At 32.9% G+C, this 72089-nt stretch overlaps 4 protein-coding genes and 2 non-coding genes across 14 annotated transcripts in view; 1 reads left to right on the forward strand and 5 right to left on the reverse strand.

Moving 5' to 3' along the window:
- Positions 1–659: 659 nt before the first annotated feature.
- LOC141662302 (small nucleolar RNA R71) lies at positions 660–766 on the reverse strand. The gene has a single exon (XR_012550423.1). It is a non-coding gene; the product is annotated as a small nucleolar RNA R71 (small nucleolar RNA).
- A 15047-nt stretch (positions 767–15813) lies between these two features.
- On the reverse strand, positions 15814–17133 carry LOC141659972 (uncharacterized). The gene is made up of 4 exons (XM_074466922.1): positions 16816–17133; positions 16682–16735; positions 16308–16468; positions 15814–16132 (listed from the first exon to the last, which is right to left on the reverse strand). The coding sequence occupies exons 1-4, from the start codon at positions 17131–17133 to the stop codon at positions 15814–15816; spliced, it is 852 nt and encodes a 283-aa protein (XP_074323023.1).
- Positions 17134–20123: 2990 nt separating this feature from the next.
- LOC141723822 (uncharacterized) lies at positions 20124–29277 on the reverse strand. Of its 2 annotated transcripts, none has more exons than XM_074525735.1 (9): positions 29120–29277; positions 27510–28039; positions 27220–27298; positions 26996–27071; positions 25798–25878; positions 23878–24011; positions 22651–22900; positions 22009–22072; positions 20124–21064 (listed from the first exon to the last, which is right to left on the reverse strand). In XM_074525735.1, the coding sequence occupies exons 2-9, from the start codon at positions 27967–27969 to the stop codon at positions 20391–20393; spliced, it is 1818 nt and encodes a 605-aa protein (XP_074381836.1). In that variant the 5' UTR covers positions 27970–28039; positions 29120–29277; the 3' UTR covers positions 20124–20390. The 2 variants fall into 2 exon arrangements, with proteins under 2 accessions (XP_074381836.1, XP_074381835.1); XM_074525734.1 differs by having other exon boundaries at positions 27220–27301.
- A 5461-nt stretch (positions 29278–34738) lies between these two features.
- On the reverse strand, positions 34739–38796 carry LOC141723823 (26S proteasome non-ATPase regulatory subunit 8 homolog A-like). Of its 2 annotated transcripts, XM_074525736.1 has the most exons (6): positions 38582–38796; positions 38109–38187; positions 37473–37575; positions 35895–36158; positions 35571–35682; positions 34739–35096 (listed from the first exon to the last, which is right to left on the reverse strand). In XM_074525736.1, the coding sequence occupies exons 1-6, from the start codon at positions 38684–38686 to the stop codon at positions 34956–34958; spliced, it is 804 nt and encodes a 267-aa protein (XP_074381837.1). In that variant the 5' UTR covers positions 38687–38796; the 3' UTR covers positions 34739–34955. The 2 variants fall into 2 exon arrangements, with proteins under 2 accessions (XP_074381837.1, XP_074381838.1); XM_074525737.1 differs by lacking the exon at positions 38109–38187 and having other exon boundaries at positions 38582–38763.
- An 11205-nt stretch (positions 38797–50001) lies between these two features.
- Positions 50002–50108, forward strand: LOC141663041 (small nucleolar RNA R71). The gene has a single exon (XR_012551129.1). It is a non-coding gene; the product is annotated as a small nucleolar RNA R71 (small nucleolar RNA).
- A 21973-nt stretch (positions 50109–72081) lies between these two features.
- Positions 72082–72089, reverse strand: part of LOC141724215 (replication protein A 70 kDa DNA-binding subunit E-like) — a 3700-nt gene continuing 3692 nt past the window's right edge. For all 7 annotated transcript variants that reach the window (XM_074526265.1, XM_074526268.1, XM_074526270.1 and 4 more), the window contains one exon: positions 72082–72089. This exon is cut by the window's right edge and continues 225 nt beyond it. The gene's annotated coding sequence lies outside the window, so the exon portion shown is untranslated.

Raw genomic sequence — 72089 nt, forward strand, 5'->3', positions numbered from 1 at the left:
TAAAATTAGCGCGTGCTTTCGTTCTAACAAGTTTTTGGCGCTGCTGCCGGGGACTCGGTGTTAATTTTCAGTTTATGTGTTTGACATCAGTGGTTGTTAAAGTTCACTGACTTGGATATTTTACTTGTTTTCTTGTTGCTTTTTCAGGTACTCTAGAGAGTGTGTATGCTAACGCATTCTCGATCTCACAAGATAAACTGGATAAAGCGGAGGAAGTAGTAGAAGAAGTTCTTATAGAAGAGGAGAAAGTTGAAGAAGAAGCTCTTGTTAAAATGGGAGAACCAGAAGCGAATCTGAAGGCTTTGATGGATTACTCTCAACCGAAGATCAATGATATTCAGTCTAGCATTGTCAGACCAGCCATCACGGCTAATACTTTTGAGATCAAGGCTAGAACGATTCAAATGGTGCAGAATTCAGTCCAGTTTGGGGGTTCCCCAAAGGAAGATCCCAACATGCATATTAAAGATTTCATCAAGATCTGCGACACTTTCAAATTTAACTTGTCTGAAGATGCTATAAAGCTAAGGCTTTTCCCATTCTCTCTGAGGGATAAAGCTAAGTATTGGTTGAATTCTCTACCACCAGGATCTATCACCAAGTGGGAAGATTTAGCTCAGAAGTTTCTTACTAAATTCTTTCCTATGGCAAAGATAGTTGCAATCAGGAATGCTCTTACTTAATTTGCGTAGTAATCGGGAGAGTCTTTATGTGAAGCTTGGGATCGGTATAAGGAGATGCTTAGAAAGTGTCCTCGTCATGGGATGGCTGACTAGATGATTATTAACTGCTTTTATAATGGCTTGGAAGCACATTCTAGACCCATGCTTGATGCAGCATCAGGTGGAGCCTTATGGGCTAAGAGCTACGATTAAGCTTATGAGTTGATTGAACTGATGGATGCTAATGAATACCAGAACCCTTCTCAGAGATTACCTCAAGGAAAGGTAGCAGGAATTCTGGAGGTAGATGCAGTTACTACTATAGTTGTTCAGCTTAAGGCTTTGACGATGAAGGTGGATTCTTGGGCTAATTATGGAGTTAATCAGATCACTAGTATTTGTGAGCTTTGTGCTGGTGCGCATGAGACAAAGCAGTTTGCTATTTCTAGTGAATCAGCTTAGTTTGTGAACAACTTTCAGAGGTCGTAGCAACCAGTTACAGTCACCTATCATCCCAATAACCGCAATCATCCTAACTTTGGCTGGAGCAATACTCAGAATCCGGTACAACAGCCTTATCAGCAGTATGCAGCAAAGCTAGAAGGACTCGTATATTTTTATATATTATTTAAATGTATAATTATTAAATAATTGCATAAATAAAATAGGTCTGTGGGTTCTGTCAGCTGGATATTATTTTTGTTAATATTTTAATTAATTAGGTGTGATTGTTGGTGTTCGTGTATTAATTGTGTAATTCGGTGTGAAGTTGTGTTGTGTCACTTTTATATTTAAAGGTGATTTTATTCAGGATTTATTTCCATAAATACTTGGGTTATCTCTAAAATCATTTTCATGGCTTCATAATTTGATTAATTATTTTTAGGAGTTTTTAAAATTGAGAAATCAATATTTCATCATATATTTAGTCCTGTATGATTTTCTGATTTCATTCCTTTATAAAATTCGTATTTAATTCCAGAATTCTTTAAAAATTATGAAACTCATATTTATTGAAGTTGGGAATATTCCGAGAATTTTAAAATTATTTTTGGAATTTTGGGGATTAATTTTATCCGCGCATTGAATCGTTTAATGGATAAAAGGGGGTATATCTTGCGTTTCAGAAATTATTTTAAAATATCGAAATTTATTTTTTATAAACTTCGGGATATTTTTAGCAATTTAAGACTATTTTCGTGATTTTCTGAATTTGTTATAAGTACAGCTCGGTTCGTTAGTTGTGAAATTCAGGTACGAGTTGCATTTCAAAAATCTTTAAAAATTATGAAAATTTTATTTTATTAGTTTCGGGATTTTTAGCTTTTTAAAGTTATTTTGATAATTTTTCGAGTTTATTTTGTGATTAACCTGGTTCGATAAATTGCGAAACACAAATTAAAAATCGGGTTTACAGTCAGTAATTAGGACACGTGTCTCTCCCCTGTCGATTGTAAAACGCGTGTCAGCTGTTTAGTTTGTAAATAAGTTAAAAAAAATAGAAAAAGAAAAACACCCCCACAAACCCCACCCCACCCCCTGTTCATTCCCCCCCCCCCCCCCCCGCTTAATCTCTCTGTTCGTCTCCCTCCCTCCCGGTAGTCTCAATCTTTATCTTTTCTTTTCATTTTTCTTCCATCCCTCTTTTCCTCCCTTTTCCTCTTTTTGGATTTCCCTATGCCCAGTAATTCTTTTCCCCGGCTACCACTTATTCTGGTTGTTTGGCTGCGATTCGTTCCTGGTTGGTTGTAAATATATAGATATAATTATATGTATATATGTGCTTGTGTGTGTAGTACCGTGAGTGTGTGTGTGCGTGTGTCGAGTGTGTGTTTTGAGTGTGTGTCGAGTGTGTGTGAGGTTGAAGGCGCGTGTAGCGCGTGGCTTGTGTTTATTGTGGTTCGACTATGCATTTGTTGTTGTTGCTCGAATTTTAATCGAATTCTTTTTATGTTTTATGCAGAACTATTTGACTGATTTTATGGAATAAAGGAATTTTGGTACGGGAATTATAATAAATTATCGGTGAGTTTTACGTAGGATGTCCGATATAATCGGAAACCCGTAAATTTTATCGTCGTCGGCGATGAGCTTCGGCGAGCCGGCGGTGGACGATGATGACGTTGTTCGGAGTCCTACGATTTAAAATACAAAACACGATTAAAATTATAAAATGCGAGTTAAGACATAAAAATGCGGATAATAAAGATTAATAATTATATTTAATTGATATTGGTGAATTGGAGAATTAACGTTGTTGACTGAAATCGGTGGTTAGGTTTTGGATTGCGATTGATTGTAGTTGTGATAGTTTTGACGTCGGGATGTTCGACGGGTTAGCCGATAATCAAAGGAGGTGCTGCCCGATTTCCGGAAAATTTAATTACGGAAATACGAGGCCGTACCCAATGACTATCGGGACGTCGATCGGTTATATGTACGTACCTAATACAAAATCTGATGATGTGTTGTGATGAAATACTTTACAAAAATCGATAACCCTAATTTCATAAATGGATAAATATACCTATTTCTGAAAATGAACACCGAACTGACTTTCGAAGACGTGAACCCTAATTGATACGTGTATTATTATATGAAGTATGTTACGAGTCGGGTTTTGTTAACATTTGGGTAGATTGTTAGCGAGGATATGTCAAGCATAATCAAAGGTCTAAGTTAGGGTGTTTCGACTTTGTAGGTACTAGTCGGAAAGCCCAAGAGTCGGCGTTGGATAGCCTAGTGGACAGTCGACGAGCTCAGTAAAGTTCCAATCGAAGGACCTGAGTGTTGAAGTCGAAGTCAGGGTAATCTAGTGGTTAGGCGATAAAGCCTGAGCGTTCGTGTCGGCTCAAGGTCAATCGATATTATTTGTAAAGCTCTGCAAGGCAAGTACCCCTGAACAAATCTTTTACAGTTCAGTACTATATGAATAATTGTTGATTTAAATTACGTACTGGAACATAACTATTTAAGTTACGTATCCCCTGGGTTTCAGTTTGTTTTGTTAACTTGGGTTTTGGGGGAAAAGTAACTTCTGAAAATGCCTATCTCTCGATTTTGAATAAAATGAAAATGTTTTGGAAATGTGTTATGTTATAATTGTTTTGACAAGAGATAGGTAAGTGATTTGGAAAACTGGATAAAAATGATCAGATAATTGGATGAGTGTGCGCAGAAGGCCCGTAATAGCCTGGAAGTTAGCGTAAGAGGCGAAGCGGTTGCGCACCCTATTATAACCACCAGCCCAGCGTGACAGAGACCTAGCCAGTCTCTGAGTTCCAGAACAAGTTTCGTAGGATAGCCTGATCAGCTGTCTCACCGGGGATCATCCAATACTTTTATATCTGAGCAAGTGATTTTGAGGTTCCCGGAGAGAAACAAATTTTATAGGTCCTGTGATGGGACAAGTTTTATAGGTCCTGTGATGGGATAAGTTTTATGGTTCCCGTAACGGAACAAATGATTTTGGGTCGCCGTAACGGGACAAATGGTTTTATGGGTCCTGCGATGGGACAGAAGATTTGAAAATGAAAGAAGCATGCTAAAAATTGAAAATTGATATTTATGCACAGCACACAACTAATGATTTGGTTTTATAGAGCATGCTAGTTTTGATATCCAGTTTATACCTGTTTTACATGTTTCTGGCAAGTTATGAATTCTGTTCCTATAACTGCTTTACTTTAAATTGTTTTACTTGTTATTCATATAGTGGTACTGCTGAGCAATTGATTGTTCACCCTTGCAGAATATTTTATATATGTATTGCAGATGCCTAGGAGGTTCATTCGCAGTAGTCGGGCAGAGTTCCAGTTCCTTCCGTGGCAGGCTCCTCTGAGGTAGTTGTGTTGAACCAGAGATGGTCTATTGAGTTGCTACATTAACTTAGTGTTGTAGTAGTTGTAGCCTAAGTCATACTTAAACCTAGAAAAGGTCTTGGTAAAGTGGTTGTGATTATGTATAATTAATGATTTGGGTTATATTATGTTTATTATTATTGTTGTTGATGACGTCAACTCCTGACCCCGGGGTTGAGGCCATCACAAAAGCAATACAACCCTCCTGGTTTTTAACACCAAGATAACAACTCTAACTGCAACAATCTAATGAAAAATCTGAATTGGAGGAGTTGAGGCTCATGTGCAAGAGCCATGTGGTTTCTATTAAGACCTTGGAGAATCAAATTGGGCAAATTGTCAATGTCTTGCTGAATAGACAACCTGGTACACTCCCTAGTGACACAGAAGTTCCAGGCAAGAAGGAAGCTAAAGAGCAGGTTAAGGCAATTATATTGAGGTCTGGGAAGGTTGCAAGCCCCGAAAAATCTTAAATTTCAGAATCTGAAGTTGTGGCTGAAGAGAATGTGTAGAAGGAAGCAGAAGTAGAATCAAGGAAGAAAACTGTGGAACACACTCCTCCTGAGGGTAATACAGTGGAGAAACAGGTCTATCATCCACCTCTTTTTCCTAAAAGGCTGCAGAAGCAAAAGTTGGATATGCAGTTTGCTAAGTTTCTGGAGGTGTTCAAGAAACTTCATATCAATATACCTTTCACTGAAACTCTTGAACAGATGCCTAGCTATTCGAAGTTTATGAAATTTATTCTCTCAAGAAAAGTGAAGCTCGATGACTTAGAAATTGTTGCTCTCACGGAGGAATGCAGTGTTGTGCTACAACAGAAGTTGCCTCTGAAGCTTAAAGATCCTGGAAACTTCATTATTCCTTGTACCATCAGAAACTTGTCATTCGACAAGTGTTTATGTGATTTGGGAGCTAGCATCAATATGATGCCTTTGTATGTCTTCAAGAAGTTAGATGTACCTGATCCAAAGCCTACTTATATGTCCTTGTAGTTGGTCGATCGCTCTATTACATATCCACGAGGCATTATGGAGGATGTCTTGGTCAAGGTGGACAAACTCATCTTTCCCGCTGACTTTGTAATTCTTGATTTCGAGGAGGATAAAAAGATTCCCATAATCTTGGGAAGACCATTCCTGGCTACAGGCCAAACCTTGATTGATGTGCAGAAGGGTGAGCTCACCATGCGAGTACTGGATCAGGATGTGACTTTTAACATATTCAATGCCATGAAATTCCCTACTGATAATGAGGAGTGCTTAAAAGTGGAATTGGTCGATTCTGTGGTTACTTCAGAACTTGATCAAATGCTAAGGTCTGATGCCTTAGAGAAGGCCTTGTTGGGGAATTCAGATAGTGAAGATGATGAAGGTGATGAACAGTTGCAGTATTTGAATGCTTCTCCTTGGAAGTGAAGGTTGAATATGCCTTTTGATACTCTTGGAATGTCAGAACTCAAAAATGTTGAGGGGCGTCTCAAGCCATCTGTTGAGGAAGCTCCTACACTCAAGCTTAAACCATTGCCTGAACATTTGATATATGATTTTTTAGGTGATGCATCTACTTCGCCTGTTATTATTGCATCTGACCTTTCAGGTAGTGATGAGGAAAAGCTCTTGAGAATTCTGAGAGAGTTCAAATTGATAATTGGATGGACTATAGCAGATATCAAGGGAATCGGCCCTTCTTATTGCATGCACAAAATTCTGCTAGAGGAAGGAAGCAAGTCAACTGTTGAGCAACAGAGAAGGATAAATCCGATAATGAAAGAGGTTGTGAAGAAGGAAATTCTCAAGTGGCTAGATGCAGGGATCATCTATCATATTTCTGACAGTTCTTGGGTGAGTCCAGTTCAGTGTGTGCCGAAGAAAGGAGGTATCACTGTGGTTGATAATGAGAAGAATGAGCTCATTCCTACTCGAACAGTCACAGGGTGGAGAGTTTGCATGGATTACAGGAAGCTGAACAAGGCCATGAGGAATGATCATTTCCCTCTTCCTTTCATTGATCAGATGCTTGATAGGTTGGTTGGGCATGAATATTATTGTCTTCTGGATGGATATTCAGGTTATAATCAGATTTGCATCGCTCCAGATGATCATGAAAAGACTACCTTCACATGTCCATTTGCTACTTTTGCCTTCAGAAGAGTTTCTTTTGGGTTGCGTAGTGCACCTGCCACATTTCAGAGATGCATGATGGTTATCTTCTCTGACATGATTGGTCATAATGTGGAGGTGTTCATGGATGATTTTTCTGTATTTGGAGATTCTTTCGACGAGTGCTTGCAAAATCATGGCGCAGTTCTTAAAAGGTGTGTTGAGACCAATGTGGTTCTCAACTGGGAGAAATGTCACTTTATGGTGCGACAGGGCATCATTCTTGGGCACAACGTCTCTAGTAAGGGTCTTGAGGTGGACAAAGCCAAGGTGGGGGTCATTGAAAATCTTCATCCACCAATTTTTGTTAAGAGTATTCGCAGTTTTCTTGGTCATGCGGGTTTATATAGGCGGTTCATCAAGGACTTCTCTAAAATCTCTAAACCGTTGTGTAATTTATTGGAGAAATATGTCAGTTTCAAGTTTGATGATGAGTGTCTAGCTGCTTTTGAGAGCTTAAAGAAGAGTTTAATTACGGCACCTGTCATAACTGCACCTGATTGGAATGAGCCTTTTGAAATGATGTGCGATGCAAGTGATTATGCAGTTGGAGCAGTTCTTGGCCAAAGGAAGAACAATATATTTCATGTGGTCTACTATGCTAGTAAGACCCTCAATGGTGCTCAACTGAACTATACTACTACTGAGAAGGAACTCTTAGCCATTGTCTACAGTTTTGAGAAGTTTCATTCTTATTTGCTTAGGACGAAAGTGACAGTTTTCACTGATCATGCTGCGATTCGATATCTCGTCTCGAAGAAGGACTTAAAGCCTAGATTGATTCAGTCGATTCTTTTACTTCAGGAGTTTGAGTTGGAGATCAAGGATAGGAAAGGTACTAAGAATCAAGTCGTTGATCATCTCTCTCGTTTAGAAGATCCAAGTGCGACTTCACAGGATAAGACATTGATAAATGAGTCTTTTTCCGATGAGCAGTTGTTTAGGGTGTAAGAGGAAAAACCGTGGTTCGCAGACATTGTGAATTACCTTGTGAGCAATATTATGCCTCCAGACTTGTCATCTGCTCAAAGGAAGAAGTTTCTTCATGAGGTGAATTGGTATATGTGGGATGAGCCTTTTTGTTTCGGCAAGGAGCTGACCAAATCATCAGGAGATGTATTCCGTATAGCGAGACGGAGAATTTCTTGCCATACTATCATTCGACTATTTATGAAGGCCACAATGGTGGAGAAAAGACAACAGTTCATATCCTTCAGGCAGGATTCTTTTGGCCTACATTGTTTAAGGATGCGCATCGGTTCGTTTTGAATTGTGATCGCTGCCAGCGTGTTGGTAATATATCAAAGAAGAATGAGATGCCTCTTAATAAGTTTCTCGAGGTTGAGGTCTTCGATGTTTGGGGAATAGACTTCATGGGGTCGTTTGTCTCATCTTGCGGTAAGCAGTATATCTTGTTGGCGGTTGATTATGTCTCGAATGGCTGAAAGTTAAGGCTTTGTCGACGAATGATGCGAAGGTAGTGCTTAATTTTTTTCACAAGCAGATATTCACAAAATTTGGGACTCCAAGAGTCATAATTAGTGACGAGGGATCGTATTTCTGCAATCGCAAGTTCACTGCTATGATGCAGAGATATAATATGAATCATCACATTGCTATAGCCTACCATCCTCAGATTAATGGTTAAGCTGAGGTATCTAATAGAGAGATCAAGCGTATTCTGAAAAAAGTTGTATGTCCATCGAGGAAGGATTGCTCTTTGAAGCTGGATGAAGCGGTTTGGGCGTATCGAACAGCATATAAGACTCTGCTAGGCATGTCTCCGTTTCAATTGATATATGGTAAAGGATGTCATTTGCATGTGGAGCAAGAACACAAGGCATATTGGGCTTTGAAGAAACTGAACCTTGATATGGATTCAGCTTGTAAGAAAAGGATGCTTCAATTGAATAAAATCGATGAGTTTCGACTTCAAGCATATGAGAATATTAAAATGTATAAGGAGAAAGTCAAGAGGTGGCATGATAGGGGTTTAGTGCTCAAATCATTTGAGTCGGGGCAACAAGTTCTTTTGTTCAACTCTCGTCTCCGTTTTTTTCCTGGAAAATTGAAGTCGAGGTGGCCAGGGTCGTTTGTTATCAAAACTGTGTTTTCACATGGAGCGGTGGAAATTTTTTAGAATGATCCAAGCCAAGCATTCAAGGTAAATGGATATCGTCTGAAGCATTACTATAGAAATATAGCAAATCGTGAGGTGGTTAGTATCGTTTTATTGTCCACTTGATCTCGGGATTCTACGTCAAGCTAGCGACGTAAATCAAGCGCTTCTTGGGAGGCAACCCAAGCTTGTTATACATTAGTAGAAGATAGAAGGAGGAAAAAGCAGAAGAAAAGATAAAAAAAAAATCAAAAAATCAAAAAAAATCAGGGTGTTTTGACAGAAGCACGGCGCGCCCGCGCTGCCTGGCGGGGCGGTTGCACTGGAAGTACAGAAGCACGGCGCTCCCGCGCTGGGAAGCGGGGCGGCCGCGCTAGTTTAACAGACATACGGCGCGCCCGCGGTGCCTGGCGGGGCAGCCGCGCTGGCCCTCTGGAGAAAAAAATCAGAAAATTCAAAATTCAAAATAAAATATTGCACCCAGCCGAAATTCCCTCCTTCAACTACCATAATTCCTCCTTCAAATCAATTTCAATCACCCCATTACTCCCACTATTCCCATAATCAATTTCCACTTCTATTCCAAAACTAATTCTTAATTATCTATATATACATACACTTCCATACATCCATTCCTATTTTTCAATCTCAAACCTAAATCTCTCTTATACACTTCTCTTTTCTTGACTTATTCGAATTCAATGGCACCCAAGAGACAAAGGACTCAATTTAGCAGCACCACCACTGATTCTTCGAGTGTTGGAGGTGTGAGGCCTAGGTTTACTACTACGGAGGATGAAGTGGAGTATACGAGGCTGCTATCGAAGCCCATAGTGAAGGAGAGGGGTTTTCTACCATCGGGGAGGGATGGTAAGCTTTTGGAGATGATTCTGGAGATGGGTTGGGTTGTTTTTTGTGAGGCACCCGTTGTTGTGCCTATGAGTATAGTTCGCGAGTTTTACGCGAAGGCAGACAAGGATGGGTACTCGGTGGTTCGGGGGTTGACTGTGGACTATACTGTGGAGGCAATTCAGAGGGTGATTAACCAACCCAAGAGACAGCCGGCTCAAGATGATTGGGTGACGAAGACCGGGGAGGATTTTGACTGTGTGTCCCAAACACTCACTGGAAGTTCAAGAAGGGCTCGAACGAGTATGCCACTTTCCCTGCCTCATGCATGAACAGGTTCGCTCATGCATGGACCTCTTTTATCTATGCGAACATCATGCCTTCTTCACATGTGCACGATGTTACTGTGGATTGTGCCAACTTGTTGTGGGGGATATTGTAGGGCGACTATGTGTATCTTGGTTCCATTATTTATCAGGGTATTCTGAGGTTTCTATGTGGGAGCACTACAGGTTCTATTCCGTATGCGTCGATTGTGACGAAGTTGTGTGCGGCGGTTGGAGTTCATTGGCCCGCACACGAGCAGCTGTAGTTGCCTAGTGCCCCTAGGGGTGTTCGCGGTGCGGTGTGGTGCGGTTTAGACTAAAACCGCAAACCAAACCGCGGGTGCGGTTTGTCTAAATTCTCAAACCACAATCGCACCACGTAAATCTTAAACCGCGCAAACCGCACCACGAAAATGCGGTGCGGTGCGGTTTGAGCGGTTTGAACTATTTAAGAAAATAATAAATTTTAGTGCGGGCGATTTATAAATTTTAATACATCAATAAATAAATTAATAATCAAGTTCCAAAATGATAGTATTAATCCAAATACAATTTTAGTAAGTCTGAGCCATGAAGTGCAACTTTTTTTGGTCATACATCAGATATAATTTTAAATTATTTTAGTCATTAACAAACAAACAATAAACGGTAGCATCCATCCATTCACCGTATGTTGCAACATTGATGTATAAATGTTTGATCTTGTGTTGCCAAACAATTTTGGCTGACCCAAAACTTACCCATATTCTAATATTATAAAGCAAAAATAATATATATAGGGTTTTGGTCCACAACCCCGGGTGGTTGTAGTAACCACCGGGTGCCCAGCATTGTTTAATTGCAGTAGACCTCCAGCAATGAGACATTGAGGGAGGTACCTACCACAATGAAATAATGCGGCAGGATTCCTGTTTTTATTTACTTTCTAAAATAACAAAAAATCATATTTTAATGAATTAGTTTTTTTCGATAATAACGGAGTTAGAAAATATATATTTAATTCTAACAATCATTTGTTCTATATCTTCTAATTTTATTACTACTTCCCATTTATTATCAATTGTATAATGAGTTAAAAATTTAAAAATAAATTAGATATATAATCGGAAAAATAATTAAAATATTAGTTTTAATGAAAAAATAAAAAACCTAAGATAGTAACTGAAATGTATGAATGGAGTATTGCAAGTATGATTGTTTATTGATCGAAAAGTGTCGTCTACTCTAAAACTTTTTGAGTAAATTCTAATCAAACTATTTTAATTTAAATTTTAAATATGTCAAAATTATGTATAATAACACATTTGTACTCCTTAATGAAGTTATGATGAATTAAATATTTTTTATAAACAATTTTTAATTTTAAAAAAAAACAAATGAGGACAAAATAATAATAAAAATCCCTCCCGCAATGCGCCATTGCGGAAGGTGTTCAGCCCAGCCCCAACATATATAAAATATTGTGGCGGGTGGTTAAAGAGACACCTACAGCAACGTTTCATTGCACTACCCGCAATGAAATAATGTTGTAGGAGGCATAGAGTATTTTTTTATTTGTTACGAAAAAATATTTAGCATTCTGGGGGCTGAGGTGTTTTATATTTTTTTATAGCTAACGAAAAATCGATAAAATTTCATTTTTTAAGTTTTCCACATTTTCAATTTTTAGCATTATATTCGTATACTATAAATTAAAAAATTGATAAATTAAATTGGACAAGTACAAGAAAAATAAAAAAAAACAAAAAACTCACAATATTAAAAAAAACATAAAACTCATAATATTCCGTTATAATAAAAATTCGAAAATACTATTTCGAACAAATAATTAAAAAATACTTTTTCACTCAAAAATTTTAAATTCAATATTAATTTTAAATATTTTAGTTTAAAATATTAATTCAAAAATATCAAAATATAAGTTCGAAAAAATATTTAAAAATTCATTTTTAACAAAAAAAAATTAGAAAAAAGCGGGCAAACAGTGTCCTCCAGCAATGTTTCATTGCACTAGCTGCAATGAAACAATGCTGTGGGTGGCAGAGGGTATTTTTTTTTATTTGTTACGAAAAAATATTTGGCATTTTGGGGGCTCAGTTGTTTTATATTTTTTTTATAGCTAACGAAAAATCGATAAAAATTCATTTTTTTAGTTTTCCATATTTTCAGTTTTTAGCATTATATTCGTATACTATAAATTAAAAATTGATAAATTAAATTGGACAAGTACAAGAAAAAAAAACAAAAAAACTCACAATATTAAAAAAAACATAAAACTCATAATATTCCGTTATAATAAAAATTCGAAAATACTATTTCGAACAAATAATTAAAAAATACTTTTTCACTCAAAAAATTTAAATTCAATATTAAATTTAAATATTTTAGTTTAAAATATTAATTCAAAAATATCAAAATATAAGTTCGAAAAAATATTTTAAAATTCATTTTTAACAAAAATAAATAAATTAGAAAAAAAAAGCGGGTAAACAATGTCCTCCAGCAATGTTTCATTGCACTAGCTGCTATGAAACAATGTTGTAGGGGCTGCTGCATTGTCTCAATGAGGCAGGTGGTTGCTAGAACCACCTGGGGTTGTGAAAGGGCACTCATATATATATATATATATATATATATATATATATTATTATAATATAGGGTGCGGTGCAGTTTGAACCATGAGAGCAAAGTCCCAAACAGCAAACCGCACCGCACCGCGCGGTTTGACAAAAATACAAACCACGACCGCACCACGAAAACTTTAAACCACACGTAGCGATGCGATGCGGAGCGGGCGATTTATGCGGTTTGTGCGGTTTAATACACCCCTAAGTGCCCCTATTGACAGTTCGACGATAGCAGTGATGCAGGAGTGGTACGGGGGGAAGGCTGATGAGAAGGAGCTCGGCTACTCCTATGATCATTTTCCGGATGGCCGGCCAGCTGATCAGACTTATGCTGGTGGTTCTTCTCAGGAACGTAGAGTGGCATGGGGACATCAGTTGGGTGAGGTCGGTTCATCGCAGCAGCAGCAGCAGCAACAACAACAGGATGTAGAGGACAGTGTTGGTTTGGGCTCAACGCAGTATAGGCACTTGATGAGAGTGCTGGTTGAGGACAGTGAAAATTTTAAGTTTGGGGGTGGTAGTTAAGGAATATGTTTGTGTGTGTGTCCATGTAGTTCCATATTCATGATAGTTTAGTTCAAATAGTTGCATAATTGTCATGTAGTTATTTGTTTTCATTTTTTTTATTTTTTTATTTTATCATGTTAGTATGTTGCATGTGCATTATATCATATGATCCCTTAAGTTTACTTTTCCTATTAATTTGTGATAATGATGTGAGTGTAGTGATGTTGTACAGAGGGATGTTAAGTCTTAACGAGTTGATTTGCATGCTAGAAACAAAAAAAAAATCACTAAGTCTTATAGGTTGCTTGCGTGTTAGATCATGGCCATGTCTTGTTCTTTGTTGAGGTTTAATCACTTGTTTATGTCTAGAATGTATGATATTCTCTTAGTGGCGAAATAGCATGGATTTTTAAAATTGGAGAAAAATATTGGATTTCATTGCTAGTGTTGTGGCTAGGTGTTAAATGGCTAGTAGTTGGCTCATATTTATATGAGTAGTCTAGGGTTGAGCGAGATGGAGCGAAACGCACTCGTTCAGAAATCATGTGAAAAAGAGAAAAAAAAGAAGAAAAAAGAAGAAAAAAATATGTGTTCTACATAGTTGATCACGAGTGGGCTCTTTAATACTCGAGTTATTAAGTTCTTAGGGGACTTTGTGCCTAGTGACATAAGGCTTTTATAGTCTGATATCCACTAACCTAACGCTCGCTACATGGGTATTATTGCATAAATCTTTTGTGGACCTCACTCATTGCACGATCAAATAAGCATATTTGTGTTTGTTTATGTGTTATTAATAAAAGCATGAATTCTTGTATAACTCCAATAAAATTGAAGTGTTGTCAGTCATTTTGAGTTTAGCATTTATTCTATTTATAACCTTGTTATTGTCTTGATGAGTAGTGAGTCATGGTTATTGATCTAGTTGCGAGAGTATATCTATTAAGCAATTGTACACACACACGTTTCTGGCTTGTGAGTTGAATTGTGGGATTTGATTGATCTTTGTTCGAATAATTGCATTTGTTGAGATGTTGCTCATTGGTTGGTTTAGTTAATCTGAGGGGATCGTTGCATTCATGTAGTTGCATTCATGTATTTTTATTTTTCTTGTTCTTTGAGTCTGTTTATACTTGAGGACAAGCATCGATTCAAGTTTGGGGGTGTGTTAAGTGGCATTTATATCCACTTAGAACGCTTTATAAAGGCTCGAATTGGTGTTTCGTACTCAAGTTATTTGTGTATTTGAGGTGTTTTTGTACTGTTTTGCTTTTCAGGGAATAGCCAGGAAGAAGGACTGGATTTTGCATGATATATGTTTGGAAGAGTGTGAGGATGAAGCCTTGGTCAAGTGCGTGAAGAAACCAGTAAGAGAAGACAAGAAATAAACAAAAGTCGGATTTTTTTTCTAGAAGCTTAGCGCGCGCGTGGCCGCACCGGTTGGACAGAAGTACAGCGCAGGCGGGGATAGCGCGCGGCCGCGCCAAGTCGAATTCTGAGAATCCTGATTCTATTCTGAGACTGATTTTATGGACTTCTATTCGAGTTGGGCTGCTATATAATGACACTTAAAGACGTTTTTCATAACGAAGAATAAGAAGAAGACGGCGAGAAGACCTAGGAGCACAAATACAACGAAGGAGAAGAAAAGCTTGTTTTTACTTGTGATTCTTTGATTGAGTTGTAATCTTGGATGCTTATTTTCTTGTTTGTTGAACCTATTACTCTTGATTACGTACTTTGATTATTTATTCAGTTTATAAAGACTTAGTTTATTATACAATGCTTTCATCGGAACCCACGACGATGATGAGTTCGGTTATGAACTAATCGTTAACGTAGGGTTCTAACGGATCTACTTATGGATTTCAATAGTTAATTTATTTTGATATCTTAGTGTGTGGTGATTGTATGATATCCTAGTATTGGTTGTGCTTATTCGTCTTATGAGCGTCGCGAACTTATAAGATAGTGTGTTAATCTCTATTGAAGCGAAAGTGAATTTAGAGGTTTAGAACTTTCCATGCTAGCATAGGTTCATGTATTTTTTATGCATGATTCGTAGGTAATTTTAACCATCTTACTTGCCCTATGTAATCACGATAGATAACTTTCGCATTAAACCTTATGTTATCAAATTTTATAGACATATAGAGTCTCAATTTATAATTGGTGTCTATTCAGCTTCTATTTCTTTTGTGGATGTCTGATAGTAGGGTATTCGTACAACGAAAGTTGGCGTTCACTAGTTTCGTGTTATCTGATTAGTTGTCATCACCATTGCATGCTAAGGTCAAGAACAAAGACTTTGAATGAAGTAGTAATGAAGTCAGAATCTCGTGTTTGTCTCATATAAGTAATTCAACCTTAATTCTTTTAGTTAAGTTAGTTAGTTTAATATCTTAGTTAATCATAGTTATAAACAATCTCAACTTGTTATCATCTTAGCATTGAATAATAACCATATCATTGTTACATAAATTCATAAATTAAATTTAACATAAACCAGTCTATGTGGGAACGAACTAGAAAATAGTTTACCCTTGATTTACAGCTCCTAGTATTATGGTTCCATTCTCCACAATATGAACATCTAAGAGAAGTTCATGTCCTCTTTAATCTACTGGGATCTGACTCTCTTGACTCGACAATATCATTCTTTTTTTATTTTTATTTTTTTGCCTTCCAGGTGCAATTTTGACTAGAGGTGGAAGCATTGGAGTATGATTTGTTTTTCCCAGAATTGCTCTCCATTAACAGGCTCAAGAACATGGTTGTAGACCTCCATGTATGTTTTTTTCTTGTAACACTCATGCATATAATCTAATGGAGATTGTTTTTGAAAAAAAATGCACACGCACGCGTGATAACAAGGTATACCTGTTAATTGCCACTTTCGACAAGCACATATTTTTTGTCCCAAATCCACTACAATTTCATGACCTCCCTCCATCATGGTGACATTATACTTTTGAGCTCCATTCCATATTGGCCTAGCTTTTGCGGCAAACTTCATAGACCTGAATGACAAAAAAAAATTGATTCATTTATATGATTATTATCAAGAAATGGACATTTGTTCCAAATAATCTGAAAGCTTACTCATTTAGCCTTTTTTATTCTGTATTTTTATTCTGCATTTTTGTTTTCCTTTTTTGGATTATTTGCATACATTGTTTATGCATTTCCTTGAACATCGACACAATTGCCAAGTGTCTGAACTTGTTAAGATCTTTGTTGTACACCTCACAGTTATTGTTAACGAACATGTCGGACTTGCAAGTATCTCTGAAGCCTGATCTACTCCATTGTGATCTTGATTTTGCAGCCAACCAAGTATATGCTTTGGCAGAGACCTGATACAATATATATAATTAGGAATCTTCTAAATATCCTGCTAAGAATGATGAATACAACTTAATGGTAGGGTGTAAGTTTAGTACCTTGCTGAGATTCAACATATGTCTATCAAAGTAGTAATCAGTAGTGGATCTTGCAGCAAACCAAAGTAGTTTTTTAACACCTGTGGTTTTATATTCTTTTGGCATATTTCTTTAAAGGTGCATTACGCAGAAGCGGTGTTCTGCTGCTGGTACTAACTTATCAAGAGCAGCCACTAACCCCTGAATTATGAATTTTATATTATACATTTTAAGATATTTAACAAAATAAAAGTCATGTAAAAGCGATTTAAAAGTTTTACCTTCTGTTTATCACTAATAAATGTGTAATTAGCAGCATTCTCCATCTTTAAATCAGCCACGAGAAGTGATATAAACCACTCCCAACTATCGTTATTTTCTGCCTCTACTTGGGCCCAAGCAAGCGGATAAATACCATCATCTGGATCTGTTCCAACAACTGTTAAAAGTATACCTCCAAGTGGTCCTTTTAGATGACAACCATCTAAACCTATCAGTGGTCTACAACCTTGTAAAAATCCAGCTTTTAAAGGACCTAAACAGACATAGAACCTTTTAAATCTTCTTCTTTCATCCCCTGGATTAGCCCCCTCAGTCATTATCTTCACTGTTGAATTTGGCATAACCTTCTTGATCTCATTTCCATAGTCAAACAATAGATTAAACTCATTTTCATGTCTTCCTACGATGTTTTTTTAGCTTTAGTCAATGCTCTATAGATCATGGAATCAGAAACTTGGCATTTTAAATCATTAGTAACCTTTTTCTGAAAAGCAGCAGTTGGCCAAGTAGGATCGAGTCTAATCTCATCTTCGTATGTGTTAGCTATCCAGGTAGAATTTAGACACTTTTGCTTCCAAACAGGATTACAAGTGTGTATATCTTTCAGTGTTGTGATTTGAAAAGAATCTGACCTCTGTTGTTTACCCGCGTATACTTTCCATGGGCATCCTTCAGCACAAATCCATTTTACCCTCACATTCAAATTTTTCTTTAACCTGGCTCCCCTTTGGTTCTTGATAGCATACTTTCTAACCGCATTTCTAAAAACTTGTCCAGAGGTGAATATCATTCCTAATTTGAATTTTGGATCATCCATGTCATAAAGTTCGTTAAATTCTGGAAATATAGAATCAGCCTCATCGCACGAAGAGATAGCCATCCTTTCTTCGTCGCTTCTGATCATACTTTCTTCACTGTTAGTACTCTCCATGTCTTCCATCCAATCATTCAAGCAATTTTGTTCACAAGGCTGGTTGGTTGGTTGGTTTATATCATTCAAGGCTGGTTGGTTTATTGTATGGTCCAATAGAGCCTGAAACATATCATCACTCTGGAAATCATTACTCAAACCACCATTCACTTCACATTGAACATTATAACTATATTCACTCCCTGTTGAAGCATAATTAGAACCATCTTCATCATCGTCATCTGATAGCTCTTCATTTCTTAACCTTTTTCCTTCATCAAATTCATCTATGATATCCATTACTCTTTTCTCTCTTTGATCAAGACCATACTGTGTGAATGAAAAATCTTCTGCTTCACTAACTAAAGGAAGACTAAATGGCTTACTCGTGACATATACAATTTGCAGCTTATTATAAATCACCAACTCTGTCATTATCGATACATCATCAGTAGTTTCTAATGGCAATATTTTTCCTACCCAAGCTCATTACCAGATATTAGGTAGTACATTTCATAATGACCATAGATTAATCATAATTCCCCCATCATTGCTTGTACATCGAAAATGGTCATTGAACCAGTGCACATGTCAAAATAGTGTATTTTTCCTCCAACATATTTTGTGCAATTGTCATTCAGTATCCCCCCATGAAATACTTTTAGTGTGAAATGTAAGTGATCATCTGTAATGGGTCCAAAAACACAAAGTCACAAACATATAGTATCATGTAAGTGTGAAAGGTATATAACACGTGTAAATTATAAGATTTAAAATGACATCAATGACCACATAAATCTGATATACAATGAAAAATACAATATTCACAGTCACACTAGATACCATACTTGTTCATAATCAATCACAAACAATCTAAAAATCTGGGTATACACTAAACAAAATTTATGTTTACATAATATTTGTGTGATTTTAAAGAATACAAAATTTTAATACCACCATAATCAGGGATTTCTTTGCCATCATTAACATCTGAAGAAGGATCACCAGTGACCCGTAAGCGACCTCGCATAGTTAGGAGATTATCGGTAAAAATTAAAACCACATTATCAGATTATCTAGGGTTTACTAATTGGGTTTTAGAGGGAAGAGAAATACGTGGAGACAGATTAAGATGAAAAAATGACAAAAATAGCCGATTTTTGAAAAAATTTAACAAAAATAGTCATTCCGAAAAAAGTGGCCAATTTTGGCCGATTGAATACTCCACTGTCAGTTGGGTATCCCAATTTGTATAAGATACTCCATGGTAGTTGGGTATTTTATATATGGGATACTCCACTGCCAGTTGGGTATCTTATATAAAGTGGATACTCCACTGACAGTTGGGTATCCCATCGGCCAAAATTGGCTAACTTTTCAGAAATTGGTTATTTTTGTCAATTTTATGTAAAAATAGGCTAAATTTGTCCTTCACCCGATTAAGATGGAGGAAGAGATAACGTTGCTTTTACCTTTTTATTAGTTTTATTGTTTAATGACGAAATTATCCCTGCAAAACTGGACTGTAATGGAGTTAAACTAACGGGAAAGGTGAAGGGATGCATTTTGAAAAGTTTTTTCGAACTTAAGGGATGCAAACTGTTTTTATGAAAGCATGTATATTGAAACACATTTGTTGTAAAGTTAGGGGTTTTAAAGTGTATTTAACTCTAAAAAATAAGATATCTTTTGGACTTAGTTGAAACGACATAAACACTACCAATTATCTTATTTTTTTAATCATTTTTTTGATTTATTACACCGGACACAAAAAAGAAAAAAATTGCTCGGGGCTTGATATATCTCAGGCCGGCCCCGAGTCTATTGTTTTGCCGTTGGTAGCGTCCTCCGGGATGTGTTTACTGGAATAAATGTATGCATAATGCATTGGTTATGTTCGGCTATCTGTAAGGTTTAAAACATTTCCAATGCCTTGTATTAGCGTGAGGAAGAAGGCTTTAGTGTATATTGGTGAATCTGAAAACCATTTCCATGCTATTGAGGTTTGTCGTTGTGCCACTTCACTCTGGCGTTTGTGAGATGAAGAGTGATTACTCAGGGTGGTTTGTCACTCGATCCAGTCTCCAAAGTGTTAGAACATGACAAAAATACAGATTATTACAAAGTCGATGTGCTCTCACTTATCAGAAGAGAAGATTTCCCGGAGGATTCCTTCTTGGTATTGGAAATATCTGCAGGTAAGTTTGTACGCTACAATCTCGTGGATGGAAGCTTTAAACTGATACACTCCATTTTCATATCCTTGTTAAAAGCAATTGCAAAGAGACATGTACTCTGGTATTAATAGTCCTACAGCCTGGAAAAAGTGCCCAACATCACGGTATATTCTTAAAACGAAACAAAAAAAAAATGAAACAATTTTTTTTTTTGCAAATATACTTAAAACTTTTCTACCATCCAAACACCATTCTATCCAAAAACAAAATCTGAAAAACTTTGTATAGATTTGTCAATGGGGTAATCACACCAAGATAGGGGAGAATTGTACAACATAACTGCAAAACAGACAGTTCCCGTCATTTGTAAGAAACGACGTTACTGCTGAACAACAGAGCGTCAGGCCCTAGCCAATTGCATAAATTGTTTTAAGTCACCTAGTCTTGCTATTGCACAACAACCTACTCCGAACCAACAGAATTAGGTTCACCTCTTGCTATGATGGTATTGATGATCGCGCTTATCCTTCCGGTGAGATGAAGTTTCTGGGGTATAATCATTCCAACGGCCATTATCCTCATCATCCAAACTGGCTGAGCTGTATTTCTGTTGCGAAGACATCCTATATGTAGGTGATTCTGCTGAAGTACTTTGTGAACTGTACTTCGAAGATTCATGTATCAATGGGCTTCTTCTACTTCTATCAGACTGAGACCTATCGAAACTAGGGCTTCTAGGTCTAGAAATGTTACCCCTTGGACTATAGGAACTGTAGCCAGAGTCATAAGCACTGTATCTGGGAGGATAACTAGAGAGCGAGGGGTTGGTTGGTGGGTCAACACCAGGAGGTCCATCATCTCTGAGATCCCTGGTCCACCTTTGCTCTTGATAATACTTGCCAAAAGATTCTGATGAATGATTAAATCTGCGACTCGGTCGCTCTCTGGACATATCATGACTTTGTTGCACAGCTGTCCAATGTTTTTCATCTGCATTTCCCGGTATTGGGCCGTTAATTCCAGGAAACTCAACACTCTTCTTCTTAGGCAGCTCCTGATCATCTGTGTCCAGTATTTCTCCATCCTCGGTATCATCCTTGTTTTCCTCCTCATCGAAGGAGAATATTGTGATTCCTGAAGGTTGATCCTTTTCTTCTGGATCTAAGATTAAAGTGGGACAGGTTCAAAGATTAAAATTCAATTAAGCCAAAAGAAAATAAAATTACATACTAGGGTTTCAACACAGCAGTGCCAGAGAACAAACATAAGCTTCAATGGAAGACTGACTGTAGAAATTATCAAATCAAATATCTCAACAACAGGCTTTATGTGTACTTCAGATTAATGTAAAATGCATAAACATCTGTAGTTTTAGTTTCGTCTGTAAAGCATTCCATTACATTTTATAATATTTTATAAGCCTCCAATATAACAAAAAAAACAATATAGTAGCTCTTTCATATGAACTATGCCAATGTCAATTAAATGTCAGTTTATTACCAATAAAGTCATCATTACAAATATTATACTGGAAAATGAACCATTTACCTATACTTCTGTGTGGCTAACTTCATTATTTACCATCTTTCTATGAGAAGGAACTGTACATGTATTACATTCCTTTACGTAGCTTGTATGAAACTATGAATGGACAACTAATATAATATTATAAAAATCTAAGACATAATTACCTTCAAGGATTTCGAGGCGTTTATATCTTAAATACTGTCCACTTCGAACTGATAAGCCATACGGCATTAAGTAGTCAGATTTCTCTATAATATTTTAACGAGTTCAGTGTTTAAAACATCGGCAAAGACTAAATTAACACTATTATATGCAGTAACTACTATAATTATATTATGAGTTGTCGAAACAAAAGCCCCTGGATCAATTTTACCAGGGCATACTGCAGCATACAAGATATGAGGATGTAAAGATAATGTCACTATGATACGACAAATAGAAGAACTCAAATGTCAGGATTCCAGGGTACTTCACAGATTGATTAAACATCTCTAGAAAATAGACTCCATCATTTGAAAATAATGAAATCGTGAGCTATATTCAGCTTAAGAAATCTAAATGAATAATATGACATTTACCTAGATATCCAGGTGGATACCCTATTTCTCGCATTCTGTTGAGCCAAGGTGGTGGATCAAGTTCCTGACATAATATTACAGAGAGTATTATTATCAGATTATTAAAGGAAGGAAAAAACTTTCATGTTACCAAATCTGTTCCAAATAGTTAGAAGCTAATCTAGTGTCAATTGGTAAAGCGGATGAGAGAAAAACTATTAAAAAGTATACATATAAATTGACTGTAACAGCCTAACCGGCAGTTCAAGTGAACTTGGGTTTAACAGAATTAACTATGGAACAAGCTTACACCTCAAATTTTATATGCTGAGGTAACTATGCCATCTTAAGGAAGTCTGATAACCAACATTTCTTAATTGAATAAAAAAACCCGAAAATTAAAGTCAGAGTGGACTTAAAAGCTGTTATTTACGCCAATAATTTCAACGTAGCTAACTTGGCAAAACAAAAGAAGAAAATATTCAGCTTAGCTACTTCATATTAATATATGTAGAATTTAGATAATTAAGTTAAAATGGAACTAAATATCCCTACAATTAGTTCCTGGAAATGGCATAAATGAACAACATCAGACAATAAATACAATCACTTATCAGTTTCAGTACTTAAAAAGTTTTCCAAATGAAAAGCGTAATATCTCACCCCAAGGCCCAGTAATTTCCGCGTTTCTACATCAAGGGTGCCTGGCCTTAAACCGTCATATTTACCCCCAGGTGAGCTTTGGTAATATCGAGTGGGGTTACGGGAACCGGCACTCTGATTACGCTTACTTTTTAGCTCTTTACGAGCATTACTGACAGCTACATTATCACGAGGCTTTGGGCATTCCTTTAAGGAATGATTGTAGGAACCACAATTGAAACAGCGAGAAGCATTGAATATTTCCAGACCTCTACATGGTGAAAGTCATACAACAAAAATATCACAAGTCAAGTAGTTGATTAAAAAGCCAAACCTTTCAAGGATGGGAGAATCACAATATTGCATACACAGCTAGACCAGGAAAAAAACATATACTAGGTATAAGAAACCTTTACAAGCAACACACGCATTCGATAATTCCCGACCTCTAACAGTTAAAGTCATACAACAAAAATATCACAAGTCAAGTAATTGATTAAAATGCCAAACCTTTAAGCATAGGAGAATCTCAAAATTTTATTAAATAAAAAGGAAGTTGCATACTCCACTAGACCAAAACAACCAGTTATTAGGTATAAGAAACCTTTACAAGCGATACTAACTGGTGATTGCCTCAGGGAACATCTCCGGGGAACTAGAAGTATTCAGGTATCATGTTAGTCCATAATACTTAATAAGACAATCATGCTCAAAAAGATAAAGCTCTTGGTAAAGGTTTAATGCACGCAATTCTACAACAAAGAGAATGGGCAAGAATTACAAGCACTGGTTTGGTCAAATCAATGAATTTCTCTGAAACTGAAAGTCAGACGCCGAAAGTGGACAAGAATATACCATTCCTGTTAGGTTGTTATCATTTTACAACGTCAAAGAATTGATACAAACACATGATACTTTGTAATGACAAAAAAGCTTCAAATGCACGAGGATTAACTCTAAGCTTCAGATATGGCCAAGAAAGTCGAGTGGACCATCAAAGAGGCAGCAAGCAATATAGCAAATCGCCTCACTTTTAATTATTATATATTATCAATGTAATAGTATGGGTAACTAAGGGTTTCTACAGGTACTAAATCAGAAAAAAAATCCAACACTGCAGTTGATTATTATATTAGGAAAAAAATTCTTCGTAGAAATCAAAAACTTTAATGCAAAGAAAGAGAGCCAACACTGCAGTTGGTTGTTACATTAGCAAAAAACTACTGCACAGAGATCAGATGTAATTACCTTTCCGCATTTCCAGAACCATCGGATGGGATCAGGCCCATTGTATATCCTCGATCATAAAGAGGGACAGAATCATGATCCAACATAACATCCTTGCTCTGTGGACCCCTTGTCTGATTGTCCACCCAGAAAGACTGAATATAGTTTCAAACAATTAGCTTTCACAATTACGAGCATCAATAAAAATCTAAACATAGAAAACAATAATTTAGGGGAGCTGATATGTGCACACCCTTCGTTTATAGGTGCACACCCTTTCTTGATATTGTGACTAAAACACCCTTATGTACATATTCAATTTCAAACTATTTTCATGTGCATAAGATAATTTGGTCTCTTAATTTCAAAAGAGATGTGCACCTATAAACTAGGGTGTGCACATATCAGCTCCCTAATTTAGTTGTCCTCCCTAATTTAGTTGTCCTGTACATGCAAAAAACACTAGAAGACAATTACAAAAACGATTCATGATGATAAAAATCATCCGGACATTAAATTCCATGTGCACGTGAAATTTACCAAGGGTCAAGCACTTAGATCCCTAAAATTTTGTTACCAAAGAATGAAGTGATGACTATTATCATTAAAGTAATTTTCTCTAAAATGAGCAAGGGGAATGTCAGGAATTAATGGATTTCTGACTTGTTTTGTTGCTATTTTTGGTGTTTTCTGTTTATTTTTAAGTAAAGGAACAGCTAGATTAAGAAAGAAACAGAGAGAACGAGACAGATTTAGAGAGATAAGAGCAGAAATATAGAACAGAGATAGAGAATTAGAGAGAAACTTGCAAGACAAGATAGAGTTTTAGAGTAAGAAACCCTAGAAAGAGAAAGTAGTTATAGAGAGAGAAGGAGGATTGGTGGAAACTGGTTCCATTTCATATATCACATAATGCAAAATGAAAGTACACAACTGTTACAAGTATTTATAGACTCATTACTAACACAGTAATGTAAGTAACGTGACAAACAGTAAATGACTTTACTTGAGTGATAGAGTACAGTACTAACACTTGTACTACACAAACACAGCATTCCAACACAGCACATATACTAGTCCTGACAGGGAAAAAGTACATGTGCTGTGTTGGAATTATAAATTCTTGATTAAGTTATAGAAGTTCAATAGAATTTATAGAATTGTTATACTATACTTGTTAATCCGCAAGAGCTGTTCTATACTATACCGGTATATAAATTAATTAATGGGTACTTCTTAATTCTTATACAGTTGTGCCTCACTTTGCCTCACCTTGATGCGGCAAGCTGCAAAGCAAGCCTTGCATCCACAAGACCCTTTGCACCTCTCCCCTTAAAGAACATTGCTAACCCCTCATTAATTCTAACATACTGGAGGAAAACCTTAACTTAATATACTTCAATGCAGCAAGCCAACAAGCACACCTTGCATCCACAAGACCCTTTGCACTTCTCCCCTTATATAACACTGCCAACCCCTCGTTAATTCTAACACTACTTAAGGAAAATATAACTCAATATACTACTAGTCTACTAGTACGAATTCTGCAAGTAGTGTACCTAAATGTCAAGTGAAGAGTAATGTAGACAAAGAGACTTCCTACAGCACAATATAACCACAAATTTGGCAAAAATTTATTAATTTCTAGTCAATAAGCATGTATAGCAAGACTTTTAAATCATATATTGGTGCATGCAATAATCATTACAATATTAGATGTAATCTGTTGATAATTACTACTACAGCTATATATATTACTCATTACGGGAAAGAGATAAATCCTTCGACATGTGGTTTATATGGTATAAACATATGACTAAAAATATCGACCAACTGGTGGATATAAACGGTGAAAAGTTCTGAGATAACCATTTTTCTAATCGTTTATATGTAAACCTAATACCTATTAGTGATATAGTGATATTAGACATCAAATCATACCACAGCAGAAGACTTGTCCTCTCCAACATGAAGCGCCGGAAAATATGTCGTCTCACCAGATTCTAAATCTTCTGCTGATTCCTGAACAGAATAAAGTTTGTACAAGTCAGGAAACAAATAGGTCTCAATAGACTACAATAGGATACAAAGATCATGAAGACGGAACTTTTAATATGAAACAGAAAAATGTTTGTACATAATTGGAAAGGCTAATATACAGTTACAAGGTCACAACATTCTTTTAACATTCCATCAGTTTTCAAGGCTTGCGAAGGCAGAAAGGCGATATATTATTAGGTACGCGGAGAGACGATAACTTGTAGGTAGGCAGAAAGGCGCCAAGTTATATATTTTAAGTGAGGCTGGCCTAGGCGTTCTGCATTCAGCTATGTAATGATTCTAATTCCTAAAGTTGATCCATTACAAATTTGCATTTAAACCCCACCAAAAAAAATTATATAAAATTTTAAATATAATAATACAAAAAACTGTTTAAAATCATTAAATATGATCTTATAATAATATTAGAATGACTTAAAAATCAAATTATTATTATGAAATATTATATATAAACAGTAAGGCAGTCTACTGGTGCCTTTGAACGCCTTTATGCCTTGACACATGCATCCCTTTCTTCTTTGCACAAAATCGAATTACTTGAACTGCGGGAAATCCACAATTAATTTGCATTCTGTTAATTGTGTGGATTGAAATAAAATTACCAGACGACAGATACAATTTAAAATAAAGCATAGAGTAGTGCAGCATATTACTGCAATTAGATATTTATCATTTTCTATAAATCTATTGATCTAAGTCTAACAATTGCATCTATATAACCACTTCCGTCCACCCAAAGCAGAACAAATTTTTCAGGTTACACTAACATCAATTAAATCTACACCATGCAATTCCACGCAATTTACTGAATTTTAATCTTAACATTAAAACGTCACAAACTTAAAAGAACAATATTTCATTAAAAAACAATATTGAATTTGTTAGCAGCATAATTAAAATGATCCCCAATGCTACCAGTTTTTGCGACGGCATTTTGTTGCAAATTGACATATGTACATTAAATTTACAACTATTATAATACATTGACTAACATAATAAGGGAATTAAATACAGGAAACGGAGGAGAGGAAATTATTCAAATATACAATTTGAGATCATAGATATTAATCTAACTCACTATAGATGAAGGATAATGCCGAGCATGCCATTCCGACCACTGCTGCAATAACTTATCAAGCTTCTGTTTACTATCTCTGAAAAAGTCATAGTCGATGTACTCAGAATTGGTCCAGGATTATATCCTTTCTTCCAAAAACTCTAGTATTTAAATTGATGCTAATATAACAGTATCTATGGTAAAACCATTTTTTCCTCTGAAAAATTGGTAAGAAATGACCATACCTTGGTAAAGAGTTATACAAGACATGGATTGAAGGTGGTTGTTCGTCAATAGCCTCTCTAGGTCTTTTAACACCAGTTACTGCTGGCAGGTAAAGTTATGGAACGCATAGCAATCACAAAAGTACTACACATGCTACCTTGCTTATTTTGTCAAATAGAACTGAAGCCAAAACAATTATTTACTTGCTAAGTTGCACAAAATCTATATGGTTGCAGAAAGTAAATCACTTTTCATATTTTTTTGCAAGTACAGAGCTTAAACTAGAGTTTGGACATGGAAAACAGGATACAGTTGGTATCTTTATCTTTAATGCTGATAGAATTTTCCTCGTTCTTAAGATCGAACAGGGAACTCTGACCTTCAACTGCTTCACAACCATTCTCAATGTGCACCATGGAGCTTATGGAATGGACTTTTTCTTTAATATCTATTTTTTCAGCCAGTTGAACGCTAACTTGGACAGCAGCAGTACTCACAATCAATTCCCCGTCCTCAGTTTTTTCACCATTACCACCCCCATTCTGCATAACATTCTCGTTCATCTGAACTTTTTCAGCCTCCTTAGTTTTTTCACCAACATCAACCCCATTATGCGTAAAATTCTCGTTCATCTGATCTTTGTCAGCAGCAGAGTTTGGTAGAGAAGCAGCTGCACCAGACTCACAATCAGTGAAAGGTAAATCGTTACTCTCACTTTCAATACCAGATTTACCAGAATCTGGAAGTTGTAATAGATCCTCACTATCCATCTTCAGCTCTAACAAGCCCCTCCTTAATGACGTAAAAGTTATACGATATTACTTAACCTCAGTTCCAATACTGCATCAAATAAAACTATATGAATTAAAAAACATCAAATATATAAATATATTTAGTAAAATATCTTTGAGGGTCAATCACTAAATCAGCTTTAAGTGTAAAAAAACATTTCCACTGAAACCAAAAAGCACTTACACTGACAAATAGTTGATTAAATGAATAAATCAAGCTTGGAGGATAAATTAAGAATTACTGCACGGAATTTGAACACAAAAAACCAGCAGGCTCTTTATAATGCAGTACTTATTTTGATTTTTGTATCACGAATACTCACTTATGCATATAATGTACAACAAAAAGAAGATATATATGTCATTATATCCACTCAACAAAGTAAACAATATCTGATAAGATCAAATGAAGCAGAATAAAATACCACGTCTCATTACAAAGGGAAATTACACCATGATTATTCTCAACAAGTAAAAAATAAGCTTAGCCATAAAACCCGACTTCGGCAAAAACTAAACTAGCCACATTGCCACAAAATTCACCAAAAAAATCAATCTATTACGACTGGAATAATCCCAATTGAACTAAAACCTGTTATTACAAAAGGTTACACAACAATCCTCAACAAGTGAAAAAATCAAGCTTCCCCAATAGAACCCGGCTTCCGAGATAACTAAACTAGACACATGGCAACAAAATTCACCAAAAAAACGATCTAATAAGACTAGTATAATCCCAATTGAACTAAAAAATTTATTACAAAAGGTTACATAACAATTCTCATATCTCAACAAGGAAAAAACCCGAATTCCGAAATAACCAAATTGCCCACATTTCAATTAAATTCACTAAAAACAATCTTTGGTAACATATAAGCATCACACACCACAAACACACACACACACACACAAAATTAAGCAATGACTTCACAAAGAAGTCAGAATTAAACTCAAGTTACACATAATTGAATGATAAACAACTTAAATTCAGTACCCAAGTGATCAAAATTCAATCTTTTTAACATCCTCGAATCAAAATTTAATCTTTAACAGCTAAACATACAGTAAAATCAAGAAAATTACTCAACTAAAAGTAAATTAACAAGAAAAATAAAAACTAGGATTTTACCTGGAGAAAGGAGAGCTCTGTAATACAAAAGGGGGGAAGAGAATACAGGATAGATACGAAGAGTGGGGTTGAAATTTGGGACAAATAGATCTAGGCGCTTCTGTATGAAGAAAGTTTAGTATATAAAACTCATATTTATTTGTTTTGATGAATTTAAGGCTAGGATTTAATGTGGGTTTTATGTGTTAAATATTGGCCGTAGGATTGTGGATTTATTTTTCTATTGGGGGTTAGTTTAAAAATTAGAGTAAATCTATACTATCTATAATCCCCTTCTTCTCCCACCGTCCCGTTCGATTATATACGTTTACTATATGTATATATTCGAGACTTCTATAAAATATAATTTGATAATATTTTTTTCAAAAAAAAAATTGAATAAAAATTTAAACATGAAACTTTATTTAGAAAAAAAAAATTTAAAAAATATTGTAGAGTTATTTTTTAAATGATTATTGAAAAGCGTACCGAAAGATAATGTATTGAATTTAAGGGGACAGAGGTAGTATATATTAAATGGCAAGTAAGGTAAATTGAGCCATTTTATAGGGTGTGAAGTTATGAATATGCCCTTCAATTTTAAAAAATTATATAAACGCCGATCTTATATAATTTACTCTAAAAATAAAAAGAATTTGTGTACACACCAAGAATCGAACATTTACCCTACAATTGATAAATTATATGTCTCTACTATTGTGCTACATAGATTGATTAGTTCACTTTTAAAATCTTATTAGATAACCTATATTATCTCTTTGTATCAAAAAATTTTATTATTTTAACTTATGAGTAAGTAAAATATTACTTTATATTATTTATGTAACTCTTTTTAGTTTTACTTATAATTATATATCAATCATCTTGATAATTTTTAGTACACTTGACTTTTTATAATTAAATGGATATTAATTATATTATAAGTAACATGAATATCTCCGGTAGTCAATCTTTCTTATTTTTTGTATAATAATTTTTTTCTTTTTGTACTTTTGAATTAGTTAGATTTTGGTAAGGATGTAGAATGAGATAAAGTCGAATATTCTTCTACTCAAGTTTGTCATCAAAATATTTTTTCATATACACCTTGGGTTTAGCTCCGTTTTATTCGGATATAAGTCAATCTCATGTATTACACAATTAAGGTTTAAACTGAATATGAGTCAATATCTTATAATTTTGTCTAACTTGATAGTTTGTGATCCATCTAACTTAATATGAGTCAATATATTATTATTTTTATCTAACTTTGATAGTTTGTGATCTTTCACCTGGCTCGAAAATGATCAACTAATATATGATCAACTAATATATAGTACCATTTTTAGTTAGACCACGTAGATAGACATTAATATGAAATTTTTGAATTTTTCACTAGCTATCAATAACTATAAAAAAATTACACCAATATTTAACGAAAAATACATGCAAACTATTTACGAATAAATATGGTAAGCTAAATGATAAAATTTTATAATTTATTACTAATTAAAATTTAATTCAAAACAAACGTTTTACGATCGACATGATAAGCATATATTAAGTTTTTGTTCCTTATATGAAAAGTTATGTAATAATATATCGGATAACTCACTACAGGATTGGTCATGCAATCCATCTTTGATCATATCACACAAGTACATCACATAATTTTTTGATTAAAAATTTTAAAATATATTTGGTCAACAAGTTATTTAAAATTAAATGTAAAAATTGAAATAACGTGCGTTTTATAAACTGAACAGTTTTTTAACATCAATACGTGTTACATAGTGTACTTCCCAAATGTACAAGATTTTCAATAAAATAGTGATATTTATAAAATATAAATTGTAAAATAATACATTTAGCAATATTTAACGTAATATTTTACTTGACGTGTATATATGATAAACATAATAATAATAATAATAATAATAATAATAATAATAATAATAATAATAACATAGAAATCATGTAATAATGTGAATACCGGACACGATGCACTAGATAAAGCTTGCCCAAATTATATCAAAACTCATAATTGGTGTACTACTATATAGTGGACTTATATGTAAAATTTATCATGATACTAAACTAATAAAGCGTTATTAGTTGGCTTTTGCAAGATTTTTTGATAAGCGTTACAAATATTTAGTTAAAAAGTTGTGAAATTTTCTCTGACCATAACACTTCTCAACCAAGATGTTAAATGAAATAGTAATTTTCATATAAATTAACGCTAGAAAAAAATAAGACATGTATGTATGTATATATAGATCCATACATTTAAGATAATTAAGAATATGTTAATGTTTAATCATGACCAATTTTATATTTTACAAATGTATTATCATTACGTTAAAACCACATTTGCTAATAAATGTACATGTTATATAAATATATGTTATATGTGGATGATTATGCGGAAATAATTATTTTCTTATACTTAATTATTTTATTTGATAAATTTGATTTCATATTATGAAAAAATAATTATTTTAGCAAAAAAAACCATTATATAGTTTTTATAGCAGAGATATGTATCCAAATATATAAAATTTAATCAAATTAATAAGAAAATTATTTATCAAAACGATATGTAATCTTAGAAAATATAACATAAATAAACCATAAAATAGCAAAATCACTATAAATTATATTTTTGTTATAAACTAATAATGATATATACCCACAATTATATGCAAGAAATTATTTGAAAATAGTTACAATATCGTGCTTCGCACAGGTTTTTACGCTAGTCTACACTACATTATAATAGACGAAACATTAAAAGTTTGGTAGTCGGTCGGTCGGTACTTACTGAAATTACTTAATTACCCTTACTTAATTATTCTAATTCTAATTATCGGGTCGATTAATTCTAATTCTAATTGATATTGAAGTTAACTTCCCCGATTACTTTATCAATTTCAATTCTATTTTATATCGAACTCTATATCATTATAATTTATATTAAATTCAACTTCTTCTACCAATTTATATTTTAATTCATATCGAGTTCTATATTATTCTAATTTGTTACTTTGGACTAAATTAAATTTAAGCAAACTTAATATAATTATTAAAATTTAGTCGATATATCATGTGACTTGGGTTAAGATAAAATAACAATACTATCGATCCTTCTAAAAAAATTATATTAATGAACTTGGATAAATAAAATAATATATGTTATTTATTCACGATAAAAAAATAATTTATTCAGACTAACACAAAACTAAATTAAAAATACAATTCGACCAACAAAAATAAAATCACATATACTAATTATTCAGTGTAAAACAAAATCATCTTATTGATCCAGACTTTAAAAAAAATGAAATTAAACTAAAAATAATTAGTTTAATTTGATCGGTGTATTGAGAATCGAGCTAAAATAAATTAATATAAATCACTAATCCAAGATAAATCAAATTTATATTAGACTGATTAAAATTCATATCCTATTGATGTGAACTAAAAAATCAAATTTTAATTAAAATATAAATATTATTTTTAAAAAAATATACATAACATTATCAATAAAACTATATTGTTCAATTAGTAATATTATCTTTTTCAAATATTTTTTATAAAGTTAATTGATTAAGTAATCACCATGCTAAAATAATATTTTTTTAAGGTCTCAACATAATGGAGACATTATATTTTTACCCTAAAAAATATAATAATTTCGTTATAATAATATTTCCTCCATCAATGCTATCACTTTAAATAAGTTTAAATGTTCTAATTTTTTTTGAACATATACGTCTACTAATATAATTATCATGTAATCGTATCATTTAAATTTTTAAATAAACAAAATTAAAAATTGAATTAAAAATATTTTTTTAAAAAAATATATCATATAAAAAAAATCCGTGTGATCCGTGCATCGGACGGGTTTAAGCTAGTATACTATAATAATCGGAATGAGGTATAAAAATTAGAGTAAATAAATTATTGGAAACCAATAATAATAATTATAATAATAATAATAATAGTGAATTTATATTTCAGAATATTGTTTAGATGAATTTTGGTTAAAAAATTTCCGACTGATTAATCAGCAACGCATTATCCATTGGTGGGAATTTATTCCGATAAAATTTTATGCACAAGGTACGCTTAGATTCGACTCGTTTTGAGTTTATTTGTTACAAATTATTTTTATTTTACAATTTTTAAACACTGTGGTGTAGATATGTTACAAAAAATATGATTTCGCCTAATTATATTTTACAATTTTGAGATACTCATTTAAGTTAAACGAGTTCATAATTATGAACGGATACCGCTTATTTCGACTATATTCGCAAGTTGAACTAATTTATGTGAGCTTTACAATTAAAATTTAAAGATCAACTTATCAAATAACAAAAATAAATCTTTAAACTAAATTATATGTTAAATTTCATAAGAGTTCAAGTGCATTTCTTTAAAAACATGCCTGATTTTATAACTGAATTAGCTTAAAAGGGATTTATTTCATTTTTCAACATCATCTAAGGAGGTTGTAATACGAATTGAGTCAAACCGAGTTTTTCATTATTGATTTTGATCCATTTTTAACGAGTCGAGTTTTTCATTATTGAGTTTGATCTCTTTTTAACGAGTCAAGTTTAAAAATTTTCAAGGCAAAACACTTGGTTGAATTCGACTTGTATTTTAACCAAACCGAATTTGGGTTTATAAACAAATTTTCGAGACCGAGTCAGCTTTGTATCGAGTTCAAGCTACTCGTTTAAAATTATTTTTGTTCAAGTCATGCTATAAATCAATATTTATATTTTTATTAAATAATAAGTTATTGGGCTTTTTAAAAAAAATACCCAAGTCTAAAAATATTTTTGCAAAAATATAGTCATTTTTTGAAAAAAAATTGCAAAAATACTTTTTAATTTGGAAAAATACTATTTTTTATTTTTTTCGCAAACATACGATTTTTGTCAAATGGAATCAACTGCATACAACATTAGACAAGTTTCTGCAACTACACACAATTTCATTCAACTAGTTGCATATCTGTTTGATTTTGGTTGATTTTCTTGCAAAAAAATACAAACCATAGTAAAATCGCAAAAAAAACTTAGAAAGTTAGTATTTTTGATAATTTCTCTGAGTTGTTTAATCAAATCTTCAACTTCACTGGCCAGCTTTGATTGACCCGGGAAATAACAATATAACATTGTCTGTTTGAGCAAGCATTGGAGTTCATATGTATAAGGATAGCAATAAGTTCAACAACCCCCCTCTGATAGCATTGTCTGTTTGAGCAAGCATTGGAATTCATATGCACAAGGATAGCAATAAGTTCAACACCCCCCTCTGATGAAAAGAAGACCCGGCTGCCTAGTTTTCATTAAGCATTGGAGTTCATATGCATAAGGATAGCAATAAGTTCAACAACCCCCCCTCTGATAACATTGTCTGTTTGAGCAAGCATTGGAATTCATATGCACAAGGATAGCAATAAGTTCAACACCCCCCTCTGATGAAAAGATGACCCGGCTGCCTAGTTTTCATTAAGTATGTTTATAATTACTAAGCAGGGAATTTTCAACAGACTTAATTTATCAAAGAAAAATTAGTGTTACAGTGCCCCTATTCGATTAAAGGATGCAATGGCAATAGTTTTGTAGAAGGAAAAAGGCACCTAGAATTTTTCTGCATCCATACTAGTATACTACTGAATAAAATAAGGTATCCAAAGAGACTTGAAAACATTAGTTTTGTTATTCTCGGATTGTATCAAGACTAAGCGCAGGTACTACTAACAAAGATAGAACATCTCAAGCATAAAAACTGTGAATCAAATCAGCAGGGCCGCAAGAAGAAACACGGGTAACCTTCAAACAATCCGTTCCAACTCCCTGGCATAACTGAGTGTCTGAGTAATAAGCTGCAGAGATGGTATCTCCTTGCAAGGTGCAGATTCCTTTGCCTTTTGGAAAATCACATACCCATTCTTTATCTCCCATTCAGGATGCTCCTGCAGATAGTATTACTTCATTTTCAGAACGATAAGAAATCAAGACAAGTGTGTATATTAAACTTATAAAAAGTAAATAATGCCCCCAACTTCCATACAGCTTAGTTAACTAATAAACACAAATTATTTAACTGTGCTTATATTCACTCGTGCACCAACACATGTGATTAACTATATAAGGGCTATCGTGTTTCCATATTCTACAATATAACAATTACTTCGCATTGTCAAATCAAAGGATTGGTCCACCCACTGACAGCTACACCATAGAAAAAGTGCAAAGCTTCCCTATCAAAATAGCGGCTTATTTTGCAATGTTGAAATAAAGGAAACCACAAGACAATTATTTGAGGGATTCTACACACAATATGGAAAGTTGATTCCTCGACCAAGAAGGTATTGATTCTGTTGATGGAGGGTCAACATCGTATTCTGGCATTTAAGCAAAGCACATGACACAACTTTTAAAAGTACCTCATTAATATATCCAGAGAGTTCTTGATCCGAGGAGAACAGAAGTATTTGACGGGCATCATTGATGGAGAGGGAGTCATATGCCTTTTCACTGCATCCAGCTATTTCGTCCCTGTAAATGGCGATTCACATTTTCCAGAGTTTGAAAACTTAAGTTAGACTAGGTGACACAACAATGGATGAAGAATGATGTTTAGTTTTTTTTAATAACATTTTAAGAAGCTTCCAAACTGTGATGCAGCAACTTATCAAAAGTACACATCATTTTTTGTTATTTTTTGCCTCCTTGAGTAATACAAGTCAAATAATGGTAAGAGAGCATACCTGACTGTTTTTGCTAAAAGATCCATAAAGTAGACATATGTTTCATGAGGTACCGTCTGCCTAGCAGTCAACACCCGGTTGTAAGCACCTTCCATGAAGGATTGCTCCAACTCCACAGCATGCTTGATGCAAGGATTCTCCAGGGCACTGGCAGAAAGTAACTCCAGTTCAGTGTGGAATTCAGCGATTCTATTCTGCACTAGGAGTCTCAAAAGATTGAGACCTAGAATGGGGAATTCTTGCTGAGACTGTGGAAGGCGGTCACTGTTCCACAAGAAAAAACAGATATATCAAACACTGAGTTTAAGCTACCAGTTTGTAAAGATGCCTTGCAAATAAAACAATTAAGTAGGATTATTTTTCATTCTCCTTTCTTCAGATGTTACAGGTAGAAACCTCAGATCGGAAAATATAAAATACCAAAACATGACTACAAACTAATTGATCCAACAAAAGGGGGAACTATATTATCACGACAAGAGGCCAAATTGTGTCGATATAAAATTGAATATTATGTAGTATATAGCTTCAAAAAGGTCAACTACTATGCTCACTCGGGCCAGAGATTTGACTACCACTATAGATGTTAGTTGTAAGTTGTCAGATCTATAAACCATATTTGAATTGACCAAGAAAAGTTTTTACACATTTAAAAAGAACACTTACTACCTCCATCAATAGGGAAAAACCATCAATCTCATTTCTAACAATTATTTTCTAATGCCCGATGCATTTGCGACAGTGTTCATAGAAAGTTTTTCATGCCTAATCTGCCCAAGTTATTATTACTTTATCCACCTAGTACATATCTAGGTCCCAACACTTCCAATCGCTTACGATCAATTTCATTTAATTATTAGATTTATAGGTTCATCGCTTACACACATCTAAAACGATCATTTGGAGGGACAATGGGACATTTTCAATGATATACTTAAGTCAACAATTTTTCCAGTTATTTTGCATTCTCAACAGCTATGGCATTCTCACCAGCTATGTAGAACTCTGGGAGTTGTTAAAGGCGCGATTAATGGAGCTTTGCGCTTAGGCGCAAGGTGTGCGATTAAAAAACTTGCGATTTAGCGCAATTCTGAAATCTCCCAAAGGGCGCTCATGAAGCGCAAAAAGGTGCTAAGAAACGCAAAAAGGCGCTCGTAACAGTAAAAACAGTAATAATCTAAAAAGGAAGGGTAAACTGGCACAAAAACCCTAAAGTGTTTCACACAACATTCAACCTCCATCACAGGTCTCTCAAAGGTGACTAAATCTCAGCCTCCATCTAAAAGTAAGCTGGAGCTTGAGTTAGACGACACTGAAACTTGTGAATTAAAGTACCTTATCGATTAAAGCTTAATTATTGACATTATATCATTTTATTTATGCCCTTTCTTATGTTTAAGTATTAAGATTGTCTTAAGTACTATTTTCTAGTTAAATATGTGATTTTTTCTTTGGGTCAAAAGGCGCACGATTAATGGTGTTTCACGCTTTAAATTTGTATTTTGCACCTTTTTATAATATGCGCCTTAAACAACACTGTCTGGGAGTATATAAAAAATAAGCCCATGGGATACTTACCCTGCATCTGTATAATAAGGCTTCAGCTGAAAGAAGTCCCTCTCAAAAGCATCCTGATCTTCAGTCTTAACGCTCAAGATAACTGCATGCTCGTATATGTCACCTGAAAGATTTAAAACTAAAATCTTAGCAAGAAAGGAAAAATCCTCTTGACACAAAACTACGTAATAACAAGAACCAAGTAGGTACTGAAAATATGCTCTTATTAGCCTACAACATAGTTCGTCATTATACACTTACATTCACTCGTAAAGCTCGGACAAAATTAAAGAACTCAATCAAAAAATTAATGGTTGTGTAAAACTAATTTGTAAATACTCTCCCAGTCTCCCTCAAGCCAAATTAAGACTGTGCTAAATGAACAAGACATGCTTGCAAACTTAGTAAAATAAACATAACTTTTGTGTGCTAAATTTCATGGTTTGTATCATGACAACTAGAACAGCTGTGAGCGACCAAGGAGGATGAAATATGAAACTCTGAGAAATATGAACCATGTTGCCAATGAGTTTCCTCTTCGGAAACCAAAATTTACCAACAGAATAAATGTTTATCAACACTAGTGAGGAACACTATAAAGTAAATTTGTGAAGGGGGTATAAACCAGTAAATCAAGAGTCAAGTTAATAACATTACGTGCAACAGTCAACTCATGTACTGCATTAAGTGTTGCTTCAAACAACGGAGGAAGACTTCGGAAGGCTGTAAGCAAGACCTGAAATATACATCCTCGACCCATTAAATAACAAGGAAAAAAACAGAAAACAAGATAATACTAGAGTAGTCCCTTTATAAACACGTAAATTCCCGTTCCGACCCTGAACAAATTAAATTTCATCCACTTCAATGTGTTTATAATATGCATCAATTAGAAGCGTAATTCATTTGCCCTTAAACGCAACATCTTAACAGCACCTCAAAATCACCTAAACACAATTCATTAAAATAATCACTACCGAACAGCACAAAACCGTATCCAATTAGCTCTAGCAAATGCATACAATACTAACACATACGCACAATGAATGATATGTTAAACTATAAGCACGATTGCATAGCTTAAAGTTGTATATATGAAACCCTAGATTGATGAGTGTAATTGAAATAACCTTGAGTTGAGAGAGGAGAGTTTCGCATTTCTCGAAATCGTTACGGACCAACGCGGCTTTGAAGAGCTCACACATTTGCGATACTTCTGATAGCTTCGGATCCATCTCTCCCCCCCTCTCTCTCTCGATTTCTAGAGCAACGCCGCTAGATTACTATCCCCAAACAGAGTATTGTTTTAAAATTGTATTCTACAATCTCCGTCCAAAATCTATGGTAAATATTATCACGAACGAAATTGACTTATTAGAAATGATTTTTGGATATTAAAAATGTTTATCTACATTTTATCTTATATTCGGATAATAATTACGTAATAATAATAATATATTTTATAAATTTGATTATATTGCGTAAAATTTAATTAAATAAAAATATGATGACATCAAGTTTAAACTTGAATTATCTTACTTATTTTTCTTTTAATACATACAGTTAAAGTCAGCTTAGACAACTTAAGTGGTGAGAGTTTACTTACATCGTAGAGTTCGATTCTCGTTCATCCCGAAAATTTTAAGATTAGATACCAATTATAAAGTATATAAGCCTAATTACTAAAAAAACCAAAACTATTTTTTTAAAATTAAAATATTTGAAGTTTGTTTATAGGGATATTAATTGGGTCACTTCGGGGTTGGGAAGTGCTATCCTCGCCCCCGATCCACGAACTCACCCCGACCCTCGATAGAGATTATTTTCCTCTTTGAACCCCCAACGGAAATTTCTGCAAGGATTCACGAAATAATTAAAAATAATAATTTTATATATTTTTAATATTTTTTTGATATAAGCAATCTACTAATTCGTATTATACAAAAACATTAATAATCTCTCATTTTTTTAATATCAAAACATATTAAAATTATTTATAATATAAAAAAAATGATAAATTAAAAATTAATTTTTTAATTATATTACATTGTAAAAAAATTGAAAAACACAATTATAGATTATTTTAAAAATATGATAATATTTTTAATCCTATCATACACACGATGGTTAAATTAATAAGAGTGTAAGACATGTTAAAACTAATGTAAACTCACATGTTCACTTAAAATATAATAACAAATGAAGTACACTCAGAAAAGTATCATAATAAAAATTAAATTGGCCAAAATGGGGTGTAAATTATTGTCAAATTTAATAAATCTTTTAGCAATGATTTTTTTTATTTTAGATATACACTTAACAACAAATAATGAAATCCACTACATTTAATACATTATTTATATTAGATCAAATTTTAATATTTTATTTTTTCATATCACTATCCGACTTAACCAAATCATTATTATAAAAATCGATCGTTTTAACCAACATATTAACTGAGCACACATACTCGAACATATTCGATTACGAGCTGATTTTTCATTAGTTCGAACAAAACCCGCTTTTAAGTTTAACTCCTGTTAAACTCGGTCTTACTCTGATTAAACATTGGAAAGTCTAAAAATGAATAACTAGTAAAAAACATTCAACTAATATAATTATTTAATAATCTTACACAATTTACTCACTCACGTTACTATGTAATCTATATGCCTGATTTCATACAAAACTAGTAATTTTCAGCTCATAGTAAATTATAATAAATATTTTTTTCTCTTATTCAGAAGATGTATATAATAATTATAAGAATGAGAGTAATTTATATTGTTCCGGTTGGTTTCATCTTTAAAGTAACATGTAATTTTTACATTATACAGATCTATACTAATAAATTAGTTTTAAAAGTTAATTTTTTTATATATTTGATTTTTTTCGCCGTGTAGTAATTTTCAATGCTCCCAGATTAAATTGAATACTCTTGACTCCATAAACTCATTAAGTCAAATTAATTAAACTTATTTAAGATTTTTAGATAATAAATTTAAATAAATTATAACGAAATATTTAATATTATAAAAATATAAATCATAACAATTAACAAAATAATTGATATATATACACACACTCACATATACATGTGTGTGCGTGTGTGTATTTTTTCATAGTTTCTAAATGCTACAAAATGTAGTTCAATATATTACCCGAATGACCCTCCTAATTTTCTGTGCAAACATTTGGACAATTGGTTTTTGTTAATTATCTTCTAGTTTCTTGTGCATACTAATGACTTGAAATGTATACATGTATATATTATAATATTTTAACCGTTAATTCATTTAACTTGTATTTAGAGTACAACTAATAATACATTGAACTTATATACATTGAACTTATATTTTACACATAATACATTTAATCTGATATAATTTTCATTTTGACTTATATTTACAATACACCTATTAAACTTATATTTTACACATAATATATTTAATCTGATATAATTTTCATATTAACTTATATTTACAATGCACTTAATAATACAATGAACTTATATCTTACACATTATACAACTAATCTCATATAATTTTCATATTTTATCTCACCTATAAATATTGACTAACTCTTACTTTTTTATTTATATCTCTCTTTAAAATATCTTAGTATAATCTACTCATTTTCAATCATCATCGGAGTAAGAAGAGATCTTCAGAGCTTCATCATCATCTTCCATCATTTAACCGCTAGTAAGAAGAGAGGTTCTTAACTAAGGTGACTTAAAGATTTTGTCCATTTTTTTTCCAAGTCTTGTCTATTTTTTTAATACACAAAAACTTCATATTTTTTGGCTCTTTTGATAATATTGTTGTTTTTTTATTGAGAAATCTATATAATATGTATTAAATTAATAAATAACTTTATCTTTATGTCCATTTTTAATCATTAATTGTAAATATGTGTTCTAGTTAATTTTTAACTAACTTATGCTCTTTTGATAATAATATTTTTTTTTGGAAAATTTGTATATCATTGTTAAAATTAATAGACTACTTTATATTTATATCTTTGCTAGTCACTGATTATAAATATATATTGTAGTTAAATTTTTAGCTAATTTATGCCCTTTTGATGATACTCCTTTTTTCTTGGAAAATTTGTATAATATGTGTTAAATTAATATATAACTTTATTTTTATGTCATTTTTTAGTCACTGGTTATAAATATGTGTTATAGTTAATTTTTAACTAATTTAAAAATAAATAAATATATATGAATACTAAATAGCTACTAATACATGCCTTTGTGTAAGATAGAGTAGTGTTTTCACACTATTTGTTTTATCTCTTTTCAACTAATTTATAATAAGTGTAGTGTTTTTACACCATTTGTTTTATCTTCTTTTTTTTTAAAAAATTAAATTTTAGTTTTCTGCATTTTTTGTAATCAATGCAATCTCCATTAAATATAAAATAATTTTTCAAAATGCATATATGTTTTGGCACCATTTTTTTGCCAGAGTAGAATTAATATACAACATTAAATTAATAAATTTATATATATATATTGTAAATTAATTAAATTATGTAATGTATTAAGTCTTGTTTAATAAATTTAATTAGTAATTAATAACATAATAACTAAAAATGTATATAACATATATATTGGTCAGTTTATAAATGAATCTAAAATATATATTATTTTAATGAGTAAAGTAATATATTTGAAAAATTGGTAAAAGTGAGTAGTGAAAATACATAGCCTAACTTGACATTGACATATTCATCTTAGTCTGCATATTCATCTTACATAAAATTATATGTAAGATAGACTATCATTTATGTATTAGCTTGCAATTAATCTATATATTATATTGATATTATTTTTTTGTCTCACATAAATAATAATTTCACATGAAACAATATTTTCTAGTTATTGCATTAACTCTTTGGATTGTTCGTCTTTTTTCACATGAAAAAATTTATTTATCTATGGATGGAAAAGAAGAGTCCGAGGTGAGTTTTTTATAATTATTTTTTGTTCCAAATTTTCTTATATTTCTTTTGCTAAATTATTTATATGCATCTAATAGTATTTATGTTAATTTATATTTATTTTCATGTTGAGTATTGGAGGATGTATATTTTGATGTTGCTTCTAATAAATTAGTGAATGTTGGTCACTTATTCGAGAATATTTTTTGGTCGACGTGACTTATAAGCATTTGTTATATTTTCAATAAATATTGACATGATGAATTATTTTATAAAAAGTTAAATATTTATAAAATATAATATCATATATTGTTTTATATGAATATTAAGCGTATTATTAATCTTGATTAAAAAAAGTCTAATTATTAATCTACTTAGCAATCAGCAACATTAAAGTACACCTATATACATTAATTAAAGCTGAATCATTTATTGCGCAACATTTAACACCACCCAATAACATAGATGATGTATATTTTGATGTTGTTTCCAATGAATTAGTGAATGTTGGTCAATTATTCAAGAATATTTTTTAGTCGACGTGACTTAGAAGCATTTGCTATATTTTCAATAAAAAATGACATGATGAATTATTTTATAGAAAAATTAAATATTTTAAAAATATAATATCACATATTGTTTTATATGAATATTAAGTCTAATTATTAATATACTTAGCAATTAGCAACATTAAGTAGTAATGTACACCTCTATATTTATTGAGCACGAGGGGTTTTAACGTAATTTAACCAAACTGCATTTGACAAAAGTGACCTGCATTGGGCACTACCCTATTTTTTATTTAAATAACTTTTTTTTGAAATTTTATAGTGAAACTACAATAACTAAACTAAAAAACGGAGTCACGTCAATAAATAATATAAATTAATATTTTATTTACTCAAAAATTAAATTTATAAAAAGAGAATTTGATAAAAAGGGAGAATGTGACTTATCAAATAAATTTTTTAAAATGAACTCAAAAGTTATGTAGTACATATGGTTAGATTCCTAGTGGATATACTAATTATACCTATTTTTATTAAAATTGTGTAAGGATGACAATTTTTATAATTTTTTAACATAAAAGGGCAAAATCGTGATTTCACAACCATTAAAATGGCCTAATTTGCCCATAGTCCTTTTTTAATATATAGAACAGATTCTTGAAAAACCGAAAAATACTTATTAAAGTAAATTAAACAAACTTTCTAATAATATAATTTTATAAATATTTTAGAAAATGTACAATGTGAAAATTTTAGTCAAAGTTGTGTTAATTTGACAGCAATAAGTCAAACAAGACAGATAAACTGGACGGATGAAATAATTATTTGTATCCAAATTAACGCCGCCATTGCAAAAAAAACTCAGATATATATTTTCTGATTTTTTAGCGCATGTTTAAGGGCGTACAATAAAAAGTGTATTAATGAGCATGTGCCCTCTTGTATACAAAAATCCACAATCTATAATAAATAGTAACCTAATCAAAATTGCATGAAAGTAAATGATTAAACAAACCCTTTTATTTTAACCCTTACGTAAAATAATTACGTAAAATAAGAGTATTTAAACTTTGATAAATTTCCTTAAAGATACTGTGTTGTGTTTTTTTTACTTGAAATGTAATTACTAATTAGCTCTATAACCCATGCGAGACACGGACATGATCTAATATTATAAAATTTATATACATTAGATGCTTATGAAATAAAATATATTTTCCTGTTACGAGAAGTTGTTTTTATCCGTATATAGTCTTTGCTGCAAGTATGAATTTTTTCGGCATTTAAATTTTATAACCGATATGAGACAAACATTTCAAAAGTCATGTATTGATAAAATGTTTACATGTTATGAAATTGTAAATTATGGTATGATATAAGATGCACTTGTTTTCAATTTTGTATTTTCGTAAAAGATGTACTTGAAAGTGTTTAAAATTTTTAAATTCCATAATTGTTACCGTATAACATGGAAATTCATTATTTGACAAGATCATGTTAATCATTTACGAAAAAATTGAGTTCATTTGTGTTGGTTACCTTAATTTTTTATATTTTGCATGTATGTATGTTTATATGTTTGTATGTATGTATGTATTTGAATATTAATTGTGTGAAAATGAGTTATATGATAATTAATTTGACACAAAAGTACATGTGTGTTCTGAACTTATAATCCAAGTGTTATATGTATCTAAATAAGAATACTATATTTGTTTTTCGTTCGAATTATAGTTTCTTGTATTGTAATTGGAATAATTAAAATGTGACATACGACATATTAAATGTGATAACAATAGATATATAAAATCTATTTTATATATATAATAGAGCAAATAGGGGGTTAGGTGCGATAATTTATTCCAAATTACTAATTTACCCCTCAATAATAAATACAAATAACTGTCAAATTTAATACCATATATTAATTACACTTAGGTCATTATTACTCCTTATTAATAAATATAAATAATTGTCATATTTAATAACATATATTAATTACACATAACTCATTAGTATTAATAATTTTATATATGTTACCATTTATAATTGAATATTAACAACCTAAAATTAGATATCTAAAATTTAATAATATTTGCATGTATATATACTAAATTCTTATTTCTTTTAAGACTCTATATAAAATAAATTTATTTTTAGTAAATAAATTTAATATGTTAGCTAATCTGAAAATGACAATATTAGTGTATCAAGTATTAAACCCAATAAATATAATAGATATTCTCTTTGTATATGAATAAAATAGTGGGTTATGAGAAGTTTTATAATAAAGTTGAGATTCCTATTATATGGCCAAATCGAATATAAACTAAGATTGGTTTGAAGATTTTGTATATATATAATAAAATATTAAAATATCAAGTTCATTACGGTTACATTAATATTTTACAGTGGTAAGGTGAATCATTTTATTTACATTAACCAATTTAAAATTTTTTCAGAGGTATAAGTAAAAGAGTTATAAGATTACTGCAGTGTTATAGAAATCGACAATTTCACCGATAAATTGCTAAAAGGCAACCCAACAATATTATAGAGCAAAATCGTAGCATACAATATTTTTGCCATTTTCGATCAAAATCGGTAATTTTTCGGTCAAAATTTGACGAATCAAACACACGAATTGAGGCTATGAAGAGAAGAAAAGGAAGAAGAAATATACTCATTATCGAGTTGGTGAAGAATGACGATTTTAAATGAAGAAAGCAGATGGATGTCAAATAGAAACTGAAAAGATATGGGAAGAAGAAGAGAGATGTGTAAAGATGATTAAGACTTTTATTATTTTAATAAATAATGCACACAAAATAATGTTATAACTTAGTATGGATGTACAAATACAATTTTACACATCTCAAATATAATTATTTTACTTATATATTTTAAAAAGAATATAAAAATATGTTCGACATTATTTCGATTTAGTATTTCGATAAATTCTCGATTTTTGACGGTAGTTCAACCGATGTAGTCCATTTTTCAATTTACATAACCATTGATTACTGACCTATCTATTAATATATTTATCATAAAAAATGATGTAAATTGAAAAATGTATTTATGTTATCAATTGTACAATATTATATTTAATATGTCGGCTTTCATATCCAATCATTACATTTTCCTATATGGAAAGTAAGAATTACCTCATATTCATTATATTTTATCACTAATTGTACCATGTAAACAAATATAGTAACTCTATAATTAACTTCACAATATTTCATTCATTGTAATTATTTTCATGAGATATGTGTGATGTCATTTGTATAATATTTTGATCGTATATTTCAATTTCATTGCCGCATATTCAATTCATTTTGAGAAAAAACACGTTAAGTACGACATCGATCTCAATTCCATAAAGAGAAATATTTAGTTAATCGATCCATCATGAAACAACATGAATATATCGTTGATAATTACAATTAAAATAATATCAATTCACGCATTAGAGAACATGTTTGTGCATTGCATGAGCTATAGAGTTAGTTATAATAATATTAGAATTTTAGTCTATAATTATAAAAATACATATGTAATTATAAGTATAAGTTTTTAATATGCAATAATGGAGTAATAATAAATATATAATTATTAGTAATTAATGATATAGATATAATTAATATATGTTATTAAATTTGATATTTATTAATATATATTCATGAGGGGTATTTAACTAATTCCAAATTATTAAATTGTCTCAATAAACACTCTAGTTTTTCTAATATATAAAACAAATAACTAGTATGTAACCCGTGATTCGATAACGATTTGCTTCCGACAAATAACATTTTCATATTTGTAATGTAACAAATTTGTTACAAAAATAATGGAGTTGTGCCAATAGGTGTTTTGAATGCAGTTCTATACGCCAAGAAGTGCTTTCCTCCATCACTAATCAAAATTCTCGGCATTCCAAATCTGGGAAAAATTATCTTCTTAAAGAACTTGCTTATAACACGAGCATCGTTAGTGGGGGTTGTAATGGCTTCAACCCACTTTGAAACATAGTTAACAACGACCAAAATGTATTTGTTATGAAAAGATGGAGGGAATGGTCCCATAAAATCAACTCCCCAAACATCAAAAGTCTCTACTTCAAGTATGCTATTAAGAGGCATCTCTTTTCTTCGTGAGATATTTCCAGTTCTTTGACAACTATCACAAGATTGAACGTATTGGTGGACATCTTTAAAGAGAGTTGGCCAATAAAAACCGCATTGAAGAATCTGACAACTATCACAAGATTGAACGTATTGGTGGACATCTTTAAAGAGAGTTGGCCAATAAAAACCGCATTGAAGAATCTTAGCAGTAGTTTTAGTAGTACTTGCATGACCACCACATGGTAAATCGTGACAATGTGAGATTATTGAGGCAATCTCATTTTCCGGAACACATCTTCTAATGACACCATCATCACAAGATTTATAAAGAAAAGGATCATCCCAAAAATTCAGGAAGAATTCAGGAAGGTCTTCATTCTACTACTCATGCAGAGCTATACAAGATTCAGGAAGAATTCATCAAACAGGAACAAATTCAAAAGATTGATAAGAAAAAGTTCTTCCAACCTACCTTTGACAGGATTGCTTATATTGAGAAGACTCAAGAGACTCAACAAGCTCAGATTGATGATATTCTGAAAAATCAAGCTTCTCAGCAATCTCAACTTAATGAAATCCAAGCCTCAGTGGAATTGCTTTTCTCTCTTCTATTACCTGCTGATGCCAAAAAGGGGGAGAAAGTAATTAAGTCAAAATGCAAAACTGATAAGACACTGAAGGGGAAGGATGATGAACGGGATGATCAAGGAAACTCTGGAATGGGTAGAGGTCATAGTGAAGGTAGAGGTTTCTCATCAAGAAAAGCTGAAATCACAAGTCACAGGACAAGTTCTGATACTGGGAAAAGAATTAGTTCTGCTACTGGTAAAAGGATAAGTTCTGATGAACTTTTAGATCTTGATAAAGAAATGTCAAGACAATTATTTCTTCAGGAAAATCCAGGAATGGACTTGGAGAGTTTAATGGAAGAAGAAGCCAGACTTAAATCAGAGAAAGTCACATCTAAATCTGAAGCTTCTGGTGAAAAGACACTTCCAAAACCCAAAGGCATTGTGATAAAAGAAAGGACAAATACTGAAGCAACATTGGCTAAATCACAACCGCAGATAGATCCAAGATCCAAGGGTAAAGAAAAGGTTGGTGAACCTATCAAGGTTTATGTGCCTCCTGAGAATGAAGAAATCACTGATGAAAAGGATGATCTTGCTCTGACTTCAAGAAAAGTTCTTAAAACAACCTCTGACATGGCTCAAGTTGTTCAGAGTCAAGAGACTGTAAGTTCTGATATTTTGAAAAAGTAAGTAACCTCTGACACAGCTCAAGTTAACTTGATATCAGAAGATAGATCAAAGAAACTCCTACCAGGATTCACTAAAGCAAAACAGACTCAACCTTTGAAGACTGTTGCAAGTAGTTTTGAAGCAAGAGTAGTTACTGGAAAGGAAGCAAGAGATAAAACTGGATTGGGAAGTGTTGATGAAAGAAGAATACAAAACACTACCAATGATCCAACTTCCTTGAGTGAACCAGGTATTGGAGCAACTCCTGAGAGATTGAATCAACTGGAATCTGTACAAATGGTCTACCATACCTACTTGAAAGAACACATCTTGTTGTACTTCATGACAGATGGTAGGGTTTATTATATAAGGCAAAATGCCATTCCATTGAAGTATTTTGAAGAATTGGAGCATGTACTATTCTTACTTCAAGTGGATGACAGATTGACAGGAAGTGCAGCAAACTACTTGAAGGATCAGATTCAGAGACAGAAAAGGCTTTATTCTGTTAAGTCTGACATCACATATGTTCCAAAGTACAGAGATCACAAGGGTGATATAGTTGAAATGAAACCCAACACTGCTAAGATTATAACTACCTTTCTGGGTTACAGGGCTGTGGAATTCAATCTTGAGTCTAATAAGGCATATTTGATCAGACTAGATCAGGATATAAGAAAAGCCAAGATTAATGATCTCAGGGCTGCAATCTTTCAAATTGATGAAGATACTGCAGAGCTTAAAGATGCTAAAAGGAGGATGATTGATGAACTTAGATATGCTGAGAGATGTTTGTTGAAGAACTATCTCAGAACAACTCCTGACATCAGAGAGATCAGAAGATGAAGCCAAGTCAAGATTTACAACTGATTAAATTTTGATATTTGTACAGACTGAAGCTGTTATCAGAAGTTAAATATTGGTAAAGCTTTAAGGACTGTAAGTTGTAGTTATCTAGTCTAATTCTCATGCATTTGTACTTAATGTTTTTGACATCATCAAATATCTATTAAACTTGTATATTATGCTAATTTACAAGTTGGGGGAGATTGTTAGATATATTTGATAATGTCATGGCTAATATGATTTATGTTTAGATCTTACTTAAACAGGATAAATCAGTACTTACTGGAGGTCAGGACTTAAGGATATCAGTACTTATATTATCAAGAGATAATCATCAGAAGATGGATATCAGAACTTAAGTGCTGAAGGACGTTCAGATAAGGACAATAACTGATTAAAGGAAAGAAGATCGAGATAAACATAAGAAGAGATATGCATGAAGAAGGAATTCTATGAAGAATAGAATACTTGGAAGAAAAGATATCTGATTGATATATTTTAGGAAGCAGAATTATATTCCATATCAATTAGCGATTATCTTGTAACTGTGTAGTATATAAACACAGACATAGGGTTTACACTATAAGTGTTATTATATTCGAGAAGATTATTCATTGTAACCCTAGCAGCTCTCATGATATATGTTCATCACTGAGAGGTAACAGTTCCATACTGTAACAGAGTTTATTGTTTCAATAAAGTTTGTTTTCTGTTACTTGAGTTATTAGAGTTCGATTTGATTGTACTTTACACTGTATTCACCCCCTCTACAGTGTGTGTGACCTAACAAGATCCACCAGAAGCAACATCAACAAAAATTCGGAATTCTTGTGTTAACATATTGTAGAATGTATGGATCATTAACCAGTCAGGAATGCCATGGTGAGGACATTATCTCTGAAGCCTTTTGTATCTTTTCCACGCATCATGAGGAGTCTCCTCATCATCTTGATGAAAGTTAGATATGTCGTTCCTGAGCTTTGCAGTCTTCTTCTGACTGAAAAATTTGAGTAGAAAGGCCTTTGCTAAACCATCCCAAGTAGTGAACTTGTTTGGCACTTCATCTTTCAACCAATCTTTTGCTGTATCTCGAAGAGAGAATGGAAATAATCGCAGCTTTATCGCATCATCACTAATATTAGTCAACTTTATTGTATCACACTTCTTCAGAAAACTCTCAAAATGATCAACAGGATTTTTAGTGGACAATCATGCGAAAGGATCATTGGTGATGAATTGGATGAATTGAGGCTTGATTTCAAAGTGGGTAGCAGTGACTGTTGGTCTGAGAATACTGGAGAGTACTTCCTTAGTATATGGCATACCCTGCTCATTGAGAGCTTTAGCTGGTTCACCCATAACTTCATTGTCTTTTTGTTTTCTTCATGCACCTGCTTGTCTTCTTGCTGTAGCTTCAATTTCAGGATTAAAAGCAATCAATTTTTCAGAGCCTAAACTTCGAGTTTGCATGCAAGAAGAAAACTAGAAACCCAATATCAAATAACAAGAGAATAATAACCGAAGCACACGACTAAAAGACTTAGCTAAACTAACTCAAAAATTTAGTAATCTAATACCCGCTTTGTCCACGGCAGCGGCGCCAAAAATTTGACAAGGCTATCGCGTGCCTATCAAATAATAATATCTAACAAATTCTTCTAACTATGTAGTAGGGTAAGTCAGAGTCGATCCATCAGAGATAAATTTACCAATCACTAGTAATTTTTGACTCGATTTAACTAAGCAAGTAACATAATAAAAATTGAGAGATTGTTTAACTAAAATTATACTAGAGCAATTACGTTGTATTAATCAAATAACTAAAAACATCCAGAGTTAAATATCCCCACTAGCATGAATCAATGCAAACCACCCCAAATCAATCATAAACTACTCAAGAGGAAAGACACGCCCTATGAAATACCAATAACCTCTCTTGAGTATTAATGGCTTCTCTAAAATACAATCAAGCCTATTTTCATGGTATCATGAAGTTTAGAGACATTAAACACAACATCATAACTTCCTAACAATCCGTTCTACCTATTTTCATGGAGATGTTCATGTCCTTATTGGATAAATCATAACCACCTAAATACAACTTTCGCTGATAAATAGATATCGGGTTCAAACAATACACATAATCACGTCTGACCTGTAATTGTTAATTAAGCACAACTCAATAAGCAAGAGAATGTAATATAACTAAATTGGGGGATTGGGAAAATCATGCATCAATCATAGCTAGGGTTCAACTTAACCCTAGATTTAAAAATCTACTCACACATAACTAGATTAACGAAACACATAATATAATAATAACACATAATTGATATTGATGAAAATAGAGAAGAAAACCTTCAATCTTTTTTACCAGAAGAAAAAGTAATGATCTCATCCCTCAGTATATCTATATATGTATATAATATAAGTCTTTTAATGCTTCTAGGAAAAATATAAGTACATTTCCTAAACTGATTGGGTTTATAAAGGAAAATTCGCAGCTGACTTTTCTCCAATAATTATGGACCGCTCCAGTTGTAATTTAATACTTGGACCTCTTTAGAATTAAAGATAATTTCGTTAGCTTCGCGTGGGCTGTTAAATCATCCAATTCCGACTTCTAGAACTCAAGATATGGCCAAAACAGTGAATTGCGCATGCAGTCCAACAAATCCGAATTTTCTTCTAATAAATCTCCAAATTAAACTCTAATTCTCCAATCCATCCAAGTTTAGGATTTTCTTGCTTCCTACAATAAAATATTAAAATCTAATTAATAAAAATCCAAATCAATGCAAAATATAATAAATATGAGGAATAAAATCATATAATATATATATAAATATATATCCTATCAATCGTCACCATGAGTTCCAATGAAAACATGATAATAAACAATATAAGAGTACTAGGGTTCAAGATAAATCGAAAACAAGCATCCAAAGTATCGACTATATTAAAGAATACAAAAGTCTTCTTCTCCGTAGCCGTCTTGTACTCTCTAGGTCTTCTCAATGTTCTCCCTCGGCTCCTTGTTCTTAAAAACGTATTTTTATAAATATATATAGGCTTCTGGATGACCCGGGCTTGCAAACTCTCAAAATCGTACTCAAAACAGGATTCTGGCCCAGGAAACCCGCGCGGCCGCCGCGCTCTATCACACGGGCGCGCACACTTTCTGCCCACCAGGCACGGCCGCCCCGCTTCCTGCGCGGGCGCGCCGTGCCTCTGCACTTTAACTTCAATTTCTTGTTTTGGCTGTAACTTGAGTTCCGCTTTTCAGAATTTGATGATTCAATAATCCACGCAAAAATATCGAGATTCTCTACAACTTGAGAATGGTCTTGACTTCAGAATCTAACCTCTTTTCAACATATTTCCTTGAAAAGCTCATTTATTCATCTAACTAATGCCTGTAATGCAAAAACACAAAAGCACATAAAAAATACCAGATACTTGAGTCCAAAACACAAACTTAAGACTGAAATGAAGCGTTTCAAGTAGACTTTTGACTTGTCTACATGCAGTTTGGCTTGTTGATATCTTCAGTTCTCTACATAGACTTTCGACTAGTCGATATCTCCACTTCTCTACATATAATTTTGACTTGTCGATATCTTCACTTTTCTACATATAATTTTGACTTGTCGGTATCTCCAGTTCTCTACAAGCCGATTGACTTTTCGATATCTGTTGGACTTCTCTACAAATTATTTTTGACTTCTCGGCATACATCTCTATACATCGATCCGCGACTTGTCGATATGTGACTTATAACATTTTTTCAAAAATAAGATTATTTAATTCCAAACTTCTACACTTTTCTCTGTGGCATGATCATGATTGATCTTCTTCTAGAGTTTATTTCTTAGCTTGATGGTTGTTCATAGAAAAATCCTCTAGTCCGAGACCTAACACTTTTACAGACTCAATAAATATAAATACAAAATACAATAAGATTATCATACAACTAATTTTAGGGTTTTCAAGGTGACTTTAGTCTTGTTATGTACATGCATGTCTTGCACAACAAATACCGAACATGAAATTGTATACATCATCAAAATAAGTTACAAATTTAGAAGGGTGTATATATAATTCTGTTTTGGCCCGAGGTATTATATTGATTATTTCTACTTGTATTTATATAATTAGAGTGAGGATATTAATATATAAATAAGAGTATTTTTTGTTAAATATAATTATAAATTTAAAGTATGACCAAAATACAGGTGACCACGGTTGAAAAAAATTCAATATTTTTCATTTTTAATATTTAATAACTGTGTTTAGTTTATTTTTACTTTAACCTGGATAATAATTATATTTTATTTAAAAAAATTGAGGTTGGAGAATTCTAATAAGTACTTTATAAAAGATAAATACAAAAGTTAAACAAAAAACTTTCTTTATTTTCCTCTATCTCAGATCGGACATCACAACTTTGTAACTCAAACCAAAAATCTAGTTGTAACTTGTAAGTACTATTTATAAAATTAATTTATTTACGACCATTAAAGTTAACTTATTTGTACTTGAAGTGCATGGACAAAGTAGGGCTGTCAATGGATCGGATCGGCCTTGATCCATATCCTGATCCGTTTAATTTTACCGGATTCGGATCCAGATCGGATTTTTGTCGGATATTTTATAGCCCGATCCATATCCGGATCCGTTAGGATAACGGATCACGGATCACGGATCACGGACCGGAGCTCCGATCCGTTAATATTTTTATTAAAAAACTCAAACATCATAACACAATTGATTTAGTGACCAATTTACTCAGTTATATTTGAATCAATGCTTGATATTAGACAGACTTGTTCGCACACTTGTAATATTAAATTTTATTAAACTAATATGTAAGATGAAGAGCACTAACAGTATATTTATGGTTTACAAAAACAGTGCATGTCAGATTATGGTCACCACACCAATGAGCACAAAATGAGCTCTTTATATCAAATTAACATTACTGGTATAATGATAGCCACACTATAGTATGAATTGTTTTATATATAATTCATTATAATATATATATAATATTATATTATATATAATAAATAGTCGGATCGGATCGTTAACGGATCGGATCGGCTAAAATCCATATCCGCTACTTATCGGATCGGATCGTTATCGGATCGAATTTTTTTCGGATCGGATTTATTTTTTAATGATCCATATCCGCTCCATTAGTCTCCGGATCGGATCGGTTCGGACCGAATTTCCGATCCATTGACAGCCCTAGGACAAAGACACGACTCGGTACTCACTGCGTGCTGGTATTCGGGGGCTTTAGGAGGAAAATAATTAAAGAACCGATCAATTTATAGGCGTATAACTTTAAATCCAATTTTACGAAAATTAATTTTATAAAAATATAAGGAAGGCTAATTAAGTAAGTTCTAGCTTAAAACCCGTACTATGCACAGTTTGTTTTTTTATACGAATTATGCTTAGTTTGGTATTATTTTTGTTTTATTTTATCCCGAATCATTGATTTAGTTTATATTTTATTTTAGGTTGGATCAATATTATAGTTTTATTTTAAACCAAATGGAAATTGTAACTTATTTTATTGATCTCATGGTCATTGCACTTGCACTTAGCAATATATCTATAATATCAACATAATATATATTATAAAAACTAATTTATTGTTTAATTAAATAATAATTAAATCGGTACTTATAACGAATGACATCAGTATAAATTAAAAATAAACTGATATATAAAGTTGACATTAATATCAACTATATTAATATGGAGTTCAATACAAACCCGAATTTAAATTAATAGAAGGAATTGACTTAAATATAAATTAGAAATTAGAGTTGACCGATCAACCAAATTTTTAATATTTTGTCCATAATATAGATAGACAGATAAAAAATATATATTGATTGATTGATAGATTTATTAAAGATTTATTATTAATAATATAATATTTTTTTAGAACAAAGAAGTTGGACTAGGTCAGGAGCTTATATAGCCGAGCTTACAAGTGAGATTACTTATAAGCTCGTAACAGCTTATCGAAAAGTGTTTGTCGACCCAATTTATAAGTTAAAATTATAACTTATAAATTGATAAGTTGAATGTTAGCAGTGACATATTTTTTCTCAACTTATTTTAATTTTTTAATTTTTTTTATTAATTTTAGCTTTAAAAAATATGTTTTAAAATGTTAATCTAATTTAAAATTCACGAATTAAAATAATTATCTTTAAAATTTATTTATTTTAGTTCATTTTAGTAAAAAAAATCTGACTTATAAGTAAAATTATCCAAACACTTATATTACTTATTAGTATTCATCTAATTACTACTTGTAAGTTACTTATTCAATTTAAATTATAAATTACTTATTTTAAAATTTTCCAAATGACACAAAATTAGCTGTGAAATAATTTGATTAGTGCTTACTGGAATTACGATGATATGATTTGGGAGAGAATCCTGCAACATGGCCTACTTGCAGATGTAATGATATGGGTGAGATTATATCACAATTATAAATATTACAATATTCGTACACTTTCAGGATCAGCCTACACTAAAAAAAGTGATTTCAGATAAATATTATGGTGAACCCCCACGAATATGTTGGGCTGATAGATCTTGGCCAACCCCGATTGCATAATAGTGTCAGCTGTCAGGATGGAGGAGCCAATGGACAGAGTGGAAATATAATTTTTAACCGACTTTAATTATTAAGTTAATTAGAAAATTATATTTATAAAATATGGAAGTAAGGGTAATTCGGTAAAATCAGCGTATACCAAAAAATAGGTACAGTATCAAAAAATTGAATTGTAATATCCGGGATATATCGTGTAATTATTTTTGCTATTAAATAATTATTATCTGTGTTCAGTATCTATTCTGTGAATTAATTGTTAAGTGTTATCTGTACTTGGATATTCAAAAATAATATTAATTGAGTATTTTAATTTTTATATGTCCAAAATAAAACATAGATAATTGTCATATCGTCCTAATTATTTTTATGTTGATTTATGGATTTATAAGGATCATATGAAATTTATAAAATCTTTTTCCGGGTATTTAAAATCTATTTTATAAAAACGGGAACCAACCGACGTCATTTGTTGTTACGTTTTTGGAACCCGAAACTCTTCCGAGAACTCCTTCCTAACCGAATTGTAATATTCCGAGCATATTCCATGTTTCGACTTTTTCGATCCGGCATACGGTTTGTTCTGCGCGGGTCCCGGCGTAACATTTTCGATACAATATTCGTTTCGATAAATCAATAAAACCCGTATTTTCGATAAACGGGAGCTTTTTATTAAACTATCCCAATTATCACTTCGTAGTACGTGTAACCAAGCGCTGAGACCAAGACCGCAGTACAAATTGTACTGATTTGGATAATTATCCCGAAAACCGATACCGTTTGGATCAGTTTTTATAAATAAACGTACCGTTTTATATCCGGAATGATCCAACGGGATACTAATTTTCCGTAATTATAAATAGCCTTTTACCGTATTTTATTTCGTATCAAAATCATTTGCAGATAGTTAATTTTATAATTTTCAGAGAAAAACCCTAATTATATAAACTGTTCTAAGAATCAAACAGCAAAACGAAGACGTTACCGATCTCTGTTTTCAAAGCTTGAGTAACCAAAACGAAGGATTTGAAGTGTTCTACCAGATTCTGAGCTTTGTTTTACTGCAGAAATCAAGGTTTATTTTCTATAATTTTATTTATTTTCGAATTAAATTTATTAAAAATATGAATTTTTGTTCGGATGATTGTTTGTATGATTTGATGATTGCATGTTGTAGAGCTTATTTTCCTGGTGATTTTGATATATTATACGTCTGATTTGGAGTTCAATAACATGTTCAAAATTGAGTTTGATTTTCGAATTTTAAAATTAGGGTTTATAACCCGTATGAATGTTATTAATTGAAATTTGGGGGTTTCTTATTCTGGAATAGATTGATGTTGTGGTATAGTGGATTGTATTCTATGTGAAATTTGCAATCTAGTCGTACAAGTTTCATGAATCAACGAGGTCTGTAGAGAAGGGAGTTGTGTTTTGAAGTTTACGTCGAACCCGCCGGAAACCGGCGGGTTTCTTGATCAAATTCCGGCCAAGTTTGGGGTTATTGATGAATTTTGATTGCAGATATAGATTCCTGGTGTTGTGTATTATTGATCTGGAGCTTGTGGTGGTGGGAGGATGCCGAAGTCGAGTTCTCCGGCCATCCCCGACGTTTTCCGGCGACTGGACTGCAAAATTGCAGTTTGGTCCATGTACTTTTGAAGATGATGAAGTTAGGTCCCTGAACTTTCCAGAAATTGCAAAAATAGGATTCCTGTTTTAAGAATATTTAAAATTCATATTTCCTATTTATTTTTATTCTAAAAATTCGATTTTAATTTCTGAAAATTCTAAGAATTATTATTTTAATTCCAAAAATTATTTTTAATTCAAAAATAAATTTGAATTAATTAGTTAATTAATTTCAGTTAATTTTTAATTGATTAATTGGTCAATTATTTCGAAAATTAATTGATTAATTGATTTAATTAATTATCAATTGATTTTAGTTAATTATTTAATTAGATTTAAATATTTAAAAATGATTTAAAAATTTCGAAAAATAGTTTCGAGCTTTAAAATATTATTCTAAATTATTTCCAAGGCTCGATAATTATTATAAAATTGTTTCGGAGCCAGAATTGGCCAACCGAACCCTGTTTATTAACCCGAAATTGATTGAACGATCCGTTTTAATTCCGAAAAATGTTTTAAAAATCATTTTAAATACCAGAAAGCTTATTTATGACCCGAGACTTCTTTATAAATAATATATCATTGATTACGTGATGTATTATGTGCTATACGTGACTGGTTGATTGACTATCGGTCTATATATTCGGTGTTTACTTGATTATTGCATAACTTTCAATCCGTTAATCGGATTTGGGTAAAATGAAGGGTAAATAGAAGTATGTGTTGAATAGAACTCTATGAGTCGATTATTAATAGATGCTTATGATATGTGAGCAGAAGAGGCAAGGCGTAGGAAAGGGAAACAGGTAGTTGAGGAATAAGACGGTTGTGATTGGAAGCGAGTGCAGTGTAGTAAGCTAATACCAGGCAAGTGTTCTGAACTTTCTTGAGATATTGTAGTATTTGATAGTCTTGTTGATATTGCAAGTGCTTTGAAGCACTGAAACCCAAATTCTGATTCCAGTCATTGTTCTTGAGCCATGAACCTTATTCTTTCTAGACCATTGATTGTTGTATACCCAAACACGAACCTCAAGTATACAATACTACTCCATAAATACATGCAAACAAAAGCCCAAACACCGAACCGAATTATTTATATACTCAAACATTGTATCCTATGCTTTGAAAGCCTAAATCTTTGAAACCTTGAAATGTTGATTCCTTTGTTATCCAATTCTTTCAATACCAGCATCCAAGCTTTTAAATTACCTTATTGATCCTTACAAGGATTGAAACCCTTTCATTGTTAAACACTCATTGTTGTTAATGATTCTGGTTATTGTTTATTATTGCTTATTATGTTATTATGATAGAATTAGATTGTTTTTATAAAATTGTGGACCAGATTCGTGGTCAGACCATATAATTGTCAAGTCAGGCCAATGTGTGCCTTGGATCCAGTAGTTAGAGCAATGCTGTGTGCCTTGCTCGGGGTTAGTGCATGATTGATCAGCAGCCTAACCTTGGCTTTTAAATTAAAAGTATAATATCCAATTCTAAATCATAATCCATTGTTCACTGGATATCATAATCATGTTCACTTGATGATCATTATTCTCAGTTTTATCATTGTGACTTGCTGAGCTAGTTAGCTCATTTGTGCGATATTGTTTCTGTTCTTTTCCAGTTAAGAAGGAACCAGTTGGTACCGCGGATCCCTAGTCCAGCGCGAGAGCTAGGGGTTCAGGTTGATCGAGCTAAGCTAGTAGGTTTCTTTTGGGTTAATTTAAGTTTGTAAAAGTTGTAATAAAGTTTAATACTCAGTTTGAGTTTGAATGATTGGGATTTGAACGATTTGTAATATATTAGTGTGTTTGGCTTGTGTGCATACTTTAACCTGTTGCGGTCCGTGGTAGTTGGTAAATAGGGTCACTGCATATATTATTATTATCTTTATTATTGTTATAAGCAGGTTATAAATAAGGCGTGAGTGTGGACCCCAAACTTCTGACCCGGGTTTGGAGGGTGTCACAGGTTTGGTATCAGAGCTACAGGTTATAAGTCATGAAAAGAGGAATAAGCCAAGCTACAAGAAAAATGCCCGCAGCTACCATCATCCTGTTTCCAAGACTCACAGAAAAACCTCGGGCGGTGCCACAATCTTTTCGACGTACAAGAATTCTATCTCTCTAAAAAAGATCATTTTTTGTAGCCCTTCGAGGCGGTCGGAAAAGAAAGAAATGGTTAATATTGAGCGAAAGGCTACACCTATAGGTTCTGTATTCTGACACAAGCCTAGGTTGAAGGGAATGGGTAGAGGGTTAGGATTAGAAGTAAGGAATAGAAAGATAGAACGTCGAGAGGTTGAGTGCTTCGGTATATCAGGTATTAGTGTAATTCACGTTATGGTTTGAGATTCTTATATTGCGATATGATTTTAGATAGCAGCGATGGCCGACTCTTTTATTCCCGTATCAGCTGATCACTCAGAGCCTTCAGTTAGAGTGCCGTCTTCAAATCCACGTCCTGTTGTTCCACCAGTGTTGGCTATATTACCTCCACCTGTGTTGTAGCCCGTACCACTGCAGGTTATTCCACCTCCAGGCATGAGGCCACCTATCAGAGGACCCCCACCTGCTGATTCAGGATTTACTAGTCATTCAGTCACAGAAGTACCTTTCCAGTTCTCTTCCTATCCTGTCCCATATCATCAGTTTGAGGCTTGCCTTATGGAGCAGCGATTCCTACAGGGTCAGATCCAGGAGTTATTGCATATCATGCGTACCAGAGAGATGGGGAGTGGTGAGAGGCGACTTAGGGAGAGGCTCCGGGCGTTTCGTAGAGCAGCTGCTGTGAGGATTGCTGAGGCTACACATAAGGACATCACCCCTAATTTCCTAGTGGAGTGGGCTAAGTGGGTCCTAGAAGAGCTTGAGGAGATAGGAGGTCCAGATTTTCCATGAGCCAGAGATTCAGAAATGAAGATGTTGAGCAGTGTTGTTATGGTTATGTAGTATGTACAGTAGTGTGTAGTGTGTATCAGTAGACTTTTGAGTTATATTTATAGACTAGCTATGCTGACTAGTGAGTAGGTTGTTGTACCCTTTTTGCTTTTACTTCCAAAGTGTCTTTACGCTTGTACTACCTAAAACTTTTGATCTATATATATCAGTACCTTTTTCCTTTCCAGCACTGTCATTTACTTTATTGCACCTGTTATACTTTACCTTATTTATTGCACCTGTTATACCCCTGTGATACCATGTACCCTGTTTTCCATAATTGTTTATATTCTGTAAAGAAGCATGCAATTTACTTAGTTACAATTGTTTTCAAAAAGAGATATTCCTGTTTTGCAAAACTGTCCTTTTATGCAAAAGATTGATTCAAAAGCTAAATAAGTTGATTGATTCTTTACAGAAAATGCCTCCCAAAAGAAATACCCGCACCAACACCCAGAATGAAGAAACCAACAACAATAACAACCAAGATGATACGAATCCAAATGTGAACCCAGGACCCATGGACCCAGCAATAGCTCAGATTCTTCAAATCTTGGCCCAACAAACAGTTCATCTGGCACAACAACAACAAAGACAGACCAACCCCCAGGTAACTTTTAAAACTTTTCAAGCAGTAAACCCACCAGAATTCAAGGGTTCCTTAGAGCCAATTGAAGCAAATGTTATGTTAAAGGAAATAGAGAAGGCATTTGCCTTAGTGAAAGTAAAGGAGGAACAGATGGTTGAGTTTGCAAGTTACTATCTGAAGAATGAAGCCACCTATTGGTGGGAAATGGTGAAGACATTGGAAGGCACATATATTATTACCTGGGAAAGGTTTAAGGAATTGTTTTTAGAAAAATATTTTCCTCAGTTTGTTCAGGATCAAATGGAGCTGAAGTTTTTAGAATTAAAGCAAGGGAACATGTCGGTAACAGATTATGAGGGTAAGTTTGAGGAATTGTCAAGGTATGTACCGTCATATGTGGATACTGACAGGAAGAAGGCTAAAAGATTCCAGCAAGGTTTGAAATCATGGATCAGAGGGAAGGTAGACATTTTTGAATTGGATACCTATGCAGGAGTAGTACAGAAGGCTATGATCGCAGAGACAGAGAGTGAGATGTTCCAGAAGGAGAAAGAAAGCAAGAAAAGGAAAGTTGAGGGAAGTGAGGGTCAGTCACAACCAGGGAAGTTTCCAAATTTTAAGAAGGGCAAGTTTCAGACAGGGAGAAATTTTAATTTCAGAAAACAGAATGCAGGAGACGGAGGCCAGAGCAACCGTCCAGTTAATACAAATCAGCCAAGTCAGTTGAGACTAACTTTTCCGGACTGTCAAGTATGTGGGAAGAAGCATGGAGGAGTTTGTAATAAGTTGAATGTGGTATGTTTCAAATGCAACCAGAAAGGGCACTATTCGAGGGAGTGCCGAAATCAGCCAGCAAGAGAACCCGCAAGTAAGGATCAACCTATCCGGAATCCAGCAGTAAAGGTTCCAGCCATTGGATTTATGTGCTTTAAATGTGGAAATCCAGGACATATGGCCAGGGATTGTAAGACATCAGCCCCAGTCAGTAATGCATTGAGGATTATGGGATCTACCCCAGCAGTGAATGAGACTCCAAGAGCTAGAGTTTTTAACATGTCGGTGAAGGATGCGATCCAGGATACGGATGTCATGGCAGGTACGCTTAATGTGAATTCTTTATGTGCCAAAGTGTTAATAGATTTGGGAGCAACTCGATCGTTTGTTTCACAAGATTTTGTTAGTAAGATAAATTGTCCAGTTGAGTGTTTAAATGAAATAATGACTGTGGAATTAGCAAATCAAGAACGTGTATCTGTTAATCAAGTTTGTGGGAATTGTGAGATTGAGATTTCTGGTAGTAAGTTTTGTGTAGATTTGATACCATTTAAGCTAGGAGACTTTGACGTTATATTAGGGATGTATTGGTTATCTAGGCACGATGCCCAGATAGATTATCGAAATAAGAAGGTAATGGTGAAAACGCCAGACGAAAGGATATTAACGTTCAAGGGTCAAAAACAAGTAAAGAAGTTCTTAACGATGATTCAAGCCAAGAAGTTACTATGATAAGGATGTGAGCATTTCATGGCATATGTGATTAACATAAGTCAAGAACCAACAAAACTTGAAGATATTCCAGTTGTGAATGAATTTCCAGATGTATTTCCCGACGAGTTACCAGGACTTCCTCCAGATAGAGAAATTGAATTTGCGATCGACTTAGCACCTGGAACAGAACCAGTATCCAAGGCCCCGTACAGAATGGCGCCTGTTGAGATGAAAGAGCTAGCGAAGAAATTGCAGGAGTTGTTAGAGAAAAGAGTAATCTGACCAAGTGTATCCCCGTGAGGAGCCCCGATATTATTTGTCAAGAAGAAAGATGGAAGCATGAGACTGTGCATCGACTATAGGGAGCTCAACAAGCTGACAATCAAGAACAAGTATCCGTTACCCAGAATCGATGATATGTTTGACCAGTTGAAGGGAGCCAAGTACTTCTCCAAAATTGATTTAAGATCAGGATATCATCAACTGAAGATCAAGCCAGAAGATATACCAAAGACAACTTTCAGAACAAGGTATGAACATTACGAGTTTTTAGTGATGTCTTTTGGATTAACCAATGCCACGACAACGTTTATGGACCTGATGAACAGAATTTTCAAAAAGTATTTGGATAAGTTTGTTATTGTGTTTATAGATGATATTTTAATATATTCAAAGACGGAAGAGGATCATGCGGAACATGTGAGAACGACTTTGGAGATTTTAAGGAAAAAGAAATTATACGCTAAATTCTCGAAATGTGAATTTTGGCTACAGGAAGTTCAGTTCTTAGGACACATAGTCAGTAACGAAGGGATCAAAGTGGACCCAGCAAATTTGAGGCAATTATGAATTGGGAGAGACCGAGAACACCCACTGAGGTAAGAAGTTTCTTGGGATTGGCAGGATATTATCGATGATTCGTTCAGAATTTCTCAAGGATTGCAATACCATTGACAAAGCTTACACGAAAGAATGAAAAGTTTATATGGAACGATAAATGCGAAGAAAGTTTTTAGGAGTTGAAGCGGAGATTAATCACGGCACATGTTTTATCACTTCCAGATGATCAAGGGAATTTCGTAATTTATAGCGATGCTTCTCACAAAGGACTAGGATGTGTTTTAATGTAGCACGAAAAGGTGATTGCGTATGCGTCAAGGTAATTGAAACCACACGAACAAAAGTATCCTACTCATGATTTGGAGCTAGCAACCATAGTTTTTGCTTTGAAGATTTGGAGACATTATTTGTATGGAGAAAAGTGCGAGATTTTCACGGATCACAAAAGCTTAAAGTACATATTCACACTGAAGGAACTTAATATGAGGCAAAGGAGATGGTTAGAGTTGATCAAAGACTATGATTGCTCGATTAATTATCATTCCGATAAAGCAAACATGGTAGCAGACGCATTGAGTCGGACTGAAAGGTTGAATGTGTTATCAGTACCTGAAGATATATATAAGGAATTTCAGAAATTGGAATTGGAGATTAAAGTTTGCAAGCCTGAGAAAGCGAAAGTATACAGTATGACTTTCCAACCGGAATAAATTTGAGAAAATAAAGAAATGTCAGGAAGAGGTAATGGATCAAGATATAAATCGTTTGGTAGGTGAGGAATTATGCACGCAAAAGGATGATCAAGGTATTCTTAGGTTTTCTTCAAGAATTTGGATTCCACCAGTGACGAAGCTGAAAAATGAAATTTTACAAGAGGCACATAGTTCAAGATATTCTATCCATCCAGGGAGTACCAAAATGTACAGAGATTTAAAGAAGAATTATTGGTGGCCAGACATGAAGAGGGAAATTGCGGAATGGATTAACAAATGTTATACGTGTCAGAGAGTTAAAGTAGAGCATCAGAGACCAAGTGGATTGTTACAGCCATTGGAGATTCCAGAGTGGAAATGGGAACATATTGCCATGGATTTCATAGTTGGATTACCAAGGACAAGGGCTAATCATGATGCCATTTGGGTTATAGTGGATAGACTTACCAAGTCAGCTCATTTTCTGCCTATAAATGAAAGATTTTCGCTCGACAAGTTGGTCCATATGTACCTGAAGGAAATTGTAGTTCGTCATGGAGTTCCTGTGTCTATTGTATCTGATCGAGATCCAATGTTTAATTCAAGATTTTGGAAGAGTTTTCAAGAATGTTTGGGAATAAGACTGAATATGAGTACGGCCTATCAACCCCAGACGGATGGCCAAAGTGAAAGAACGATCCAGACAATCGAGGACATGTTACGTGTTTGTGCTATTGATTTCAAAGGAAGTTGGGACGAACATTTACCTTTGGTAGAGTTTGCTTACAACAACAGTTATCATGCCAGCATTGGGATGCCACCCTATGAAGCCCTTTATGGACGCAAATGTAGATCTCCAATATATTGGGACGAAGTAGGAGAACGCATGATACTTGGACCTGAACTGGTACAGCAGACAAAGGAAATTATTGAAATTATCCAGAAGAGATTGATAGCCGCACAAAATCGTCAGAGGAAATATGCAGATCAGTCAAGGAAAGACATGGAATTTGAAGAAGGAAGCTTGGTATTACTGAAAGTATCACCGTGGAAAGGACTAACGAGGTTTGGAAAGAAAGGAAAACTGAGTCCAAGATATGTCGGACCTTTTGAGATCCTAAAGCGTGTTGGAAAAGTAGCTTACGAGTTGGCGTTACCACCGCACATGGAGCACATTCACAATGTTTTTCATGTATCGATGCTCAAGAAATATAATCCAGACTCCAGACATGTAATAGAATATGAGCCAATAGAGCTTCAGGCAGATTTGTCATATATAGAGAGCTCGATAGAGATTCTAGAGGAGAGAGAAAGTATTGAGAAATAAAGTGGTAAAGCTAGTAAGTGTATTGTGGAGAAACCCAAAGATTGAAGAGTCAACATGGGAGTTAGAAAGTGATACGAGAGAAAAGTACCCTCATTTATTTTCTTAGGAGATTCTGAGGACGGAATCCTTTTAAGGGGGGAAGGATGTAATATCCGGGATATATCGTGTAATTATTTTTGCTATTAAATAATTATTATCTGTGTTTAGTATCTATTCTGTGAATTAATTGTTAAGTGTTATCTGTACTTGGATATTCAAAAATAATATTAATTGAGTATTTTAATTTTTATATGTCCAAAATAAAACATAGATAATTGTCATATCGTTCTAATTATTTTTATGTTGATTTATGGATTTATAAGGATCATATGAAATTTATAAAATCTTTTTCCGGGTATTTAAAATCTATTTTATAAAAACGGGAACCAACCGACGTCATCCGTTGTTACGTTTTTGGAACCCGAAACTCTTCCGAGAACTCCTTCCTAACCGAATTGTAATATTCTGAGCATATTCCATGTTTCGACTTTTTCGATCCGGCGTACGGTTTGTTCTGCGCGGGTCCCGGCGCAACATTTTCGATACAATATTCATTTCGATAAATCAATAAAACCCGTATTTTCGATAAACGGGAGCTTTTTATTAAACTATCCCAATTATCACTTCGTAGTACGTGTAACCAGGCGCCGAGACCAAGACCGCAGTACAAATTGTACTGATTTGGATAATTATCCCGAAAACCGATACCGTTTGGATCAGTTTTTATAAATAAACGTACCGTTTTATATCCGGGATGATCCAACGGGACTCTAATTTTCCGTAATTATAAATAGCCTTTTACCGTATTTTATTTCGTATCAAAATCATTTGCAGATAGTTAATTTTATAATTTTCAGAGAAAAGCCCTAATTACATAAACTGTTCTAAGAATCAAACAGCAAAACGAAGGCATTACCGATCTCTGTTTTCAAAGCTTGAGTAACCAAAATGAAGGATTTGAAGTGTTCTACCAGATTCTGAGCTTTGTTTTCTGCAGAAATCAAGGTTTATTTTCTATAATTTTATTTATTTTTGAATTAAATTTATTAAAAATATGAATTTTTGTTCGGATGATTGTTTATATGATTTGATGATTGCATGTTGTAGAGCTTGTTTTCCTGGTGATTTTGATATATTATACGTCTGATTTGGAGTTCAATAACATGTTCAAAATTGAGTTTGATTTTCGAATTTTAAAATTAGGGTTTATAACCCGTATGAATGTTATTAATTGAAATTTGGGGGTTTCTTATTCTGGAATAGATTGATGTTGTGGTATAGTGGATTGTATTCTATGTGAAATTTGCAATCTAGTCGTACAAGTTTCATGAATCAACGAGGTCTGTAGAGAAGGGAGTTGTGTTTTGAAGTTTACGTCGAACCCGCCGGAAACCGGCGGGTTTCTTGATCAAATTCCGGCCAAGTCTGGGGTTATTGATGAATTTTGATTGCAGATATAGATTCCTGGTGTTGTGTATTATTGATCTGGAGCTTGTGGTGGTGGGAGGATGCCGAAGTCGAGTTCTCCGGCCATCCCCGACGTTTTCCGGCGACTGGACTGCAAAATTGCAGTTTGGTCCATGTACTTTTGAAGATGATGAAGTTAGGTCCCTGAACTTTCCAGAAATTGCAAAAATAGGATTCCTGTTTTAAGAATATTTAAAATTCATATTTCCTATTTATTTTTATTCTAAAAATTCGATTTTAATTTCTGAAAATTCTAAGAATTATTATTTTAATTCCAAAAATTATTTTTAATTCAAAAATAAATTTGAATTAATTAGTTAATTAATTTCAGTTAATTTTTAATTGATTAATTGGTCAATTATTTCGAAAATTAATTGATTAATTGATTTAATTAATTATCAATTGATTTTAGTTAATTATTTAATTAGATTTAAATATTTAAAAATGATTTAAAAATTTCGAAAAATAGTTTCGAGCTTTAAAATATTATTCTAAATTATTTCCAAGGCTCGATAATTATTATAAAATTGTTTCGGAGCCAGAATTGGCCAACCGAACCCTGTTTATTAACCCGAAATTGATTCAACGATCCGTTTTAATTCCGAAAAATGTTTTAAAAATCATTTTAAATACCAGAAAGCTTATTTATGACCCGAGACTTCTTTATAAATAATATATCATTGATTACGTGATGTATTATGTGCTATACGTGACTGGTTGATTGACTATCGGTCTATATATTCGGTGTTTACTTGATTATTGCATAACTTTCAATCCGTTAATCGGATTTGGGTAAAACAAAGGGTAGATAGAAGTATGTGTTGAATAGAACTCTATGAGTCGATTATTAATAGATGCGTATGATATGTGAGCAGAAGAGGCAAGGCGTAGGAAAGGGAAACAGGTAGTTGAGGAATAAGACGGTTGTGATTGGAAGCGAGTGCAGTGTAGTATGCTAATACCAGACAAGTGTTCTGAACTTTCTTGAGATATTGTAGTATTTGATAGTCTTGTTGATATTGCAAGTGCTTTGAAGCACTGAAACCCAAACTCTGATTCCAGTCATTGTTCTTGAGCCATGAACCTTATTCTTTCTAGACCATTGATTGTTGTATACCCAAACACGAACCTCAAGTATACAATACTACTCCACAAATACATGCAAACAAAAGCCCAAACACCGAACTGAATTATTTATATACTCAAACATTGTATCCTATGCTTTGAAAGCCCAAATCTTTGAAACTCTGAAATGTTGATTCCTTTGTTATCCAATTCTTTCAATACCAGCATCCAAGCTTTTAAATTACCTTATTGATCCTTACAAGGATTGAAACCCTTTCATTGTTAAACACTCATTGTTGTTAATGATTCTGGTTATTGTTTATTATTGCTTATTATGTTATTATGTTAGAATTGGATTGTTTTATAAAATTGTGGACCAGATTCGTGGTCAGACCATATAATGGTCAAGTTAGGCCAATGTGTGCCTTGGATCCAGTAGTTAGAGTAATGCTGTGTGCCTTGCTCGGGGTTAGTGCGTGACTGATCAGCAGCCTAACCTTGGCTTTTAAATTAAAAGTATAATATCCAATTCTAAATCATAATCCATTGTTCACTGGATATCATAATCATGTTCACTTGATGATCATTATTATCAGTTTTGTCATTGTGACTTGCTTAGCTAGTTAGCTCATTTGTGCGATATTGTTTCAAAGTTCTTTTCCAGTTAAGAAGGAACCAGTTCGTACCGCGGATCCCTAGTCCAGCGCGAGAGCTAGGGGTTCAGGTTGATCGAGCTAAGATAGTAGGTTTCTTTTGGGATAATTTAAGTTTGTAAAATTTGTAATAAAGTTTAATACTCAGTTTGAGTTTGAATGATTGGGATTTGAACGATTTGTAATATATTAGTGTGTTTGGCTTGTGTGCATACTTTAACCTGTTGCGGTCCGTGGTAGTTGGTAAATAGGGTCACTGCATATATTATTATTATCTTTATTATTGTTATAAGCAGGTTATAAATAAGGTGTGAGTGTGGACCCCAAACTTCTGACCCGGGTTTGGAGGGCGTCACATGAATATTTCATCTTTTAGATAATAGTAATAGATAATTTAAGGTGGCTATTTTGTAATTGAATAAAGTATATAAAAATTTTGTTATCATACTATTGTAATATATAGATAATTCTAAACTTATTTTTAAAGAATCGGGGATGATTACAGTATTTTGATTGACGATTTTCATTATAACGGGTAAGATATAAATTATAAAAATTTAATCAGAACTATGATTTTAGTTAGTGATCATGATTCGATTTGGGATTTTAATTATAACTGACAAGCAATCAAGTGTAGCATACATATGAATAATGTACCTAATCTGTTTAAAATATATGTTTTGTATTTCTTTAAAATAATTTTAGTATTGTTTATTCTAATAAAAATATATCTCTTATTTTAGTCCCGTCACTTCTAGAAGATAAATTTTTAATCTCGTTAAATAATTTAATGATGATAAATGAAACAAATTTTAGACGGTAGATGCCTTTAAAAATTTGAAAACTACAAGTTATCAACTTATTTTAGTATTCAGTTTCATGTTAGATATATTTGTGATGTCATGTCTAATCTGTTGTGTTTAGTTTTAGAATTTAATATCAGGACTTACTGGAAATCAGAACTTACTGAAGTCAGAACCTATATCAGAACTTAAGGATGTCAGGATTTATATCAGGACTTAAGTGCGGGTATTTCAGATAAGGAAAGTAGCTGATTTGAAAGGATCATGACTAAAATAATAGAAGATATGCATGAAGAGTTGGACAACTATAAGACTTATAGAAGATAATATCTGATTGATATATTTTAGGAGACATAATTATATTCCATATCAATTAGAAGATATCTTGTGACTGTGTACTAGATAAACACAGCTTAGGTTTTACACTATATGTGTTATCATTTACGAGAAAGATTATACATTGTAACCTAGCAGCTCTTAGTGATATTGTTCATCACTGTGAGAGTAGTTTAACCTACTTTGTAACAGAGCTTATTATATTGAATAAACTTGATTACTGTTACATACTTGTGTTCGAAATTGATTTGATTATATAAATACTATATTCAACCCCCTTCTATAGTGTTGTGTGACCTAACATTTCATGTTCTAAAAAAAGAAGTGGATTCATTATTTTAGATAGTAAGATTAAAATGTTGCAACTTAGATAAATCATAGAAAACCTCTTCGTACACAGAGGACTGTTCAGGAATGAAAACTTCTGGAACTTTATTTAGGTCGTTTTCATCAACAAAGTAGAGTCGATCGTCACCATATCTAGTACCCATTTACTGAATTCATCAATAACATTATTAATGACATCATAGTTACCTTTATGTAGTCTCAAATTATGCTTTAAAGTGAACAACATAAATTCCTCCCATAAGTAAGACTTGTTAATTAATGTATATATTTACCGTCTATTACCTTTTTCCACAACAGACAAGATCTGTCTAACTCTAAAGTCACCACCAAAGATTACGGTGATACTGTCAAACGGACTCTGGCGATTTTCTGATGAGACTAACTCATTATATCTCTCAGAGCTCGCTATATCATTTTGAATGCATATCTTTTTTGCATATATCCCAAATAATGAGCTCCGTATTTTGTAACAACTCGGATATATCAGTTCATTTTACAATTAGCATCTTTATTGTTCATCGGTGTTTATCGGAATCTTAAACCTAGAATTTGCTATACGATCTCCTGGTAATTATAGAATGGTTGCAATCCCGGATCCTGCTATAACAGTACAATCTTCCTTTCTGACCTCAGTCTAGTAATAATTGTACGCCAAATGAATGTTTTGCCATAACCCCGCTACCTTAAATATACTACACTTGTTTACTTGAAGTTTGTTAATTACTAATGATACCAGTTTACAACATGTGTGATGCATAGTTTCCGTTATGTTCTTTAGATTTTTCATTTATATTATATTTATTTTTATTGAAATTTTCATGTAAATAATTAAATACTAAAATAAATTATTGTATAATTTTTAATTTAAATTTGAATGTGTATAATTCCCAGCTAAAATTGAATAGTATAAAATGGTATATAATTATTGTGATTTGAATCGTCAACCTCATTTGTATCTTTATAAATAATAATATAAATGTTTTTTGTTGATTGTATTCGAAATTTAAACCTATTTGTATTTGTTATTTACGGGATTCGAATATAGAAGTTGTGTATTATATTCTTATAATATTTTGATTTGACAGTGAAATCTGACGATAAGATTAAAATGGATAACCAAACTAATATATTAAACCAAATTATATCCTGTTCCGGTTACTATAATATAATAATAATCTAATTTTTTGTTGTTGAACGTATTCAAACCTGAAACCTATTTATATCTTTATAAATAATAATAATAAATATTTGTTGTTAACGAAATTTGAACCTAAAAAAATTGGGTTGTGTACATTTCTAATATTTTGATCTAACAATGAAAATCTGACGACGGTGATTAGAATGGATAATCAAACAAACTAAAGTTTAGCATAGATAGATTTGTAGCTAATACGGAGTACTAATTTAATAAAATAGTTATATGTCGTGATAAAATTTATGTTTTAAAGTACTCGAATTTTAAATAAAAGTTTGCAATCCACTAATTAATTATCTAATCTGGCTCTTAAATTCTGGTGTTGTTTTTCTTGCTAGGAAATATTTTCATTGATGAAAATGAAGAATAAAATCCATAGATACAAAGTTTTCTTCATTAATGAAATTAAAACATTTAATTTAAAAGTATTGCCTTCAATTTTTGAAAAGATAACTCACAATAAAGATCTAGTTAAAATTCCGCAAAAGTAAAACTCTATGGGGGAAAAAACTCATGAAAAAAAGAGTGCACTCGAAATAATTACACTTTAAAAAAAATTAAGAATAATATCGGATTTTCTGATAGTTACAGTAAGTCCCTTGTGTTATCAAAACTATAGCTAAATAGTTTTGTCGTCCGATGTCCTGGCATATACTCGTGTTTTAAAATTTGATAAGAGAATACTTGTTAAATCTTTTGCAAATATTCTGAAAATGAGAATAAATGAAATAGGTAGGATATGTTAAAAATAACAAGAAGAAATTAATCTAGAGATTAAAAAATTTATTTAAAAAATGATGTACATATCTATAACTAGCACGGGTGCCCGCTTCGCGGGGCGTAAATTTTTAAAAAATTTAAGAAAATCATCAACTGATCATCTGTAAAATCCAT

This window comes from Apium graveolens, chromosome 5 (assembly GCF_009905375.1).
Source record: "Apium graveolens cultivar Ventura chromosome 5, ASM990537v1, whole genome shotgun sequence".
In the NCBI taxonomy this organism is placed as follows: domain Eukaryota; kingdom Viridiplantae; phylum Streptophyta; class Magnoliopsida; order Apiales; family Apiaceae; genus Apium; species Apium graveolens.

Coding starts and splice junctions, on each gene's coding strand:
- LOC141659972 (XM_074466922.1), bottom strand. CDS start 17,133: ATGACTGAGGGGGCTAATCCAGGGGATGAAAGAAGAAGATTTAAAAGG. Junction 16,469..16,681: donor CAGCAGAACACCGCTTCTGC/GTAATGCACCTT, acceptor ATATTGTATCAG/GTCTCTGCCAAAGCATATAC. Junction 16,133..16,307: donor CACTTGGCAATTGTGTCGAT/GTTCAAGGAAAT, acceptor TTTGTCATTCAG/GTCTATGAAGTTTGCCGCAA.
- LOC141723822 (XM_074525734.1), bottom strand. CDS start 27,969: ATGGATAGTGAGGATCTATTACAACTTCCAGATTCTGGTAAATCTGGT. Junction 27,302..27,509: donor TAAAGATAAAGATACCAACT/GTATCCTGTTTT, acceptor TTTACCTGCCAG/CAGTAACTGGTGTTAAAAGA. Junction 22,901..23,877: donor GGTTCTGGAAATGCGGAAAG/GTAATTACATCT, acceptor TTCACCATGTAG/AGGTCTGGAAATATTCAATG.
- LOC141723823 (XM_074525736.1), bottom strand. CDS start 38,686: ATGGATCCGAAGCTATCAGAAGTATCGCAAATGTGTGAGCTCTTCAAA. Junction 38,188..38,581: donor CTCTCCTCTCTCAACTCAAG/GTTATTTCAATT, acceptor TGTATATTTCAG/GTCTTGCTTACAGCCTTCCG. Junction 36,159..37,472: donor CCTTATTATACAGATGCAGG/GTAAGTATCCCA, acceptor CTTGTGGAACAG/TGACCGCCTTCCACAGTCTC.